The sequence below is a fragment of the Octopus sinensis genome, linkage group LG12, assembly GCF_006345805.1.
Source record: "Octopus sinensis linkage group LG12, ASM634580v1, whole genome shotgun sequence".
NCBI lineage: Eukaryota > Metazoa > Mollusca > Cephalopoda > Octopoda > Octopodidae > Octopus > Octopus sinensis.
The window spans coordinates 79,332,035-79,404,123 of record NC_043008.1 but is presented as its reverse complement, the minus strand read 5'-3'; the positions used below and the strand labels follow the sequence as shown (position 1 = coordinate 79,404,123).

General features: G+C 37.7%; 1 protein-coding gene and 1 long non-coding RNA gene across 2 annotated transcripts; one reads left to right on the top strand and one right to left on the bottom strand.

Annotated features, from left to right (window-relative positions):
• The first annotated feature begins 23,303 nt into the window (after window positions 1-23,303).
• Window positions 23,304-51,339, top strand: LOC115217803 (guanine nucleotide-binding protein subunit gamma-like). The gene is made up of 2 exons (XM_029787477.2): window positions 23,304-23,591; window positions 51,209-51,339. Exons 1-2 carry the CDS (start codon window positions 23,443-23,445, stop codon window positions 51,321-51,323), a joined length of 264 nt encoding a protein of 87 aa, XP_029643337.1. The 5' UTR covers window positions 23,304-23,442; the 3' UTR covers window positions 51,324-51,339.
• Window positions 24,046-34,462, bottom strand: LOC118765685. Its single transcript, XR_005001553.1, has 3 exons — window positions 34,447-34,462; window positions 32,821-32,823; window positions 24,046-24,173 (listed from the first exon to the last, which is right to left on the bottom strand). It is a non-coding gene; the product is annotated as an uncharacterized LOC118765685 (long non-coding RNA).
• Window positions 51,340-72,089: the final 20,750 nt, after the last annotated feature.

The following is a 72,089-nucleotide window of genomic DNA, read 5'->3' as shown; positions in this document are numbered from 1 at the left end:
TTCCCCCACATGACCACTGGCTATTCTCCTAACTTGTGTTTCTTCCTTTCTTCCTCGTCAAGGAAGACGTATTGTTCTCTGTGTCTTGTCCAGGCTTGTTTATTCGTGTTCACCACCACAACCTCATTTAGGCTTAGCAGCTGTTCCTGTTTGTTTTCACTGTCTTGTTTTTGCCGCCATCTTGACCCTCTGCAAGATTGCAAATTTTATTTAATTTGCTTTGCACGAGCAACTGTTTTATTGAAGGCGTATCTTGATGTGAATTACTTGAAATACAGATTAGAAAAACAGCCGACAACTGATGAAGGGTCGTTCCTTGTGTTACTTGTCTTGTTTTCCATTTGTTTCTTTCATTGCTTGCTAAAAAAGCCCTTATTCCATGTCCTCGTACTTTGTATTATTTGTTGTGTATGTTTTGTAACGTTCTGTGCCCACATATGCATATGTATACATGTATGTACGTATATGTATGTGTTTTTTTTCTCTCTATTTCAGCTCAGAGCTGCAGCCATGCTGATGCATATATACATATATATATACATATATATATATATATGATTATAATATATATATATATATATATATATATTATTTACATTATTACATGATTGAATACCACGCATTCTTTTCCAAGTAAGTTTTATCTATACATACATACATATATACTTACATACATACATACACACATACATACATACATACAAATATATATGTGTGTGTGTACGTACGTGCCTATGTATATACAAGTATATGAGTGTGTGTATGTATATATATTTATAAGTATGTACCTGTATGCGTGCGTGTGACTGTGTAAATGCATGTGTGCCTGCATGTATGTGTGTGCATGTATATATATATGTGTATGTGTATGTATATATATATGTATGTGTATTTGTATGTATGCATATAAGCACATGTATATGTATGTGTGTGTGCACGTATGTATGTTATTATACCATCTTTCCTCCTCTCTGATTTCTACCTATCACACTAACCTACATAATTACATCTATTTATAGAAATTTGACATCCTTGTATTCTTCCTTTCCCTTTAAATTTTACTGCTAAAACTACTACTCACTTTGGTATCACCCCACCCATACCTTTTCTCTATCCATCCCTTGATGCAGCTCTATAATATCATCCCTCCTCACTTATCTCACACTTATTCATTCCTTACCTTCTTCCTACTCCTCCCCACTCCTCTCCCACCCTCCCCTCACATTATCTTGACCACCAACTAACACTCCTCTTCTTAATTCTTTCACCCTTTATTCACTTTTTTCCCTCTTTCACTTTTTTCTCTCTTTCTTCCTCCCAATTTCTCTTCCTGCTTTCATTTTGACCTATCTCCTCATTCTAATCATACACATCTCCCCTGCCATCTATCCACAAATGCTACCGATGCATTCTCAAATTTTCATCTACACCACAAGACCCTTTCAAATGAGCAACACAGAATCCATGGCCCCATACTTTGAAATGACTGAACATGAACTACTATTGGAACTCACATACCATGTAAATGAAACTTTTTTTACCACTTCTATACACCATTTTCCACAAATAATGGAACTGCAACTACAATATCTTGATATATTTTATATTTTATTTCTACTTTCATTCTCTTATTTCCCTCTATATTCCCTATCTCCTCCTTTTCCATAATAATTCCTTATTTTGAATTCAAATATTTACCTCTATTTAACCATCTCACATCGTCTCTGATAAAGGGATATCCATAATATCCCAGAAACAGCTGTAAGACTATATCTATATCTTTTACCTTATAATTGTCCTGAAAACTTCTCACAACCTTGGCTTTGTTATCTCATTTTGTATTATATATATGTATGTATGTATGTGTGTGTGTGTGTGTGTGTATGTATGTATGTATCATTCAACCACGGTAGTGGTTGAATATATTCTTAAGTCCACCATTTCGTCAATTGCAGCAGCTTCCAAGCTTCGCTACTAATTCAGTTCTCAACTAAATTACAAACTATTAGTTTTAAAGAGCACACCTTCTCAGCTACACTTTGGCATAAATAGTTTAAGATTTGGTTCAGTAAAAAAAAGTTACATCAAAATATCTGCGACCTCAAGGGGGGAAGTAAGGCACCTATTCACCATAAATTAACATAAACTTATTAATTTTAAAGTAAAAGTATACTTTTCTTATGCTTAAATGATAGAAAAATGTATGAGGAATTTAGAGTCATTAGTCATATTGAACAAAAATTAGTAGAGGAAAAGTTATGGGGTGAAACACCACAAAATTTTGTGTAAGCGATTAAGGAAGGAACGCTTATCAATAAGAATATTTATTAAAGAATATATTGCTAAAATGAATATTTATTTTCTAAGGTGGAGAGCTGGCAGAAACGTTAGCATGGTGGGCACCAATGATTAGCGGTAGTTTACCTCTGTTCATATTTTGAGTTCAAATTCTGCCAAGGTTGACTTTGCTTTTTATCATCATCATTTAGCGTCCGTTTTCCATGCTAGCATGGGTTGGACGGTTCTACTGGGGTCTGTGAAGCCAGAAGGCTTCATCAGGCCCAGTCAAATCTGGCAGTGTTTCTACGGCTGGATGCCCTTCCTAACGCCAACCACTCCGTGAGTGTAGTGGGTGCTTTTTACGTGCCACCCGCACTGGTGCCAGACAGAGCTGGCAAACGGCCACGAACGGATGGTGCTTTTTATGTGCCACTGGCACGAGGGCCAGGCGAGGCTGGCAACGGACACGAAACGGGGCGGTGCTGGCAACGGTCGCGAAACGGAAAGTTCTCTTACATGCCACCGGCACTGGTAACACATCTGCAATTTCCATTGATCGATTTCGATTCTGATCCTCACTTGCCTCAATGGGTCTTCACAAGCAGAGTTTCGACATGCCACCGGCACTGGTAGCACATCCGCAATTTCCATTGATCGATTTCGATTCTGATCCTCACTTGCCTCAACACGTCTTCACAAGTAGAGTTTTGTGTCCCAAGAAGGGAAGGTATGCATACGTAGGCTGGCTCCATCCCATGTAGAAGGCCATGGGTTGTGGACTCACTTGTCCTGCCGGGTCTTCTCGCGCACAGCACACTTCCAGAGGTCTCGGTCTCTAGTCATTTCCTCAGTGAGACCTAAAGTTCGAAGGTCGTGCTTCACCACCTCGTCCCAGGTTTTCCTGGGTCTGCCTCTTCCACAGGTTCCCTCAACCGCTAGGGTGTGGCACTTTTTCACACAACTATCTTCATCCATTCTCGCCACATGACCATACCAGCGCAAACGTCTCTCTTGCACACCACAACTGATGCTTCTTAGGTCCAGCTTTTCTCTCAAGGTACTTACACTCTGCCGAGTGTGAGTACCGGCATTACACATCCATCGGAGCATACTGGCTTCATTTCTAGCGAGCTTACGCATATCCTCAGCAGTCACGGCCCATGTTTCACTGCCATGTAGCATGGCTGTTCGTACACACGCATCATACAGTCTGCCTTTCACTCTGTGCGAGAGGCCTTTTGTCACCAGCAGAGGTAAGAGCTCTCTGAACTTTGCCCAAGCTATTCTTACTCTAGCAGTTACACTTTCAGCACACCCGCCCCCGCTGCTGACTTGGTCACCTAGGTAACGGAAACTATCAACTATTTCTAGTTTTTCTCCCTGGAAAGTGACGGAAGTTGGTCTCAGAGCATTTTCAGTGTTTATTGTTCCTGAGCATCTGCCACATACAAAAACCATCTTCCTAGTTAGCCTTCCTTTGACATTGCTGCATCTCTTATGTGTCCATAGCTTACACTTGGTGCATCTTATAGAGTTTCTACCTACACCTTTTCTACAGATCGAGCAGGGCCATCTACCTGAAGGTGTTTGTGATTTGTCTACCTTCCTACTGATTACGACTTACTTTGGTTTTAGCTAGATTGACTCTGAGGCCCTTCGATTCTAATCCTTGTTTCCACACCTGAAACTTCTCCTCCAGTTCTGATAGCGACTCAGCAATTAGAGCAAGGTCATCAGCATAGAGGAGCTCCCAAGGGCATCCTGTCTTGAATTCCTCCGTTATTGCCTGGAGGACTATGATAAATAGGAGGGGGCTGAGTACTGAGCCTTGGTGGACCCCTACCTCTACCCGGAATTCTTCACTGTACTCATTTCCAACCCTCACCCTACTAGCGGCGTCCCTATACATGGCCCGCACAGCTCTCACTAACCATTCATCTATCCCTAGTTTTCTCATTGCCCACCAGATAAGGGATCGGGGGACCCTGTCGAAGGCTTTCTCCATGTCAACAAAAGCCAGGTACAGGGGCTTATCTTTGGCTAGGTATTTCTCCTGCAGCTGTCTTACCAGGAATATAGCATCAGTAGTACTTTTCCCTGGCACAAACCCAAACTGCATCTCATCTAAACTAACTCTCTCTCTAATTAGTTGGGCTATGACCCTCTCCGTAACCTTCATCACCTGGTCCAACAGCTTGATACCTCTGTAGTTATTTGTATCTAGGGCATCACCTTTACCTTTGTAGCAGTTGACTATTATACTGCTACACCAGTCATTGGGTATGACCCCTTTGTGTATCACCTGATTAACTATATGGGTGACTAGGCTATAGCCGACACTACCAGACATTTTGAGCATCTCTGCAGTGATTCCTGATGGGCCTGGGGCTTTCCCTGTCTTCATGCTTCTAATTGCCTTAGCTACCACAGAACTATCAACTCGGATAGCTGGTCCCTCTGTTGGGTCAACATTCGGCAGACTCTCTTTATCCCATTCATTTTCTTCATTCAGCAACCTTTCATAGTGGCATCTCCAAACCTCTCTCTTCGCATCCTCATTTAGCGCAAGTGAACCATCTTCCATGCGAACACACTTCTCTCCTACCACATCACGATTCTCTCTCACACACTGTCTTGCAACACGAAACACCTCCAGTCTTTGGTCCTCACGGTGCAGAACATTGGCAAATTTTTCTTATCTGCTTCCCCTCTGGCTAAATAAACCTGTCTCCTAGCTTCTCTTTTGGCAGTCTGATACAATTCCCTGCTACCCCCATTTTTCCAGACCTTCCAAGCCTGTCTCTTTTCTCTAATAGCCCTGTCTACAATATTGTTCCACCACTACGTTATTCTAGGTCGAGAGGGGACTTTGCACCAGCCACAGATCTGGTCAGTGGCTCTCAGCAGGTTGTCCCTTAGAAACGTCCAGCTGTCTTCTACCCCCTGTGATGCTCTATCCCCTTCTACTTCGTCAGAGGCTTCAAGTAATATGTCCCTAAATCTCTGTCCATTTGCAGGATCTTTAAGCTTCCAGATCCTTCTTCTCCATATTTGTTGTCTTCTGGTTGTCCTCCTAGTCCTGATCCTAAAGTCACTAACTACCAGTCTATGTTGTGGGGTACATTCTTCACCCGGGAAGGTTTTGGCATTTATAAGCAGCCATCTCTCCCTTTGCCTTGTAAGGATGTAGTCAATTTGGCTGGTATGTTGGCCCGATTGGTAAGTGACTAGGTGGCTGGTAGGTTTCCTGAAGTTAGTGTTGCAAATCATAAGATTATTTGCATCGCAGAACTCCAGCAGCCTGGTTCCCTCCTCGTTGCGGGAGCCATAGCCATAGCCTCCATGTACGCCATGGAAGCCCCCAGCATGTCGTCCAACGTGACCATTGAAGTCACCAGCCACAAAGATAAGGTCTCTGTCGTTCGTCAATGAGGTAGTCTGCAGTAGAGTGTCATAGAATCGGTCTTTCTGTCCATCGGGTAGCACCGACTGAGGAGCATAGGCTGATATAATGGTTGGTAAACTATGATGAAGCACTAATCTAATCTTAAGTATTCTGTCACTTACTCTGATTACCTCAATTACTTTATCTACCCATTTCTCAGCGATAAGTATACCCACGCCACCAACCCCGTCAGTGTTCCCTGCCCAGAAAATCTTGTACCTGCGTTCCTTGCCTGTGAGGAACCTAGCTGATCCTCCTCTCCACCTTATTTCTTGCATGCAACATATATCCACACATCTCCGTTCAAGCATCTCGACTATCTCACCAGACCTACCTTTCAGAGTGCCAACGTTGAGGGTGTGGAAGGCATGGGCTCTAGAGACCCTGGGACGGTGGACAGTAGCTTCGTGTACCTGAAAAGAAAGCTCGCATTTGGCAGAATTCATGTGCAAGAAATGAAGTAGTAAAGTAGCCTTCAGTACAACCTGCATAACGCTAGCCTTTCATATTTTGCACTGTATGAACATTACCTTACATAGGTCGAGACTAGGGGTAGGGAGGGGTATGGATGGTGAGAGCATTTGCAGTCTTCATGGGAAGCAACCCCGGAATGGAAGAGAATAGGAACTTACGGACAGATTATTTAATTAATTTTTTTTAACTAAACACTTTGAAACTTTCAATACTGGTAAAATGTGTCACATACAACAGGGTTTACTTTTAATGTTTTTTGACAAAGTTTTGTATTTTAGAAGATTTTTCATCACAAGTTACAAAGTGACAATGGACAAATTCATGTTTGATATGTGCCAATACATGAAACTCTCATGTTTTGACTTACTCTCTAACTTCTACCAATGATATATATGCATATATACATATACATGTAAAAAAATCTCATCATGCAATCTAACCAATGAGAGAGCCTCTACCTGGTAGCTCGATATGCTAAAAATAGCAGCCAATGTATCCCCCTACCCAGTATTTTATAAGGTAAAATCCTAAATTATTAATTGAACATTATTAATTATCTTATAACAATAATGCCTGGAAAATCATGGATTACATGGAAAAATGCTAGCATGAAAAGTAATAGTTTTATGATTATAAACCTGGAAAAGTAGCAGACAAGTTATTACACCTGTAAAAAGTAAAGTATCATCATCATCATCATCATCATCATCGTTTAGCGTCCGCTTTCCATGCTGGCATGGGTTGGACGGTGCAACTGGGGTCTGGGAAGCCAGAAGGTTGCACCAGACCCTGTCTGATCTGGCAATGTTTCTACAGCTGGATGCCCTTCCTAACGCCAACCACTCTGTGAGTGTAGTGGGTGCTTTTTACGTGCCACTGGCACAGGTGCCAGACGAAGCTGGCAAACGGCCATGGTCGGATGGTGCTTTTTACGTGCCTCCGGCACGGAGGCCAGGCGGGGCTGACAACGGCCACGATCGGATGGTGCTTTTTACGTGCCACTGGCACGGAAGCTAGTCAGGGCGGCACTGGCAACGGCCACGTTCAGATGGTTCTCTTATGTGCCACCAGCACTGGTATCACAGCTACAATTTCCATTCATGTTGATCGATTTCGATTTTTGATTTTTTGATTTTTTGATTTTCACTTGCCTCAACAGGTCTTCACAAGTAGGGTTTTGTGTCCCAAGAAGGAAAGGTATGCATAAGTGGACTGAGGCCATGGGTGATGGTCTCACTTGTCCTGCCGGGTTTTCTCATGCACAGCATACTTCCAAAGGTCTCGGTCTCTAGTCATTTCCTTGGTGAGACCTAAAGTTCGAAGGTCGTGCTTCACCACCTCATCCCTGGTTTTCCTGGGTCTGCCTCTTCCACAGGTTCCCTCAACAGCTAGGGTGTGGAACTTTTTCACACAACTATCTTCATCCATTTTGCAGTTTGTCAGCCTTCCTACTTATTAGGACTTTGGTTTTAGCTAGGTTGACTCTAAGGCCCTTCGATTCTAATCCTTGCTTCCACACCTGAAACTTCTCCTCCAGTTCTGATAGTGACTCAGCAATTAGAGCAAGGTCATCAACATAGAGGAGCTCCCAGGGCATCCTGTCTTGAATTCCTCCGTTATTGCCTGGAGGACTACGATAAATAGGAGGGGGCTGAGGGCTGAACCTTGGTGGACCCCTACCTCTACCCGGAATTCTTCACTGTACTCGTAGCCAGCCCTCACCTTACTAGCAGCGTTCCTGTACATGGCTTGCACAGCTCTCACTAACCATTCATCTATCCCTAGTTTCCTCATTGACCACCAGATAAGGGATCGGGGGACCCTGTCGAAACCTTTCTCCATGTCAACGAAAGCCAGGTACAGGGGCTTATCTTTGGCTAGATATTTCTCCTGCAGCTGTCTTACCAGGAATATGGCATCAGTGGTGCTTTTCCCTGGCATGAATCCAAACTGCATCTCATCTAAACTAACTCTCTCTCTAATTAGTTGGGCTATGACCCTCTCCGTAACCTTCATTACCTGATCCAACAGCTTGATACCTCTGTAATTATTTGTATCTAGGGCGTCACCTTTACCTTTGTAGCAGTTGACTATTATGCTGCTACACCAGTCATTGGGTATGACTCCTTCGTGTATTACCTGGTTAACTATACGGGTGACTAGGCTATAGCTGACACTACCAGATATTTTGAGCATCTCTGCAGTAATTCCTGATGGGCCTGGGGTTTCCCCTGTTTTCATGCTTCTAATTGCCTTAATTACCAAGGAACTGTCAACTCGGATAGCTGGTCCCTCTGTTGGGTCGACATTCGGCAGACTCTCTTTATCCCATTCATTTTCTTCATTCAGCAACCTTTCATAGTGGCGTCTCCACACCTCTAGGAAATTTTTTACTTAAAATATTGCAGCTAAAATTAAAATTTGAATATTAAAAATATTTTATTATAGTTTACAAATAACACTATACTTATTTAAGTAGAATTTGACTAATTTACTACCTTAAATACAGAAAAAAGTGACTAATTAGACAAACTTACAAATTAGCTGAACTGTTTTGTACAATAAATTTAAAAGATGAGAACTACAAAGAGGGATAAATTAAAAGAACTGGCACTCTTTGCTGCAATATTTTAAATAAAAAGTTCCTTCTTATTTACTTTACTTGAAGTAATAGTTTGTCCTATACTTTTACAGGTGTAATAACTTGTCCTGTACTTTTCCAGGTTTATAATCTTAAGAATATTAATTTTTATGCTCGCATTTTTCCTTGTAATATATATATATATATATATGTATGTATATGTATGTTATGTATGTGTGTATATGAACTAATGTGTAGTACAAGCATTTGATCACAAACCATCTGTGCAGGCTGCTCAGCAAGAAATTGCAGAACTGTCTTTCTTGGACTCAAGAGACTACCGTTATATGTCATGTTGTTGCATGTGAGTATATATGTGTATATTTATATGCACTATTGTGTTCATTATTCTGAGTACATATGCGTACATACATCTGAGAGTTTGTGTGTATAAGTACATGCATATGGCTTGTAAAGTATGCATGAAGCATTTACCTGTTGAGTCATTGTGAGAATATCTATGGACACAATAGAGTAAAATATTTATTCCCACAAATTGAGTAATGCTAAACACTGTATTTGTGTATATGTATGCATACATATGTATGCGTGTATGCATGCATTTATATATGTGTGTATATATATATATATATATAATATATATATATATAATATATATATATATATATATATAAAAAAGGAAATGAAGAAAATGCTGACAAATAATTGAAGTAATTTAAGTAATTTAATTAGGTGAAAGTTCTTTTTACCGGTTGCGCATTTGTTATGCTTATCAAAATATAAAAGAGAGATTAGAGTCTGTCTCTTATATGTGAAAAAAAGAGGCTCCAGAGTTGTTTTGGATTTGCTTGGTTTCGCGCCTAAAATTTTGATTGGTCATTATGAAGGGGTCACGTGAATGTTTGAATGGAAGTTGGTGTTGGGGTAAGAAAAAAGGCTCCAGAGAAGTTAAAATTTGGCTAGTGTCCCGCCTAAAATTTCTTATTGGCCATAATATAGAGGTCACGTGAATGTTTAGAATTTTCGAAAATAGTGTTGTTGAAAATTCTTATTGTTCAGGCTGGTCAGTAGACGTCATGTGGATATTTTAAATAGCTTTTTAGCGCGTAGTTAGGGAGTGTATTTTCCGCTTGACTGGATAAGTAAGTTCGTTTAGAACAGGGAGAGCTGTATGTATGTATGTGTGTGCGCGCGCGCGCGTGTGTGTGTTTATATGTATGTTGGGGCGCGCGCGCGTGTATATATGTGTATGTGTGTGGGTACAATTTTCAATATTTATAGTTCTGCTGGCCTTGTGCCTGTATCGGGAAGCAACGTTTTTGTGTGAAGTCAATATTTACAGCCATTTCCAAAAAATAGTGTTGGATGTTTTGCACCCGTATTCAATTATGTGTATGTGTGGAACCATATATTTGTGTGTGTCATGGTGTTAATATCTGGGTAAAGGTGTGTGTAGGGTGTGTGCAGGTGTAAGTGTGTTTGTTGTGGGTTCGTGTTAGGGGCATGTGTTTAGAAGTGGTCTGTATTTATTAATAAGGTGGGATTCCATGGTTATTCGCTGGGTATGAGTGGCATTGTCTTTAAATTTGTAGAGGGGAAAGATTCTAAAATTGGGATGGAGTTGTGCGGCACAGGTATCAATATGTGCACTAAATGCTATTTTTCTATATTCCTGTATTTTTATTTGGGATCTGTGGACAGTCATGCGTTGGCGGAGGCTATTTTTTGTTTGGCCTATGTAGTGTTCATTACAGCCCGAGCAAGTTAAGACATATACTAGGTTTTCTGATGCGCATGTGAAGTTGTGTTTTACTGTGAAACGTTGTCCTTGTTTAAAAAGGAATTCCGGACCTTCTATTAGGTTGATGCATATACCACAGTTGGGTCTATTGCATTTGTTTACTGTGGGTTTAGTTGTTGTGGTTGGCAGTACTTTGGCATTTGTTAGGATGGTTTTCAATGATTTGGGTTGCCTTTTGCTCTTTATGATTTCGTGTGTTAGGAGGATTTGGTTCATTCTATGGTCCTTTTGTAATACAGGAATGTTCTGGAGGATGGTGTCAAAAGCTTCATTGTTGAGGGGGTTGTGTGTAGAGATGTATGGTAGAGTATGGGGTTTCGATGTAACAGGTTTAGGGCGTCTAAGTTCCTGCGTGCTGAGTTTTAGGGCGCGTTGGATCCCATTGTCAATTAGTGACGTGGGGTAATCCCTGCTTGTTAATGTGCCCTTGAGTTCTTGTAGACGTAAGAGACGGGTGTTTTTATTGGAGACTATAGTGCAAATTCTCTTGGCTAAGTTGTAGGGAATGTTAATTTTAACGTGTCTAGGGTGGCATGAATTGAAAGGGAGGTATTGCTTGGAGTCTGTGGGCTTGTAGTATATGTCTGTTTCTATTTTTTTGTTGTGAATTTTAATGAGGATGTCGAGGAAGGGAATTTGTTGAGGGCTGTATTCCATTGTGAAAATAATGTTTGTGTTGAGCCCATTTATAAGAGTGTGAAATTCGTTAAGCTTCTCGACGGTTTCGGGCCAAAGGATGAAGCAGTCATCAAGATATCTCTTCCAGTTCTTCTCTATGTGTGTGTGGAGAGTGGTGCCAAATTGGTTAAGAACGTTATTATAGAGGGTGATTTCCAGGTATCCCATGACTAAGTTGGCGTAAGTGGGAGCTGTTTTCGTTCCCATTGCCGTCCCTGATTTCTGTCTGTAGAATTTGTTGTTGAAGGTGAAGAAATTATTCTCTAAGATGAATTTGAGTCCTTCTAAAATGAATTCCTTTTTGATGCGGTGTGGGAGTTCGTTGGAGTAATTATCCAGCCAGAATTGGATAGCTTCTATTCCTAGGTTGTGGGGGATGTTGGAGTAAAGATTGACTACATCGAATGTTACTAGCAGGGTTTGTTCAGCAAGAAGTGTATTGGGGAGGTGGTTGAGCATATCTAGATCGTCCCTTATGTAGCTTTTAATGTGTTTGAGGAACGGCTTGAGAAGGGTATCAATGAAGTTGCTAAGGCGGTGGGTTTCGCAAGCGGGACCTGCTATTATAGGTCTCAATTTGAGGTCATTTGGTGAGGGGACATTGATTACAGAGTTTGTGGCTTCCTTGCATGCCTTACTTATTAATTCGCTTTTATGAATTTTGGGAATACCGTAGAAGAGGCTGGTTTTACTAGTGAAATTTGTGATGAAGTTGAATTCTTTGTTAGTGAGTTCTTCTTTGTGGGGGTTGATCAGGGTTTTTAAGTTTCTCATAATTTTCTGTTGATTGTAGTGTTCAGCCTTTTCGTAATATGTTCCATTTTCCAAGGTGGAGAGTGCTAAGTTGATATAGTATTCTGTCTCCATTAAGACTACTGCACTTCCTTTATCGGCCTCTTTAATGGTGATAGCTCTCCCTGTTCTAAACGAACTTACTTATCCAGTCAAGCGGAAAATACACTCCCTAACTATGCGCTAAAAAGCTATTTAAAATATCCACATGACGTCTACTGACCAGCCTGAACAATAAGAATTTTCAACAACACTATTTTCGAAAATTCTAAACATTCACGTGACCTCTATATTATGGCCAATAAGAAATTTTAGGCGGGACACTAGCCAAATTTTAACTTCTCTGGAGCCTTTTTTCTTACCCCAACACCAACTTCCATTCAAACATTCACGTGACCCCTTCATAATGACCAATCAAAATTTTAGGCGCGAAACCAAGCAAATCCAAAACAACTCTGGAGCCTCTTTTTTTCACATATAAGAGACAGACTCTAATCTCTCTTTTATATTTTGATAAGCATAACAAATGCGCAACCGGTAAAAAGAACTTTCACCTAATTAAATTACTTAAATTACTTCAATTATTTGTCAGCATTTTCTTCATTTCCTTTTTTATATATCACCACTCGTGTTCGACATCTCCTTTTTTTAAATATATATATATATATATATATATGAATATATATGAAATATATGAATCGGCTGGGCGAAGTTCAGAGAGCTTCTATCTCTGTTGGTAACAAAGGGCCTCTCTCTTTCAGAGGGTAAGGCAGATTGTATGATGCCTGTGTGTGAACAGCCATGCTATACATGACAGTGAAACATGGGCTGCAAGTGCAGAGGACATGCAAAGGTTTGAAAGAAATGAGGATAGTATGTTTCACTGGATATGCAATGTCAGTGTGTATGTACAACAAAGTGTAAGTGTCTTAAGAGAAAAAGTGGGTATAAGGCATCAGATGTAGTGTGCAAGAAGGAAGACTGCTGGTATGACCATGTAATGCATATGCATGAGGACACCTGTGTAAAGAAGAGCTGATCACTAATTGTGGAGGGAACCTATGGAAGAGGTAGACCCAGGAAGACATGGGATGAAGTGGTGAAATATGATCATTGAATGTTGAGTCTCACTGAGGCAATAACAAGTGACTGAGAATTTTGGTGATTTGTTGTTCTTGAGAAGACACATCAAGCTAAGTGAAATTGTAGTTATGGCCAGTGTCCAAGACATATAAAAGGCACCTGTGGTAGTGACATGTAAAAGGCACCCTTTGTCAGTGACATATAAAAGACACCCGGTACGCTCTATGGAGTGGTTATCATTAAGCATCCAGCTGTAGAAAACAAGTCAAAACAGCTGTCAAAGCAGCTCTCTGGCTTACCAGTTCCAGTTAAACCATCTAACCCATGTCAGTACGGAAAATGAATGCTAAATGATGATAAAAAAAAAATATATATGTATGTATGTATGTATGTATGTATGTTATCAGCTGCACATACTCAATGAATGTAATTTGTTTCTTTGCTGTGGTAAAGCACCTGAAGGAGTTATCCTTCAGGCACTTTATCACAGTGAACTGGCAAACAAACAAAGCACATACAATGAGTATGTATAATAATGTTTACAACACACTAGTTTTAATTCGTTTATAGACACACACCCACACACACACACACACATAAAGATAAACCTCTGTACCTGGCTTTCGTTGACATGGAGAAAGCCATTGACAGGGTCACCTGATCCCTTATCTGGTGGTCAATATGGAAACTAGGGCAGATGACTGGTTAGTGAGAGTTGTACAAGCCATGTACAGAGATGATATCAGTAAGGTGAGGGTTGGTAATGAGTACAGTGAAGAATTCTGAGTAGGGGTAGGAGTCCACCAAAGATCAGTCCTCCAGGCAATAACAGAGGAATTCAAGACAGGATGCTCCTGGGAACTTCTCTTATGCTGATGACCTTGCTCTAATAGCTGAGTCACTATCAGAACTAGAAGAGAAGTTTCAGGTGTAGAAGCAAGGTCTAGAATCGAAGGGCCTTAGAGTCAATCTAGCAAAAACCGTCCTAATAAGTAGGAAGGCTGACAAACTGCAAATCCCTTCAGGTAGATGGCCCTTCTCAGTCTGTAGAAAAGGCATAGGTAGAAACTCCATACAATGTAACCAGTGTAAGCTGTGGACACATAAGAGATGCAGCAATATCAAAGGAAGGCTAACTGGGAAGATAGTTTTTGTATGTGGCAAATGCTCAGATGCTATAAACACTGAAAATGTGCAGAAAACAGCTTCCGTCATGTTCCAGGGGGAAAAAACTAGAAGTAGTTGATAGCTTCTGTTACCTAGGTGACCAAGTCAGTAGCAGGGGTGGGTGCTCCGAGAGTGTGGCTGCTTGAATAAGAATAGCCTAAGCAAAGTTCAGAGAGCTCCTACCTCTGCTGGTGACAAAGGTCCCTTGTTCAGAGTAAAAGGTAGACTGTATGACACATGTGTGCGAACAGCCATGCTACCTGGAAGTGAAACATGAGCTGTAACTGCTGAGGATATGCATAAGCTTGCAAGGAATGAAGCTAGTATGCTCCACTGGATGTATAATGTCAGTGTGCATACACGACAGAGTGTAAGTGCCCTAAGAGAAAAGTTGGACATAAGCATCAGATGCTTTGTGCAAGAGAGACGACTGCACTAGTATGGTCATGTGTTGCTTATGGATGAGGACAGCTGTGTGAAAAAGCGTCACATACTAGCAGTAAAGGGAATCTATGGAAGAGTTAGACCCAGGAAGACCTGGGATGAGATGGTGAAGCACAACCTTCAAACGTTGGGTTTCACCGAGGTGATGACAAGTGAGTGAGACCTTTGGAGATATGCTGTGCTTGAGAAGACTTGGCAAGCCAAGTGAGACCATAACTGTGGCTTATGCCAGTGCAGCATAACCAGCCCATTTAAGAGTACCCTTCAATCATTGGGCAATAAACTGCACTTGTTGAGGCAAGTGAAATCATTGTTGTGGCCGATGACAGTACCTGCCTGATTGGCACCTGTGCCAGTGACATGTAAAAAGCACCATAGAAGCATGGTCGATGCCAGTACCACCTGACTGGCCCTTGTACTGGTGGCATATAAAAAGCACCCACTACACTCTTGGAATGGTTGGCAATAAGAAAGGCATCCAGCTGTAGAAACTTTGCCAGATTGGATTGGAGCCTGGAGCAGCCTTCTGGCTTGCCAGCCCTCAGCCAAACCAGACAACCCATGCCAGCATCAAAAGGGGATGATAAACGACGATGATGATATTCTTTTATATATATCATCCCTAAGGCTGTGACCATATATATACAGGAGTTGGACAAAATAATGGAAACACTTAGCATCATAATTTTTAAACATGTATAAAACTGTCAAAAGCTTGTTTATATTTCTGTTTTTTGGTTTATTATTAGTGTTGTTTAATATGTTTTACTAAAATTGCTGTTTCTTTTCAGATATCATCAGAAAAAGGTAATTAAAATTCATTAAAAAGACAGATCTATTGGACTTTCAAAGAGGTCAAATTGTTGGTGCTCATATGGCAGGCACTAGCATAATGAAAACAGCTGAAATGTTTGGTGAATCAAGAAGTAGTCTTGAAAGTAATGACAGCCTTTGAGAAAGAGGGAAAAACCTCCTCGTCAAAACAAAACTCTGGAAGGAAACCAACATTTTCAGATAGGGACTTTTATGTGAATTGTTAGAAAGGATCACAAAAGTACTGTTCCCAAAATTACTGCAGAGCTTAATGACCACCCCAAGAACCCAGTTTCCACAAAAACTGTTCGCCAGGAGCTGCACAAAGCCAGATTTCATGGGAGGGTTGCAAATCAGAAAAACACTACTTACAAAAACAAACATTCCAAAGCACTAGAGTGGAATAAAATCTTGCAGAATTGGTCCCTAGAGCAGTTGAAGAATGTTATTTTCTTGGACGAGTCATCCTTTACCCTATTTCCAACAACCAGCTGAGTATACATGTGGAAACAGCCAAAAGGAGCATTTGACCCAGACTGCCTTCTTCCAACTGTTATACATGGATAATCGGTGGGGGGGGGGGGACTATATCTTGGAAATCGGTTGGCCCAATGGGTTCCCTTCATGACAGAATTAATAGTCAAGACTATTTAAGTATTTTATCTGATCAAATTCATTCTGTGGTTGCAGAACTGTTTCTGGAGGGAAATGCAATCTTTCAGGATGATAATGCACCAATTCACACAGCTAAAGTTGTTACTGAATGGCATGAGGATCATTCTAGTGAAGTTGAACATCTTATCTGGCCACCACAATCCCCAGATCTCAATATTATTGGCGTTAGGAAGGGCATCCAGCCGTAGAAACATTGCCAGATCAAACTGGGCCTCGTGCAGCCTTCTGGCTTCCCAGACCCCAGTTGAACCGTCCAACCCATGCTAGCATGGAAAGCGGACGCTAAACGATGATGATGATGATTTATAGAGCATTTTAGAAAAAAACAAGTAAGGAGTCGATATCCTCCACCATCATCACTACAAGAACTGCCAAAAGCAGTCCTACCCCATATTAAAATAAATTTACTTGAAATTTTAAGGTGTTTCCATTATTTTGTCCAACCCCTTTATTTTGTCTAACAGGAAAACATCTGCTTGGCTTGTGATCTCATCTCTGTCTCCTCTCTTTGTTCTGTAGCATGAGGGCGCATTCCTTATATAATGGTTGGTAGGCAGAAAGAGAATTTTTCTGCGTTGGAACAAAAACTGTTGCTCAAACACAAATTGGCTAGTTAAAAACCATCTAATCCTTGCAATGGATTTAGTCCAACCTTAATCGCATGATCAAATGTTGACAATGCTGAAATATGCCTATCTGATATAATTTAAAGCTAAATAGCTTGCTACACACACACACACACTTTAAAACAGTCTGATATGGCCTCATGCAAATTAAAGATTCATAGGCTTGTTACATGAATGTTGTATGTCAGTCTCAGAGACAAGGAGGTGGAATATTCTCTATTCCTGCATCTGATGGAATTCATATGCTGTATGTTCTCTTGAAGTCATTGGTTGTTATGCTCATGTAGTGTCTTGTGATGCTATTGGATTGTGTAAGGGTAGCTCTGTAGACTATAGCCTTCAAGAGGTAGGGTCCACATAGAAGGCAGCTGGTAGGGTTTCAGAATTTACAAATAATCCCTAAGAAGTCCTTTAAGAATGAACAAAAGTCATGGAGATAAATGCACATCCCAAACTCCAGGGTTTACAAATATGAACACATATGGTAAATAAGTACAAGTAGGTACAATACCCATATTATGTAGAGTACTTTCAATATGCTTGCGCTGTGAAAGCACACAAATAATAATAATAACGATAGTAAGAGTACCCATTAGAACTGTTACAAAAGGTTTGCCTCCTTGGCCTGGCCAGAATAATCAGAACTTTACACAGTTGCATTAAAGTATTGCTGCGCAACTGGATGACTGCCTGCAGCAAGGGCATATCCTTGTCTGGATGACAAGTAGACAAATGCTGCTATATCTCAAGGATCCCTTGAAAAGGAACTTGGCTTCAAATTTTCAACCTATAACCTGTTTACCACTAATGTGGAAGCTTATGACTGGTGTCTAAGTGGAAGGGTTATACAACCATCTGGAAAGTAACAATCTACTTCCAGAAGAACAGAAAGACTGTAGAAGGTGGTGAGTTGGCAGCATTAGAAGCTAAGCAAACCTCTGTCCCTCTCTGAATAATAATGATGAAGATGATGCTTTAAAGGCTTTCAGCAATGTACATGTGTGTGTGAGCATCTATAGGTTTCAAAGCACTCAGAGAAATTCACCAACAAGAGTGCCAAAAGCAATTTTACAATAGAAAGACAATAAATAAAATAACAAAAACTGAGGGAAAGAGAAAGTGAAATATTTGACATGAAGAATGATATACCTATAATTCTTATATGGTTTTAGTTTATGGATAAAAAGCTCCTTCCAGAGTCATATAAACTCACAAGGCCACTTTCTATGGTGTATATATTCCTCACTGGATGGGATTCTGGTCTGTTACTAAGTCATGTGCCTCCATGTTTTGGTATATAAGAGGAAGCTAAATAAAATTTGATTGAGATGGTGGATAAAAAGCACTATAGATTGGGAAATAGATTTAATGGATGAAAAGCCTTATGGATGGTGGAGTGCAGGAAGAGTACACAAGGAAACAGATTTAGTATATAACAAAGTACAAGGTTTTGAATTGAGAATAGGGAAGATTAGTTTTCAAAAACATTGCTTGTACCCTCGATATTGTTTTTAAATGTACAAGATAGTTCAGAAGAAAGATGAGATAAATTATTAAAAATTTTATCAACTAAAATCTTAAGGTCATGCTCCAGCATTGCTACAGTCAAATAACTGAAACGAGTAAAAGAATAAAATCTTGAAGTTAATAGAAGCCACAGTTTTTTTTTATGTTATCCATAATAAAAGGAAGTGAAGGAAGGCATGGAGGATAGAAGGATTAAAGATTTGAAGGGTGTGATGTAAATCATGGATGTATGATAGAAGGATTGAGAAGGCAGAAAGCTAAGAAAATCTATTTGACTACTTGCAGATGAGTTCAGTAGTAGGATAGTTTTAGGTGGAGATGATGGAATGGCTTGGAATGCTAGCTTTATGAATTTTGGGAAGTAGATGATGGAGATATGTGGTGGATGAATGGTGAGATTGATGGCTGTGAGAAGGAGAAAAAGGTGATGAATTGGAGTATGGTGACAAGCACACAAGTTGTTGGTTGTGGGGTTGTGGTTGCAAAGCAATTTACAGTAGAAAAGGGGTTGAGGGATGCCAAAGCACATTGGCCTTGTTGGTGCCTGCCACATCATTATATTTCACTTGTGTTGGTCTGGACAACAATGTTATGTCAGTATTGAAGGTGACAAAATGAATTGAATTCCTCCCAGAGGTTCAATACTCATAAATACTTCTAAAAATCTAAATAGTCCAATGTATGATGGCACAAGCTGATGAACACATCCGAAGTCATGAAATATAAAGGAACAGTTGTCTAGTGGGATGGAAGTTTGCTGAGATTAGTGGAGCAATTGAAGTCACTATGTCCAATTGGAACTGTTGCAGCAGTCTGTTGTGTAAAAAAGGCACATAATTTGGTCTGTTGGAAATGAAATTTGTCAACAGATATGAAATGGAGACTTATCCAAGGAGAGAATGCTTGTTAGAGAGAAGTATGCTGGATGTAGATTGGGAATATGATGTATGGAGACAGTAGCTCAAGAGTTGGTAGAGCTTAATGGTTTTATTATATGGATAAAAAGCTCCTTCCAGAGTCATATAGACTCACAAGGCCACTTTCTATTCCCCACTGGATGGGATTCTGGTCTGTTACTAAGTCATGTGCCTCCATGTTTTGGTATATAAGAGGAAGCTAAATAAAATTTGATTGAGATGGTGGATGAAAAGCACTATAGATTGGGAAATAGATTTGATGGATGAAAAGCCTTATGGATGGTGGAGTGCAGGAAGAGTACACAAGGAAACAGATTTAGTATATAACAAAGTTCAAGGTTTTGAATTGAGAATAGATGGAGCAAATGGTGTTGCATAGGTGTAAACAGGAAGTGGTAAGTGAGAAAAGTCTCAATCATTATCATCATCATTTAATGTCTGTTTTCCATGCTGGTATGGGTTGGACGGTTTGACAGGAGCTGACCAACTGAAGAGCTGCCCAGGCAGCATGTCTGTTTTAACATGGTTTCTATGACTGGATACCCTTCTTAATGCCAACCACTTTACAGAGTGTATTGGGTGCTTTTTACATGGTACCAACATTCATGAGTCTGCATGATTAGGATCACTCAACTGAAGGGGGATGCTAGAGACATACCTGTATGCAAGAACAACTACGGCAAACTGCCAGGAGTCTCAGCCCCTAATCATCCCCTCTGTGCGGCCCAATGTCTGAAGATCCTTTCTTACCACTGTGTCCCACGTCTTCCTGGGTCTACCCCTTCCACATGTTCCCTTTACAATTAGATATTGTCACTTCTTGATGCAGCTGTCTTCATTTATTACATGACCATACCAGTGCAGTCTTCTCTCTTGCACACTACATCTGATGTTATGTATACCCAGTTTTTCTCTCAAACCACTTATATGCACACTGATATTACTCATCATATATGCACACTGACATTACCCATCCAGTAGAACATACTGGTTTCATTTCTTCCAAACCTTCACATGCTCTCAGTAGTCACAGCCCATTGTCATTCATATACATGCATCATGCAATCTACCTTTCCTTCTCAGGGAGTAGCCTTTCGTTATAACAGAGATAGTAGCTCTCTGAACTTTGCTCAGCCCATTCTTATTCTAGCAGCTATGCTTTTAGAACAACCTCCACCACTGCTAACTTGGTCACCTAAATAATGGAAACTATTTACTACTTCAAAGAAACCCCCTGACATTTGAGGAGTCTATTTTATGTACATTCCTGGTGTTTAGTGTACCAGCACATCTGCTAAATGTAAAGACTATTTTCTCTATTAGTCTTCCAGTGATACCATTGCACTTGTTATGTGTCCATAACTTTCACAGGGTACAGCGTATGGAGTTTCTCCTGACATCTTTTCTACATATTGAGCAGGGCCACCCTGAAGAGATCTGTGATTTGTCTGTTTTCTTACTTATTAGGTCTTTGGTCTTTGCTAAATTAACTCTAGGGCCCTTTGATTCCAGACCTTGCTTCCATAACTGAAATTTCTTCTCTAGTTCTGGTAGTGATTCAGCAATATAAAGAAGGTAATTGGTGTAGAGGAGCTCCCAAGGACAGCCAGTCTTAAATTCCTCTGTTATAACTTGGAAGAATATGATAAACAAGAGGGGGCAAAGAACCAATCCCTGGTGGACTACTGCTTGTATACTAAATTCCTTGCTATACTCATTGGCAACTTCTTTCACCTCACTGACAGCATCCTTGTACATGGCTTGTACAGCTCTTACCAACCACTCATCTTTCCTTAGCTTCTAAGGGTGCAACAAAAGCCAGAGGCAGAGATTTATTTTTGGTCAAGTATTTCTCCTGCAATTGTCTCGCCACGAAGATAGCATTGGGAGTGCTTCTACCTGGCACAAATCCAGACTGCATCTCTCTTCCTAATTGATTGAGCTATGACCCTTTCTGTAACTTTCATCACCTGGTCCAGGAATTTGATGCCTCTGTAACTTTTTTCTGTCTAAGGCATCACCTTTGCTTTTGTAGCATTTGACTATAATGCTGCTACACCAATCGTTGGACAACCTGATTAACTATACAAGAGACTAGACCATATTGACAACCTGATTAACTTTACTGGTGACTTCTGCCAGATAATTAAAGTATCTCAATGGTGATTCCTGATGAGTCATCTTCAAATCCTTAATTGCTTCATGTACCAAGCTACAGTTGATTCAAATAGCTGGCCCCTCTGTTGGGTTAGGGTTAGGCTGGCTCTTCTTCTCCCATGCATTCTCTACATTTAGCAACCTTTCATAATGGCACTTCCATGCCTTCTTTGCAGAATTACTAACTGAAAGTGAGCTACTATCCACACTTCTCTCTGTCACAATTTTCTCTGACACTCTCTCTTGCAATTCAGAAAACCTCAAGCTTCTGGTCTTCATGCCACAGAACACTGGCAAACTTCCTCCTTTCTGCTTATCTCCTGGCTAAGTAAACTTGTTTTCTAGCCTCCATCATAGTTACCTAATATAGTTCTCTGCTACCACCATTCTTCCAGGCCTTCTGGCCTTGTTTCTTCACTCTAATGGCCTTGTCTACAACATCGTTCTTCTACCACATCACCCTAAGCCTTTTTGGGACTTTGCACCAGCCACAAATGTAGAAGGTAAAGTAGATGGTGGTCCTGAAGTGAAAACAGAGTTGTGTTGTGTAAGGTTATGGGTTAGGTAGTGTCTAAAAAAAGAAATGTGGTTTGAACAGAATCTTAGTGAAGATAAACAAAGATAAGGCCAAAAATTTTAGGGGAAGAGCCAGTTGATTACATTTATCCCAGTACTCAACTGGTACTTATTTCATTGACCCCTAAAAAGATGAAAGGCAATGTTAACCATAGCAGAATTTGAACTATCTGCTTGAGCATAATAGAATATTTAAAATGTCTCTGGAAAAACAACATTATGCTGTTGATATGAAACAAAAGAAATTCAATAGTTTTTCAACAGGACTAAGAGATGATAAAAATAGAGAGCCTGCCTTTTTTTTCTTCCCTGCTCCCTTCACCATAATAGCATTAATGCTGTTTTGTTAGAATGGCTTGGGTTGGACAGGTATATCAACTCTTGACATAAGCTTTTGTCATCTTGTTTGTGAGACAGGCTATCCTGAGATAGCACTAACAATTAGTACTGTTTGGAGTACTGCATCATCTACTACATGGTTCAAATATTTTGGGAACCTTTTTAATCAGTCTTTTGATAAGCAATAGTTTTCTTTCTTTTTTCAATTTCTAACAAATAGCAATGCTCTGGAAATAAATTGTAATTAACTACTTTTGATTTATAAAATCTCATCAATTTATAAAATTTATAAAATCTCATCAATTCATTGTCAAACCAAGCAAAAGCTATTAACAAAGACTCATTTCTACTATTTTTATATCCTTCTTTTTATTTATTTTCAATTAAAATAAAATTACCCAATTGTTGCTGTTGTTTAACCCTATGTTAGACCCACTTGAGACACAGTTATAAGCAAAGAATTTCCACAGCAATGTTATTTCTGTACTTTATTTTCTAGATAAGAATATATCTAGGACCATATTATTTATGTCCTTGCTTTTAGTTTTTTTTTAATGCAAGACTGTCATTTTAGAGACATATAGCTGACATATCTAACAAGTTGGGCTGCTGTGTAGAGGTCCCTTCATAGATTTGAAAATTACCCTGTAAATATAAAGTGTATTTGTAGTGATTAAGAGAAAAGTATTTTGTATTTTCAGAGTCAAAAGATATTAACTTGGGATTATGAACAGTATATATTGATTATAATAGCAACTAAGAGATGCTAATGTAAATAAAGAGTGACATTAAAAAATAATAGTTACTTTAATACTACTATTGTCATCTGATTAGATATAATCCAGTAATGAGTTTTTTTCTAGAGTGGCTAATCCATAAATCACTAAAGCTAGCATTCTTAATCCATAATCTTATAACTGTTCTAGTGGTTCATCATACTATTCTTTCTTGCCACAGAGACTGAAAAAAAGAGATATACAGTCTGAAAATAATTTGGCAACAAATTTATAGCTGTAACAGTTTGTTATTGAAGCAGTACATACAGGATGAATAAACTACAAGGCAAAAAGAAGGATAAGAAGGATGAAGAAGAAGAAGAAAGAGAAATTCCAATAGAGACAATGCATACTATTGTCAAACAACATAAGGATCAACTTGCACTTCAAGTCATGAAAGTCTCAGAGTCAATCAAACTGTAAGTTGTTATGGTAGTTATTAGTAAAAAAAGTGTTTTTTAACATGTATTTAATGTGTTTGTAAGTATTAATGTACTTGCATACACGTATGCATGCATATATATATGTGTGCACACATATATATATATATTTGGTATCGAGCAAATGGCTAAGGTCGTTAAAGAATTTCCTTTGTCTTCTCCTTTTCATTGTATATATATATATATATATATATATATAATATATATATATATATATATATATATATATATATATATATACATTTATACATACATACATACATACATACATATATATATATATGTATATATATATATATATTCAACTTACGATGAAAGTAAACAAAGTTTGCTTTAGAAGCATTGAGAAATAATTTATTCTCAAATGCATGATAATGTTAATACAATTGCATGAACAGGACAAACTATCTATATATTGCAGAAAAATTCATTGCCAGCTAGCCATGAGATGTGAACTCACATCCCTGTGATTACACATCAAGTGCTTTACCTTTAAGCTAAACTGGCCAGTAACGAATTGTTCTGCAATTTTAGGATTTATAAATCTAGCTTTATAAGATGCTAACACTAAATTCAACTTACAATGAAAGTATACAAAGTTTGCTTTAAAGGTGTTGAGATGTATTGAAAGATACCAAATTTTTCTGCAATGTATAGATAGTTTATCCTGTTCATGTTATTGTATTAACATTATCATGTGTTTGAGAATAAATTATTTCTGTATCTTTTATGTATGTATATATATATATATAAAACCATTGTCATCATTTTAACACCCACTTTTCCATGCTTCTATGGTTGAGAATGAGTTTATTGAGGCAGATTTTTATGGTTGGACGTTGCCAACCTTCCTGTTGCCAACTTACACCTGTTCCCAAGGCAAGGTAATATTTCCCCATGGCCAGATATATTTTCTCAGAATATTGGAAATGAATGACACTACTTGTATGACAGTGACATTCATTTACAGCTATCATGTGATGTCAAGACAAGATGACAGACACACACACACATACTTATGTATATATTGTATGTACACACACACACAAAATTATGAAGACATGAAAATACATAAGTATATACTTTACAGCATTTTTTGTTTGATAGTATGATCTAAATAGAACAAACATTTTGACTTAAGCTTTTGGATTATTAGACCAACTGTATTGATAAATATGTAGCTGCCTTAAAGTTATCAATTATGCATACACACATACTTACATTTATTTATTCATCTATTCCTTTATTTACATATCCAGCATTGTGTTGTGTCTTTACTGTAAAATAAATTACTTTTAGCTGAAATTCTAATTGGAAATATTATGGAAACAATATATATAGTTGATGATGATTGCACCATCTTTATAGAAAATTGCCACCCCTCTGAGCTGCCACATTGTCAATGGCATTTCTGACATTCTATCAATAATCCTGCTGCAGATCTGCATGGTTTGAAGTAGTTAAAACTTCCACTGGATTGATTGGATCACTTTGTGATATATGATCCTTGTGAATCACCATATATCACTTCAAACCTGAAATTTACTTGCAAGCCCTTTCACACACTACACACATCTATTTAAGATGGTTGACATACCCAGCCTTGTTAAGGAATACACAGCTACACTCTTCATATCTCTGACACTTTATGTTCTCATTGAAGTCCTAATGACAGCTCCTCCTAAACCAGCACTCTAGGCTTTCATATTCAAGACAACGCTCTTCAAAAGTTTTACAACATTCCTTTATACTCTTTCTCCACTCATTTCTTTCCAAAGTTAGTTGGTTCATGCTGAGGACACTTTCCAGTAATGAACTAACAATCTTTTACAAACCAACAGTCAATATTTCCAACACACTAACTCGAACTGTAAACTGTACCTGGACTTTGAAGACCAAGCTACTACCAATGTCAGACCTCTACTATTTATATGTAGTGGTTCTGTCTATTCTTGTCAGAGGGTGATGTAGTCTCACCACAACATCACCCCTTTTGAAATTTTGAGTTCCGAAGGAATGAAGAAATTTTATCTATTATTATTATTTTTTGATGTCTGTTTTGCTTGGGCTTTATTTCAATGTATTCAGTCAGCTTCCGTTTTCTTATGCTGGTTCTATGGGGCTCCGTTACTTTCAGTGCTGAGACATCGAATACATAAAAAAATACTTCCATAGGAATTTCTCTCTGTTCTTTGGTATGTCTCTTCTTTAGTTGATTTATGGGTCTCTTATGTTCCCGGTGTGGTCATTTTTAGTTACAAGGCCATCCTCCCGGTCTTCTTTACCATTTCTGTAGGTTTTAAAAAGCACTTTATCTCTACTTCAAAATGTTTCGTTACATCTTATGTATTTCCTTTCTTATATTTCCTTATGGCCAGATATATTTTCTCAGAATATTGGAAATGAATGACACTACTTGTATGACAGTGACACTCATTTACAACTATCATGCGACGTCAAGACAAGATGACAGACATACACACTTAGAGTAATCCACTTAGAGAAATCCACCTTTTAAATGATTCCACTCTTTTCCAGTCTGTCATTTACAATTTCAATTGCTGCGAAGGGTACTTTTCTGCATTTTTACTTACTCTCACTCTTTTTACATAGACCTAAAACCTCTGATTGTACTTGAAGAAACATCTTTTTCAATTTTCTCTTCAATTACCCAGACAATTTATTTTTAATAGGACAACCATTTATGTTTTTGCAGTAGAGATTTATGGAGAGGTGCCATAAGTCAAATAACTCCAACCAATCTGTACCAAACAAATTGATTGTATTCTCCACAATGAATATTTGTGCTTTGCATGTTTCTCCTCAAAATGTGACGTCTGTACACATTTCGCCCATGAAATGTAATTTATCGCCCATCATGCCACACAATTTTCACTGTTTCTTGATTTTCCTCCATGTATCCGCATTTATGATTGAAATATCACTAGCTGTATTCAACTGCAGCTTGATATGTACGACATTTTTTTCACATGTACGAATTTTCTTGTTTTTGTGTCACATTCACTTTCTGCCTTAGAACTTTTTTCATTCAACCCTCATAATCTTGTCCTGCAACGTGAGCTTTTGTGACCAAGTTTTTGACAACTATAACATCTTTGGTTTTTAAATGGACACTCTTTTTTGAAGTGTAGGCCTCCACATCCATAACATGGATTGGGGCCTGGCACTTTTTTTTTATTGTACTTTCTGGGTCAACACATCTGTATTTTTGCAGAACCTTTCACTTGAATTTTTTCACATCGTGCTTCAGGTTTATCATTGTTTGACATTTTTCTGCAATGGTCTGTAGGGTTAGGTCTTGGTTTTCTGTCTTTGGTTGCTGTAAGGCCTTGTATAAAGATAAGGGATTTAAAAATATCTTGAGTGAGTTCCTGAAGTTTAAAGTTTTCCCACACACAGTTGGCTACTCCGGCTTATGTAATAAAGTCATCATCATAATTTTTTGTGAAGTTCCAATGCTCCCTTCGAGCATTGAATAATGAACTTTTGTCACAAAAGATCTTTGATAGTAATTCAATAGTTTCTTGAAAACACATCTCATTTGACTTTTTGGACAATATAAAGTTACAGTAGTATTTATGATTGGCTGGAGCTATCTTGCATAGTAATAACCTCACTTTTTTCTCATCTGACCATGACATGCAATCTTGGTTAAAAATTTCCTCGTACCTTCTATTGTATGCAGGAAACCTAATACCCTCTTTTGGATTATGAGTGAATTCAGAAATCGAGTTCACCACACTGTCTGGCATTAATCAATTTACCGAATTCACAGACTTCCTTGATTGTAACTCAATTAACTGTTGTAATATTTGCTTCTGCAACTCTTGTAATTGTTCCTATTGCTTCTCTTGAAGCTGTATTACTGCAGCTAATAGGTTCTCCATAATTTAACAATTTGTCAAATAAAATACGTGAGCTTCGAAAAATCCTCATCGCCAGATGTTATATCCTTACACCTCCAATATTATAGTAAGGTTGATATTGTCGACAATACATAAAGAATATTCTTTAGCAGTGTTATAACAATACAAAATAGAAACAGTGGCAGAAACAAACATGTAGCAAAACCAACAATCTTTTACAAACCAACAATCAATATTTCCGACACACTAACTTGAACTGGACCTGGACTTCAAAGACCAAACTAAGAAACTGCCAACTATGTTAGACTGCTACTATTTATATGTAGTGGTCCTGTCCATTCTTGTCAAAGGGTGTCATACTCTCACCACAACACAGTTTTAGATGCTTATGGTGTACTGTCCCTGTTTCATACAAACATACACATACTCATGCATCCCCCAGCTATATATATATATATATATATATATGACAGGCTTCATTCAGTTTCTGTTTCCCAAATCCACTTAAAAAGCTTTGGCTGGAGCATAGTAGAGGACACTTGAACCCAAAAACCATGTGGATGGGAAACACAGCCATGCCTGCACCTACCCATGCCTAGATTGGTTGATGTCTCAAGAACTTAGGAACTTGGAGAACATGAAAGAATTTTTGGGGGAAATGTAAATCGTGAAGCAAAGAAAGCTATAGTAGCATATAAATATTGCATTAAAAATCATTTAAATATGAAAAGTTGAAAGCTAACCATGGGGCTCAATCCCACATTTCCTATAAACATGACAGGTCCTATATTTAAGAGATGAGGAATTATGTACTTTATTTACATTCGATGGATATTTGGCATCTTGTTTGTTGTTAACACAATGTTTTGGCTGATATACCCTCCAGCCTTCATCAAATGTCTTGGGGAAATTTCAAACCTGAGTTCTCATTCCTAAGGTATTTTTCGATGTTGTTATTATTATTATTATTATTATTATTATTATTATTATTCAGTAGTTTTATTTTTTATAGCATGCTTTCACTTCACTACCGAGCGCAGCTCTGTGTGCCTTGGGTATGTGCTGTGATTTGTTGTGATGCTCTGATGGTTATTGTATGGAAAGTGTTCTGCATAGGATGTGTGCAGTGCCTAGTAGTGCAATTTTCTGTATGTTATATGTGTTTGTAAGTCCTGGTGTTTTTGTTATGTATTTGTCTGAATATTTTTTTATCGTGCCTAATGCACCTACTATGATAGGAATTGTTTCTGTTTTTAGATTCCACATTCTGGTTACCTCCATTTCCAGGTCTTTGTATTTTGAAAGTTTCTCCATTTCTTTTAGAGACACATTGTCATCTGCTGGTATTGATATTATTATTATTATTATTATTGTTCAGGTCACTACTTAGAATCAAACTTGGAATCTTGGGGTTAGTAGCCCGCGCTCTTAACCACCATAGTGGTTACTAACCCCAAGACTCCGAGTTTAATTCCAAGCAGTGACCTGAACAATGATGATGATTATGATGATGATGATGATGATGATGATGATGATGGTGGTGATGGTGGTGGTGGTGGTGGTGGTGGTGATGATGATGATGTAGATGATGATGATGATGATGATGATGATGATGATTAATAATGATAATAATAATAATAATAATAATAATAATAATAATAATAATAATAATAACAACAACAACAACAACATCGAAACCCAGGTTTGAAATTTCCCCAAGACACTTGATGAAGGCTGGAGGGTATATCAGCCAAAACGTTGTGTTAACAACAAACAAGATGAGGACAAATATCCATTGAATGTAAATAATGTAAATAATATAAACATGACAGGTGTTCTAACATTGGATCAAATCAATCCTTCAAATTTTGCTATCCATTCTATATACTTTATTCTTACTAACAAAAATGATTGCTTTGATCCAGTGTCTGTCATGTTTACAGAAGTGGGTTTCAGTCTCATGGCCAGTCATTGACTTTTTCTTTTCAAAGTATTTTTAACCCAATGTTTACATGTTTTTACTTATAGCTTTATTTGTTTTTGGATTCACCATTCCTAAAACGAATTATTTCCCATTCTCAGTTTCTACATTCTTATGACTTTAACAACATATAATTCTCATTGGTAAGAATAAAGTATCTGATATGGATTGAGAAATTCAAAGGATTATTTATAGCTTTATTTGCTTTGAGATTCACTATTCCAAAAAAGAATGGGTATGGCTTTAAACTGCAGCTGACTGTGGGGCTTTAGTTTGAGAATTTCAGGGTTTCAAGAAATGTGGAGCCACATCTTACCCACTATTGTTCCCAAGTCTACTGTGATCCAGAGTAGTAGGACCTGTCAGGGTTGTGGCTATGTTGACAACTGGAAGTGAAGGACCCTTAGTTCTTAGAACTTCCTTCAAGGAGAAGATAAACTCATATAAAAAAAAAACCTGAAGTGCAGTTGGTTTTCAATCATTTCAAGCTTTGTTGTGCCACTGATGTTATAGCTGTTTGTGCTGAAAAGTAAATTCACTGCTGTGCAACACTTTACTTGCTCAATGCAAATTCACAAGATCTTCTTGGACTCTTGATTATAAGAAGTGATCTTGCTTGGTCATGAATCTACTTCCACCACACGCACACACACACAAACACACACACACACATGCACACACACACACACACCACACACACACACACACACACACACATGATAGCTTGGCTGAAAAGTTCATAGGTTGACCAATATATATATACAAATATATAATGGAATAATTACTATGAAGCATTGTGTGGAATATATTGTATACAGGATCATGGGTAAGGCCAGATCAATGTGAAGTAAATGCAAGGTAAATCACAAGAAAACAAATATATGAATTAATATAGACTTACCTTGTATTCAATATTTCAGGGTTATGACACCATTTTCAAAAAAATTAACGAATGTTGTCAATGTGCATATGTGTAAGCGTGTGTGGAGTGGACATGCATGGAAAGGTGTTGCTATAGCAACCAGCTAGCTTCCTGTAATTCTCTACTGTTGTTGACCTTAGGTTTCTTTTGGTATATGAGGATGGCCTCAGAGATTCTAAGGTTGCTCCTTTTCTGGATCCCGTTGGTGAAGAAGCTATCAACATGTTGGTCAAAAATGTCATCAACAGCAGATATGATATCATCATCACTGCAATAGTGGTTCCTAGCCAAGCGATTTTCATGCTGCGAGATATGGAGCCAGATCAGGAGAACAGGAGAGTGATCATGCACAGCAGCCACTGAAGCCAAGCACTTCTATACTGGAGTATTGTTCAGATAAAGCAAACCCCTTTTGTCACTTTCTTGGGTGTTTGGTCCTGATGGCCTTTCATAACTGTCTCAGCAAATTAACATAGTACTCTCCATATATGTGTGAAAATCTGTTAATATGAATGGTATGCATGTGTGATCTTTTATGTGACGCAATTTATACACTATGGGGAACAATGGTACTATTTGTCTGTATATATGTATAAATGTGTGAAAACCTGTTTATATGAAAGATGTACACATATACATGCATGTGTCTAGGAATTTAAGTGTATTCTTGAACAGAAATTGTTTAGAGTTTATGTCTTTTTCTTCCCTGCATATGAAATGATCTTGGTTTTATTTGAAGCAGGTAGGGAAGGATGTTTCCACTACATGTATTGTTCATTTGTCTCTGGCTCAAAGTGATAAAGCCAAGAATCTGCCTCAAGCAATGTCAGATTTTCCTGTGATGTGATCAGATGATCTTGACAAATGTGGCAAATGTGGCGCATCCCACAAAGGAAGCATAATAAGCAAACTGCATATACACATTAAGGAACACATGCAGGCAGACACTTCTATGAAAAAACATCTATGGAAATGCCAGACCTTGGAATTCACAGTGCACATCAAGGCAACACAGCAGAAAAGGGGCAACCTTAGAATCTCTGAGGCCATCCTCATACACCAAAAGAAACCTAAGGTCAACAACAGTAGAGAATTACAGGAAGCTAGCTGGTTGCTATAGTAACACCTTCCCATGCATGTCCACTCCACACACGCTTACACATATGCACATTGACAATATTCATTAATTTTTTGAAAATGGGGTCATAACCCTGAAATATATGAATATTAATTCATATATTTGTTTTCTTGTGATTTACCTTGCATTTACTTCACATTGATCTGGCCTTACCCATGATCCTTTATACAATATATTCCACACAATGCTTCATAGTAATTATTCCATTATATATTTGTGTGTATATATATATATATATATATCATTTGATAACAGACTGGTAGCAGAGGTGGCAGTTAATTGGTAAATGTAAAGAAAAGAAAAGAAATAGGGGTGGATAGAGTGAGGTAGTGGGGATTTTAAGGATTGGCTATATGATAAAGTAGTGTATGGTGTCTAAGAATTGTGTATGGGGTAGCTGAGAAGATAAGAGAGAGGATGGGAAGGTAGAGGAAGATAGGATAAAAAATAGGGTGAAAAAAATCAGAAAAATAGAATGAAATGAAAGGAATTTAAAGAGAAACGGATCATCCTTGCAATTTCGGCTGATATATATATATATATATATATATATATATATATAATATATATATATATATATATATATATATATATATATGATAGAATCTCCTATTGAAGATGATGTATGAGCATTCAGCTTTTGCCAAACAACCTGCACACATGATTTGTTTATAGTGAATGTATGCGCTCACTCCCACCATCAAATCAACATTGTGTGAACAGGTGCACAGTTTACCACACATCAGGTGTCAAAGAGATCACAGAGTAATGTGAGATGAAGTATTTCGCTCAAGAACACAATGTGCCACCTGGTCCAGGAATGGAAACCACAATCTTGAAATCATAAGTGCAACACTAAACACTAGGCCAGATATTTATGCATATCTATCTATCTATCTATCTATCTATCTATCTATCTATCTATCTATCTATCTCTCTCTCTCTCTCTCTATATATATATATCATCATCATCATCATCATCATCATCATCATCATCGTTTAACGTCCGTTCTCCATGCTAGCATGGGTTGGACGGTTCGACCGGGGATCTGGGAAGCCAGAAGGCTGCACCAGGCTCCAGTCTTATCTGGCAATGTTTCTACAGCTGGATGCCCTTCCTAACGCCAACCACTCTGTGAGTGTAGTGGGTGCTTTTTACGTGCCACCTATATATAGGGTGTGGACCGTATTTGAGGACGCATGTATTTTTAGTCATTATTTTATTTGACTAATTTTTATTGAACTTCTATTCCAGAAAATAACAATGACAGACCCTATACTTACTAATGAAATGAAGTGGCATGATGTGATTGTGGCTTTGAAGGCTAAGCATGGTGATTTAGAAATTTCTCGTTTTCTGGGAGTTGCTATATCTTTTGTCCACAAGATTGTGTGGGAGTTAGAGAAAGAAGATGGAAGTGTATTACCTGTTTCAAAATGTAAAACACATTCCAAACGCTCTGATTCTAACAGGACACCTGAATGTATTCAGGAAGTTAAGTAAAATATTGAAAACAATTCAGGAAAATCAAAGAGGTCAATTGCAAAAAAAAATTTGTGTCAGAGAAAAACAGTCTGAAATATTGTGCATGAAGACATCAAATACAAATCTTATGTGATGAGGAGAGGTCAATTCATGTAAAAAAAAAACAACAAAAAAAAAAAAACAAAGGAAAACTGTTTAATCAGATCCAAAAGACTTTTGAACAAACTTAAAAATCCATCAGAAGATGACGTGATTTGGTTTTTCTCAGATGAGAAAAACTTTGACCAGGACCAGAAAACTAACAGAAGAAATGACAGATGGCTATGTACAGACTCTTTTGAGGTACCAAGTGTGATGCACACAAAATTTTCTGTAAGTGTTATGGTTTTGGGTGTTGTTAGCAATGAAAGACATATAATACCTTCTCACAAAGCCTTAGGGTAAATTCTGCTGTGTATATTGAGGTTCTGGATAAAGTTGTTTAGCCTTGGATCAACAGTGTATGCTAAGGATGACCTTATGTCTTTCAACAAGATTCTGCACCATCACACAAGGCTAAAATGGTGGCTGACAATTTGCATGATTGCATCACTCCCAATATTAGGCCTCCTAATTCCCCAGATCTCAATTTGCTGGGCTACTATATATGGAGCATCATTAAGAAAAATGTCAATGAACATCTCCATAGCACCAAAGATTCTTTGAAAGCCAACATAGTTCAAGTCATATCCAATATTAACAATCTGAGCTTGTAAACGATTTCGACCCTGTGTAGAGGTAGTTATTGATGCTTATGGTAGTTTTATTGAATAAAATTATTAACTTGATTATTTAGCTTTATGTTTATGTTATTTTCATAAAAATACACTTTTTTTCTGTTATTATATAAGCATTTTTTTAAAACCATAAGATCTGTCCTCAAATACTTTCTGCACCCTGTATATGTATGTATGTATGTATGTATGTATGTATGTATGTATGTATATATATATATGAATGTTTAAGTAGTTGAATGAATTATCCTAGTATGGATAATTCGGTTAACCGATACCTGGGTAGCAAATTTACGTCAGAAAGCACGGTTGAAGCTACATGCCAAGGGCAGAAGTCACGTGTCGAGAATAAAGGAATTTTGTTAAATCGTCATTCGACTCCATTCTTTCATTTATATATATATATATATATATATATATATACTCTCTCTCTCTTTTTTTACTCTTTTTACTTGTTTCAGTCATTTGACTGCGGCCATGCTGGAGCACCGCCTTTAGTCGAGCAAATCGACCTCGAGACTTATTCTTTGTAAGCCCAGTACTTATTCTATCGGTCTCTTTTGCCGAAGTGCTAAGTGACGGGGACGTAAACACACCAGCATCAAGCAATGCTAGTGGGACAAACACAGACACACAAACACACACACACATACATATATATATATACATATATATATATATACATATATATATAAATGGATGAATGAATATTATCATGGATATATTTCAATATAATATATTATAATATATTATTTGTTTACCGTTAACTTGGAAAATTCAATAAACAGTTACCAGAGTAGCAAAATTCACGCAAGTAACATGGATGGAGCGACCTATTCAAAGGTAGAAACTCCGGGTTAATGTGCAGTAATTTGTGTGGTATAAGTAAATAAATGGAGTTGAACAAAGATGTTATTAAAATTCTTTTACTTTCAACGTATGTTTCGAAGAAAACATTGGTTTTATTCCAAAGGAGTAAATGGTGTAAAATGCAATCTTCTCATCAGGAAAGAAAGAGAGCCTATCTCAACAACAAGACATTATAACAAATGCGATGACTGCCTAAATGATAAACAGAACGTTATTAAATATTTAAAAAAAACGTTAGTAGATTTGACGTCAAAGGTAGATACTAGAAAGAGAAGGGTTAAAGAAATAATAAGTAGAGAACAAATAAAGAGGGATACGTTGGTTGAAAAAATGTTCAAAGGCTTAGAAGTAGATTTCTCTATTGAAGTGAAGTGCAAGTTAATCTAACTGTTGAAACTATAAAGACTGGCGAAATCACTTATATGAGCTAAAGGTATGTTTCTGCCAGTGTTTACATTTGTAAGATCGCTCTATAAGTGTGTTAACAAGGTGATCCTTAGAGAAGAGAATATGGAAGAGTTCAGAGTTGCAAATGTTACAAAATCCCTTACCCTTATCGTAAGGAAAAGATATGGACAGGATGAACCAATCTAACTTAAAATCTTTATTGTTGTCTTTAAGATGCCAAACCAATTTACTTAGCCATGTGCTATGGCTTTTACTGCTATCCCTAAATGATGAATAATGATTGGAAATTCTCTTAGATAACTGGAAGAGGATGCGCCTATGTAGAAGTAGACATCGGTACCGCAAGAAATTTTACACTGGTATATAGAATTCTTGATCTTAGAATTATTAGACATAAATTTAATTCTGTTGGGGTTAACCTCATCGTATTTGTTATAATGTCTTGTTAAGATAGACTCTCTTTCTTTCCTTTTACTTTCAACGTATGTTTCGAAGAAAACATTGGTTTTATTCCAAAGGAATAAATGGTGTAAAATGTAATCTTCTCTAGGGGAGTTTTAGAAAAAATGAAAAATAGTTCAGAATTACAGAGAAGACAGAATTCCTTGCCTTTGTCATAAGGTATCAAGATTGAGAGAATCAACTAATCTAAATTTAACTGTTTATTGTGGTCTTTTAGATCCCAAATTAATTTACTGAGTCCTGTACCGTTATGTTTATTCCTATCCCTAAATGTCTCCGTATTGTACTGAAAGCCTTTGATGAATTTCAGCTTCTGACACACCTTTCAATCAGAGAAATTGGATCACTGCTCTTTGTTCTTCTTTGATACACGTTGCTATTTGAGTGACTGTGCTTGCATTGTGGGGCCAGAGGGGAAAGTGGTGCAATGAGGCTAGGACTTAGATTACGTGACCACAGTGGTACCAGCTGTAGGCACACATGTGCAGAGGCCATCTAAATTTCGATTCCCTTATCGTTATTGACAAATATACAAATATTAAAAAAAACACACAAAAAATACATAAATATAAACATGCATGTGTGTGTGTACACATATATATACACACACACACACACACACATATATATATATATATATAATAATATATATATAATATATATATATATATATATATATATATATATATATATATATATATATATATTATATATATATATATATATACACACACACACACACATACGAGGAGGTACCCAAAAGTAACTGGAAACATTCTCTGTGGGACAAGCCCATTGTAGTTCACACTTCTGCCACTAGAAGCCACTTGATGCGACTCTCAGGCATCAGTTTGCCAACAGGCAGTATCGAGTGAAGTCGTACTGCCATGTGGGCCATCTTTGTTTTGCAGTGCTTCTCTCCTGTTTGTTGATTTTTGGGATGGTTGAAACAAAGGAACAACGTCCTTCTGTAAGATTCTGTTTTCTGCTTGGGAAAACGGTGGCTGAAACAGTTGTCATGCTTCAAACAGCTTACAAGGATGCTGCCATGAGCAAAACACAAGTTTGAGTGGTTTTAATGCTTTAGGAATGGTCACTTATCCCTTGAAAACCAACCTCGTTCAAGTGGTTGTTGAATGAAATGAAAGAAAACATCATGGAAATTCATGAACTGATCTTGGAGGACCATCGCCGAACAATTGATGAACTTGTTGATAGGACTGGTGTATCCTGGAGCTTCTGCCAACGAATTTTCAGCAAGGAATTGCAAATGAAAAGAATTGCAGTGAAATTTGTGCTTTGCTTGCTCATGAAAGATTAAAGCAGTCATGACCAAATGCGTGCTGTGAACTGGAAAAACAGTTGAAAGTAGATCCAAACCTTTTTCTGAAGGTCATCTCTGGTGACAAAAGCTGGTGCTATGCCCATGGGCATATGACATAGTGGTTAAGAGCACTGGATACTAACCCCAAGATTCTGAGTTTGATTCCAGGCAGTGACCTTAATAATAATAATAGTAATTATAACAATAATAATAATAATAATAATAATAATAATAACAACAACAACAACATCGAAAAATACCTTAGGAATGAGAACCCAGGTTTGAAATTTCCTCAAGACACCTGATGAAGGCTGGAGGGTTTATCAGCCGAAACGTGTTAAAAACAAACAAGATGAGGACAAATACCCATCAAATATAGATAATGTACATAATTCCTCATCTCTTAAATATAGAACTACAGCTAATTAGATGTTTAGTAACGATATACTAAAATTACAATAATGTTGGTCAGTTATAACTGCCTCTCCTCAAAAAGTCCTATTTCTCTTCAACTGAATGAAATTAAGCAACACTGAGTCAAGTTAAAACCTAGGCAGCTGATAACTCTGTAAACTCTGATTCTCAAGCTCAAAGTCTGAAGCTATCAAAATAAAATAAAATTATATTAGACAGATATGTGTCCACATCTTGTTTGTTGTTACCACAATGTTTCAGCTGATTTACTCTTCAGCCTTCATCAGGTGTCCTAGTAGGATTTTGAACCCAACCCTGAGTTCTCATTCGTAAGGTATTTTTTGGCTGATGTTATTATCATTATTATTATTTATTCAAAGCACTGCCTGGAATTGAACTTGCAATCTTGGGATTAGTAGCCCGTGCTCTTAACCATTACACGATATGCCTGTGGGCAATTAAAAAGTGAATTTTTGGGCTTATAAACCAAATATTATTGTATCCTTCCTTAGTACCAGTTCCCATATTATACTCATATCTGCACTAGGTCTGCTTAGAAGGTTATTGTGTTCTAGCATATGTGCTGCCCCTTTTAGTTTTTGTATTTTCAAGGGATGTTCTCTGTCTATTACTTTAACTTCATCCCACAGGGGAAAGTGGTCTCCACTTTTCCATTCATGATCAGCTATACCCGATTTTTCAACAGCTCCTCATGTCACAGCTTTATGATGTTCCTCTACCCTTATTTCACCTTTGTATAACTTACCACAACTGCATGGGATGGAGTACATGCAGTCTTTGGTCATATTCTCTTCTATTGGTGGTTTTACTTGAAGGAGATATTTACAAAGTGTTGTATTACTCTTGAATACTATCCTGATGTCATGTGGACCACATATCTTTTGTATTTTTACCAAGAGGCCTTTCACATAGGGTAGATAGACTGTGGTCAGTTTAAAGATTTCATCCTCTCTCATCTTCCTAATTGGAGTAGATTGTACGTTTTTTGGGTAGTTGTTGATTAATAGATTGTTACTTAGCTTGATCATTTCTTCATAGTATGTATCAGGATCACTACTTATATTCTTTGCTCAATGTTTTAGGCACTGAGCAATCTCTCTCTTTATACTGTATGAATGGTGGGAATTGAAGTTGTGGTATTGTCCAGTGAAGGTTGGCTTGTGGTATACAGATGTCCTGAACCCATGCTTAGTGCATGTTATTAATACATCCAGGAATGATAGCAGATTACCTTTTTCTTTTCCATTTTGAACTGTATGGATGGCTTTATTGAGTTCACATGATCTAGCAGTACTTGGATATCTTCCTAGTGGGGCCAGAGTATAAAGGTGTCATCAATGTATTGAAGCCATTGGGTTGGCATTAGTGTTGTTGATCCTAAAGCCAAATTCTCAAAGTATTCTATGTATATATTAACTATTATTGGTGATAATGGCAAACCCATAGCTAAAGCCTCATCCTGTCGATATATCTAAAATTCGCTCTATAATTGCTCATGGGCATATAGCGTAATGGTCAAGAGCATGGGCTACTAACCCCAAGATTGTGAGTTCAATTCCTGGCAGTGTCTTAAATAAATAATAATAATATCATCAGCAAAAATACCTTAGGAATGAGAACCCAGGGTTGGGTTGAAAATCATACCAGGATACCTGATGAAGGCTAGAGAGTAAATCAGCTGAAACATGGTAACAACAAACAAGATGAGGACACATATCCGTTTAATGTAAATAATGTACAGAATTCCTCATCTCAAAAATACAGAACTGTATTAAAATAAAATTACATAAATAGGCATAAACATGGCTGTGTGGTTAAAACTTTGCTTCCCAACTACATGGTTCCAGATTCAATCCTACTGTGTGGCACCTTGGGCAATGGATTTTGGTAGACGGAAACTAAAAGAAGCCTGTTGTATGTATGTATGTATGTAGGTATGTGTGTGTGTATATATATATATTTATATGGGTGTGTATCTTTGTGTCTGTGTTTGTCCCCACCACTGCTTGACAACTGGTGTTGGTGTGTTTACATCCCTGTAACTTAGCCACTCAGCAAAAGAGACCAATAGTAATAGGCTTAATAAAAATTCTTCAAGGTAGTGCTCCAGAATGGCCACAGTCTAATGACTGAAACAAGTAAAAAACATACACACACACAAATTACTGCTGATTAACCTAGGACCAAAGGGCAAATGCATGATTACATACTTAATGACAGATTACTAAAAGAATCAAATTTTTATTCTTGTTCATATAAGTAATGGATTAGCTTTGGTTGGTTTGTTTTAAAATGTAATACGCCCATTTGTCTGTGTATATGTGTGTATGCAGATACACACACACACACACACACACACACACACACAAAATAAATAGTAGTTAGTACAAAATAATTGGGTATTATTCGACTAGTTTCTAGTGTTACAATTTTGTCAGAAATAGTGCAAGATTTTTCATTAAAAAGCATTGCTTGTACCAACAATCAGATTAGCAAGGATACAAATTGTAATTGATGCCAACAAAAGGAGAATAAACACTGAAAATTAAAATTTTATAAAATATAATCCTTTGAAGAGATAAATAAAAATAAAGTGGACTTAGTCAGTGTAAAATCCCAGAAAACCTTGGGATCCCACTTTCTACAGTTAATAGGGTTATTGTGCAATTCTCCAGAGAGGGAAAGGAGTCTATATCACCTTGCTCAGGTTAACCAGGGACCTCTGACAGGACTCTTTGCCTTGTTAAGTAAAGTGTAGAGGATAATCCTCATTGCAAAGCCTCTGATATAACATAACAAGTTGATGTCAGTCCCAGAACAGCTGTCAGGTATCTCCACAAACTTGGTTACTATGGCAGAGCAGCAAGAAGGAAGCCACTTCTTTAACCAGCCATTATCAAGTGGACAAAAGGTTAATCCAGTGGGATGATGGAGTAGCCACTCGCATTTTGGGACACTGTCATATTCTCTGATGAGTCCAGATTTGCTGCATTTTCTGACAGTGGTTGATTGTGGGTCTGGAGACTCTGTGATCAAGAATTTGACATGAAAAGATTGCTGCCAGCAATGAAACAAGACAGATATTCTGTGGTTGTCTGGGGAGCAATTTGGAGCAATGGTCAATCAGAGCTGGTCGAGTGTGATGGAAACATAAACTCAGATAAATATGTGTCCATATTGCAGAAAGGACTCCTTCTCCAATGGTGAAATGATTAAAGAGAACTCTTTATTTATGGAAGATGGGGCTCCTTGTCATACGGCTAAAATGATCAAAGATTAGTTGGAAAAGAATGGCATTAAAAAACTTCCATGACCAAGCCAGTCACCAGATATCAACCCTATTGAACGCCTCTGGGGTTTAATGGACAGGACACTTCATAAAAAGAACAAGAAAGGATCCCCAAAGTCGGATCTTTTGAGATTACTGCATGAAACTTGACAAGAGAATATTTGTCATCTGATCAGCAGCATGCCTTATAGGATCCTTGTATTGAAAAACACAAAGGGCATGTCTACTAAATATTATTCACATTATAATAATTAATAAATAATTTGAATGTATAATTTCAGATTTAAATAAATTTTAATGATTATAAGGGTGTCATGTCTGTATGTATATATGTATATATATATATATATATATATATATATATATATTATATATATATATATAATATATATATATATATAATATATATATATATATATATATATATATACAAATATATATATATATATATAACTGGAAGGTTTACGAAAATAAACAAAAGACGAAGGCAGGTGGAGTACAAACAAACAAATGTATTAGTATGGCGCTCAGGAATAGAAATAGAACGAGTCTATATATATATATATATAGCTATTTTGAGCATACAGATACCTCATAAAAGAGATGTTAACATCCTGTCTAATCTTATATATTGATGTAAAAGTTCAAGAGTCTAGTATATCTTAATAGCATTAGTGTTTATATTACGGAGTTTAATGATTATTACATGTCAATATATGGATATATTTCAATATAATATATTATAATATAAGGAGAAAATGGAGAGTTTCAACTGATAAAATTCAATTTATTTACATATCGTCAAAATTCTTTGTAACCTGCTATTTGTTTCCATACTTAACTCATTCAATTACAAATCAATAAAGTGAAAATTAGAAATTACATCTTGAAATATCGAGTTAAATATTTCTTCAGAGTAAGAATTAGACACATATAAAAATTACATCATAAACAAATGGTTGATGGTCGACAGACCCAACATGATAATAATGTTTGTGTATGCGAGTGCATGTTAAATTTATTTGTGTGTGTGTGCACATTAAATTTATTTGTGTGCTTTAAGAATTAAAAACGTCATTGCCTGTGTATCATCCTTTATTATATTTTGTGTGTATATGTACATTAATAAATATATTAATGTGATCATGTGATACAACTGAAAAATCCAAACTTACTGCAGTTAAAATATTTGTATTCCACATCATCAAAATATGTGTTGCATACATTTCTATCATTAGACAAAATAATGAAAGTCAATATTCGGGAAAATATATTACTATTATTAAAACAATTACTATTACACAATCATATCTAATAATTAAATATTTTATTATTTATTTCATTCCACATAACCTAATGCAATTTTATTATAATTGTACTTTATAAAACATATTTATATCTATTAATATATCCTATTTATATTTTATCCATGTTTACATTTTATTTTATTTGTAGTTTTTAAATTCAAATTTATGTGAATGCGTACATGCTAAACTGCATTTGTGTTTACACTTAAGTTTGTATTTAGATTTTAAAATTTGGAAGATATCTTCAATACAAAGATTACAATGGGTGTCTTCCACATTATAGGGCCTGGCATGGCTGATAATTACCCACTTGAGGTTAAAGTCCTTATTTAATTCCCAAATAAATTTACAAAGACTGGTGCAGTTCGATTTACTTTTGTTTTTAAAAATGTTTTCATGGTTGGCAATTTTACACTTCATAAAATTTGCCATGGATCCAATGTAATAGTAATTTAGTCCATCAGTCTCTATCCTGCATCTATACACGACATCCTTCTGTCTACAAAAATTAAGTTTACATTTATCTTTAAATTTACAATCACAACAAGTATTTTTATCCTTCTCTATAAATCTGTGGTCAATACTAATCTTATCCATAGCGTTAGTTTTTCATGCTTAAAATGGGAGATACGTTGGTTACCTCCCTTTCTGCACAGTGAGATCTAATTTCCCATTCATTAGAATTTGGAATATTTTAGTTGTTATCTGATATATTGTCATTGTGTTTATTTCTACTGATACAGAAACTGCTTAATTTTTTGTTGTTTAGTGAAAAAACAATTTGAGAAACACTAAGAGAGACTGAGGAACCAAATTCAACTAATTCTGGGATATGCCATTTAGCTTTATGGTTTCACATCCACAAAGGGCTTAGCCCTGTGGATATCTCATCAGACTCTAAAGCTGAAGTTACATTTGTCTTCAGCTTTAAAGTCTGACAAGATGTCCATGGCTAAACCAGTTGTGGATGCGAAACCAGTTATCACATTATCAACGGACATAGACTTAACTATATATGAATAAAATATATATATATATATATATATAATATATTATAATACAAGGAGAAAATGGTGAGTTTACTTTACTTAGGTCTGACTTACCCTGGCAAATTAACCTTAGGCTATTATTGATAAATAATTCTTAAGAAAATATTAAGGTTGCAACTTTGGTCAAACACACAGGAAGTAATACACTGATTTAATAGAATTGAAAACAAAAAAAAGAAACAAGTTTTTGCAAATTGATATAGATAAAATGTTATTCTTCAATTAACCCTATATTATTAAACAAAGCCTTTTTGTTCACTAAATGAAATTAACATTATCTTAACAGCCAGAAAAACAGTAATTAAATTTGACAACCAACATTGGGTTAGAAAGGATACTAATCATAGCTTTGATATAACAATGGGATCAGCTGATTCAGCACAAGTCACTGATTTAGTGGGTATATATATTTTATCCAACTTATATAGAGATTTTCCTGAGCTTGTTGGGGTGGTTGTACAGGGATGACACACTTTTTACTCTTAGAAACCTATCTAATACAAAATTATAATTATATAAAAAGAAATTTCATAAATTCTTTAAAAAACATTGGACTATCTGTTACTATTGAGAATGAACATAGTTCAGTTAACTCCCTAGGTGTGAACCTAAACATTATCACTGAGAAGCATAAACCCTACCATAAACCAAACACCAGTATAAGGTATATAAATGTTGGAAGTAACCATCCTAGATCTGTCACAAATTTTTTGGTCTCGAATATTTCAAGAAGAATATCCTATCTATCATCTTGAGGAGATGTTTAATAATATAGATTATTATAACTTTGCACTTATAAAAGCTGGTTATAAACAAATGCTAAAATATTACGAACCAAACAATAATTACTGTAATAGGAATAACTTGCATAAATTAGTAGGCAACCAAAAATCTAAATACTCTATGAAAATAGGCATTGTGGTTTTAATAAATATGCACTAAATAACAAAAAAGAGAGATGGAGAAACCAAATTCAACTAATTCTGGGATATGCCATTTAGTTTATTTTTATGAAGTTTATTATTATGGCTTTGTGTTCCATCTGCTTTATTGACTTTAGCCCTCTTTATTTTTTATTTTTGTATTCAGAATTATTACTGTTATAGATATTGTTGTAAAACATAGCTTTTGGTCCTTTGCTTTTATGATTAGATTTTAGATTTACTTGCTCTGTATTATTATCGTTCATACCATACAAGTTTTGTTCACTAATTTCAGCGATAACAATACAGAGCAAGTAAATCTAAAATTTATGATTAAATTGATATTATTTAAGCAGGAGTAACTCATCTTGATGTTATGTGAGTTGAAGTTCTAATAATACTTGTAGTCTCTGGGGAAATGTTTCTTAACAACAGGAAGCTCCTAGCTACGTTGGTGGAAACTTCAAAGTTAAACGGAAGGTTGACCCAGATTATCTTTCACTTTCTGGTCTTCCTCACCAATGCATCATTGTAGTAGAGCCAGCTCTGTTGGAGACCTCCCCATCAGCCGAAAGCTTGGATATTTTTCTGCTAATACCTGAGACTAGATCTCTAATTACAGCAGCAGTTGGGGTGATTTGAGCTTTTGTGGATTTATACAGTTTCCTGTAAGGATAGTACTTGCTTGCTTTCAGGTCTAGGGTCACGTTTAGGAAGTCGACTGAATCCAAGTTAGTGGAAACTATTATGGACAGGCCGAATTCTTTGAATATTTGTATCAGGTCTTTCCAAAACTTATCCATAGTGTAGCTATTCATATGCTGACATTTTCAGACTGTCATCCCTGAAAAGGGCCGATGTATGTAGATACATGAGTTTCTTGAGAGTATCCAAGATAAATAACCCAATTAGATCTTTGAAAGTGACTAATGTAACGTCGTAAAGTTGGTAAGGTTTTGGTATCATTCTTAACCCTTCCTCAAATCTTTAGAGGACTATAAGGCAAAAATTATGCAATCACCTAATGTACATATCCTCACAGATGAAACATAGAACGTTTATGAAACAAACATCCCCACACATGCAAGGCTTCTCTCAAACATGTTCACCAAGACATACAACGAAGCTAGCACCTCTGCATACAATGACATAAATACAGAAGTGAAGGAGCTGGTCATCCTCCTTGATATAGAGGACCAGTGGAGGCTTTGCCACATGAGTCCTACATAAATACACTTAAGGATCACAAGCCTAATTTTCTCTTCAAACTCAGATGCTGACTGATCAACCCCTCTAGAGGTAAGATAGGCATCATCAGTAAGTACATTCTTAATACCATCAACTCTCATATTAGGAGGGCCACAGAGTTAAGTCAATGGGATTCCAGTGCAGCTGTGATCAACTAGTTCTGTGGTATTGAGAACAATTCATCCTGTAGATTCACACAGTTTGACATCATAGAAAAAAAGCGATCCACTGTTTCTATGGAGAACTATAATGGAGCTGAGATCATCAACCTTATTGAGTTATTTCATCTTGGATTCCCTCATGAAATGCATGCACCCACATATGTTGGCCCCTTTACAAGGTCACATTCTCCACCAACCTGCAGTATCTATTAACAGGAAATATGAACTTCTTACTTCTGCTATCAGAAGTGCACCCCCCTGGTGAACTTCAAAACATTGGTTGCCAACAGCCTTAACATCAGTTGCTCCTCAACACTGGCTGCTCCACAACTAAGAACAGGGTTCCTAACTATCAAAGCCTATGCAGACTACAGGCTGACCCCCCACCTTATGCATACCCCGTACACTCCTACATTCACCTCCATAAATATGGTGTGTGTATGCAAACACACGCACACACATGTACATCTATGTATACACACACACACAAGTATACATGCTCACACAAACACGCACACACACACACACATCTATGTACATATATTTCTCTTCTCTCACCCTCCACACCACCAAACCTCAGCCTATATCCCCACTCTCAGCAATGCTGTTGCAACTACACTAGCATACATCTGTAAAATCTGTACATGTAAATACCGAAAGCATGAACCTATATATATACACACACACACACATACAAACACTTGCATACATGTTCTTCCAGGCAAACACAAATGCATTTATAGTTTTATGCACAAATGCAAGAATGCACATACTTATGCATACACACCCATAATACATTGTAAATACATTTGCACAAGCATGCATTTACAGCAGGCACTAATGCATGCATATTCATATGCAGATACACATGCAGACACACTCATACAACCAATAACTCAACCACATTCATACACTCATACACCTGCTATACATACACACGCGCACACTCTCACCAGCTTTGCTTCTGTTAGCTTCCAAGTCGTCACTACAAAGGCCCATTAGACACCTTGGCACCACCAGCATCCTTTCCAGTCATGTGATCCGAGAAATTCTGCATTCTGATGCATCAGGTGTTACTGAAATGCCAATCTCAGTTCTAAAAACTCCATGTGACCTACCTTGACCAATAGCAGTCCATTTTTCAGTAGTCAACCTGGACTTCCAGGAGCCATTGTGACATTCTGTATTTTTTATAATTCAGTAATCTGATTTTGAATGAGGTAGGTTTCTGTTAGAAGCCTGTAAGTCACATGGAGTCAAACCAAACTGTTTTAAATAATAACATTCATAACTCATACTGAATGTGTTGAGTACCCTTTTCTTTCATTTATCCACTCACATGTATATATATATATATATATATATCATCATCATCATCATCTTTTAATATTCATTCTATATATATATATATATATATATATGACTAGACTTACTACCCAGCGTTGCCTGGTAAAGTATTCATGGAACTGTTTGCCATTTTGTAGAATAGGAATTCATGATACTTATGCATGTATATATTTAACCTAACTTCTGGACTTATTTAATTGGAACTATCCAAACTATAGCAATCAATTTACATGAGTAGAAGCTATTTTTTAACAATTTTTATCCTGAAAATCACCTGTTACTTTTGTTTTAAAGTGAAAGAGAGGAGAAAGTGAAAGATGTATGAACGTGTATATGAAGTGTGTGTGAGAGAGACAGAGAGAGAAAGATAGAGTGAGAGAGACAAAGAGAGTGTGCCACTTACACATATATGAGAACACACAAGTTCACTCACTCTCTCTCTCTCTCTCTCTCACACACACACACACACACACATGCACATGTACATACAAAAAAGATGTACGCATATGTATTGATGTATGTACATATACATGACAACACATCCCTTCACTCACCCACGCTCTCTTTCTCTCTCTCTCTCTTTCACACACACATACACATCCATTTCATATATGCATACATGCATCTTTCACTTTCTTCTCTCTTTCATTTTAAAACAAAAGTAAATGAATAAAGATTTTTTATGGAAATTAATGAACTCCAGATTATGAAATTTTGTATGTTAAAAAGTCAACAGTTTTTTTTTTCTTAAAGAGCACGAAGACCGAGTGTCTATATGTCACAGATAGTGGACATGTGTTTGTGTTGATTGACTCACCATGACATTCATTATGTGTGTGTATTCTGTATGTGTGTATGTGTGTTGACATCATTGTAGCCATATATTTTTTCATCAAGAAATGACAAAAATTGTGTTTAATCATTTAAATAGAGGTCCAAATATCGCAAAAATTTGTACTGCACTGCCGAAAGTAAGTATGAAAATAAATATGTAAAAAAAATCAAGATAAAATATACTATTTCTGAGATATTTCAGTTATACACAAACATCCCTAGAGCTTTAATATTATCAAGATGATATATGTGTATGTCTCTTCTATTTTTTTAATTATTAGAAATCTACTAAGGAGGGAGCTGGTTTCCAACAAAGATATAAGGCTCCATCTTTGGAATGTAGTTAACACTACATGGAATATTCCCATCAAAACTTCTGTCAAATGTAAACACATCCAGCCTGCTATGTTTACATTTGACAGAAGTTTTGATGGGAATATTCCACCAGTATTCCTTGAGTTTGTGTTTATGAATGTATTCCATGACAGGGATTTTCTAAGCTTGTTTCAAGACAGTCTTTTTTGCAGATAGCATTGTAAACTGTTTTAGCAACAACATCATGCTACATAGGGAGGTAGTACCACGATGACATCTTAGGACGGCTGCTAATCACATGTGTGATGTCATCCACAGGAACATGACATAGCCTGCACATGCAGTTGCACCTTGAGATTACAAGAGTGTCACTGTCTCCCTTGTTCCCCAGGTACTTTATCGCAATCTCCTGTTCCTGGATTGCAAATGCATAGCCTTCAAAGTGTGACGTGATGTAGTGGTCTTGTGTCCAAGAGAGGCTGCACTTCATGTCCATTCTACTGTCTTCATCAAGCTTCCGGGTAACATACCCACGTATAGTCTTTTTTTGTATACTGATGCTTTCCATCCAGGTCTTCTCTGAGGTAAGACAACCCAGCTCTCTTGGGGCTGTATAGGAGATCATCAGGAAGAGAGTGCTGCTTGAGGAGCTCACTGCCAACTCATACAATGTTGCTCACTTCCCTTTTCAGCATTGCATTGATATATTTATTTTTGCTGCTGTTGTTTAGCAGGTGCTGCCTGAGTGATACTATACAGTATTCGAAGGCTGTCTGCACTGATCTCAGGCCTCTACCATCTTCATTTCTTCTTAGGTAGAGCCTGTCAACATCACTGTTTCTGTGGAAGTTCCCAACTGTTGTCAGGATTTTGCGGGTTTTGATATCTATGGAGTGGATTTCCTCTAGACCAATCAAGTATCCCGAATGTTGGGATCAGTACTGGTACTGCAAATGCATTGTAGGATATTGCTTTGTTGTAAGAGGAGAATTCCACCTGCCATATTTTCCTAAGTCTGGTGTAATATTCTTGGGTCACTTTATCTTTATTCACAGTGCCTTCATATCATATGTATGTATGTATGTATGTATGTATGTATGTATGTATGTATGTATGTATGTATGTATGTATGTATGTATTTATATATGTGTGTGTCTGTGTGTCTGTATAAAACATACTGCACATAATTTGTACACCATATGCATTAAAGGTTGTTGACTGGCAAAATGATTTACCTCCAATCTTGTTCAGGTATGTGATGTTGATAAGCCACAAAAATGGTGAAACATCAGTGTTCATCACTCCTGAATGGGATTTGGGTTGAGCTGTTTTAACACATGGCACTTTGAAAGATTATTCTTCACCATGCCAAATTGGAGCCTACAAATTGGAGGCATATATGTTAAATATGTGTGATTGATAATGTTTATTACACTAGTGCTGCTTCTATTTCATATTTGAATTTATTCTTGTCTGGGCATTCTCACACATAGTTTGCATGCTATATGTGGATAGGTTGTGGACTGGTGAAATGATTTATCTCTGATCTTGTTCAGGTATGTGAACAAAAATTGCAAAACATCAATGTCAATCACTCCTCGATAGGATTAGAGGTGAGTTATCTTACCTGTCCATGACTTTCAGGTGTTTTAACACCTGGCACTTTGGGAGAGTATTTTCCACCATGCCAAATTGCACCCCGCTGACAAATATACAAAGCATATATGTTAAGCATATGTGACTGATAATGTTTATTACACTAGTGTTGCTTCTATTTCATGTTTGAAATATGTATGTATGTATGTATGTATGCTTGCATATATGTATGTATATGTATGTATCAGGTCATCCCATAAATTCTGTCCAATTTTACCTGTTTTAGAATTGAATGAAATTTAATAGTATTTCAGAATGTTTAATGGAATTAAAAATTATTTTTATGCATTTGTGTACATTTAAATTAATTAAATATTCTTTTACAGAATAATAGAATTAAAATTTCTTTGATTAAAACCCTTTATAACTTGGAAGTATCCAAAGAACATTTAAGGCACATAATGCTTTATGAGTACAAACATGGAAACTCTGCAGCCAAAGCAACTCAAAACATACACTCAGTTTATGGGAAAAAATACTAGAATGAAAGAACTTGCAGAAGATGGTTTGCAAAATTCAGAAGTGGAGATTTCAACCTTGAAGATGAAGATCGAACAGGACGTCCAGTTGAGTTTGATTATAAGCTCTTTGAGGCATTACTTGAAGAAAATCCTGCATTATCACATCATCATCTTTAACAACTTGGAAAGGTTCCTAAACTTGTAAAATAGGTGCCTCATGAATTGTCCGAAAACAACCACAAATCCCAAGTTGACATCTGCTCTTCTCTCCATTCTACCCAACTCATTTCACCCTTTTTGGATAGACTTGTGACAGGTGATGAAAAATGGATCTTCTATTGAAATGTTAAACATCATAAACAGTGGTTTAGTAAAAGGGAAAAAGCTCAACCACAACCAAGAAGGGAACTTCATGGAAAAAAGGTTCATCTCTCTATCTGGTGGGATTGCACAGGAGTAATTCACTTTGAATTGTTACCACCTAATGCAATAATCAATGCTCAAGTCTACTGTCAGCAATTAGAGCATTTGAACCAAGTTTTGAAGAAAAAAAAGACCCGCTTTAGTAAATCGAAAAGGAGTGATGTTTCATGAGTGACCCCACATTGCAAAGATCACATCACAGAAGATCAAAGAGCTTGGTTGGGAAAAAATTTCTCATCCACCTTATTCTCCTGACCTTGCTTCTTCAGACTACCATTTGTTTTGTAGTTTACAGAATCATTTGGGGAACATAACTTTTGCAAGCCAGAAGGAGGTCAAAACTGACATTTCAGAGTTCTTCGTTTTGAAACCAAAAGAGTTTTATATTGATGGGATTAAAAAGCTTGTAAATAGATGGAAGGAAGTCATAGATAATCAGGGAAAGTACATTGATGATTAAATTTCAATTAAATATAACATTTGATCACTTGTTTTCTTTATTCAAAATTCAGACAGAACTTATGGGATGACCTGATATATACAGATCCTTCTTACATTTCACATTCTCCCTCCATTATTTTGATAGGTGACCTGTCCTTAAGTAAATATTAACCTACACAATGTACAGCTATCTTAAACTTCATTTACAACTTTCCAATATATTTCTTTGAACTTGGTTTTGCATGAAATGTCAGAAGTTACCTTTACTTGTTGCACATCATATTTTTTTCATTTTTTTAGTCAACAGAGACAGACTGCTATCAGTCTATTTTAAGGACCATGTGGTGATAACTATTTTTATTATAAACAATCTTTCTTTAATATTAAATATTGTAGGACAGCTTTGTGCCAGAGTCTTAAAACTTCATTAGTTAATAATTATTTTTAATTTTTCAGGCACATTACAGCTATTGAAGAAAAGATGCCTACAGATCACATGCTTAAGCCGCAAAAACCAAATCCGTGGGTAGAAGACCAATCAAAAGGTGGTGGGGGATGTCTCTTAGTGTAAAAAAAAATCTGTCTACAAAATATCAATTTACCACTTTGTGCACAAAAAGGTTAGTTTTCTAGTCTTTGGCCATAGTTTGGTGAGTTAGAATATTCAAGAGTCAAAAATATTCAATTTTGTTTTGCTAAGTTACCTGATTTGAAATTGAATTTTTTTAAAAGTATCTTCTGTATTAAAACAACTATCAAAAATATGTAATTAGAATAAAATATTTCTAAAAATATTACCTGCTATTAAGCAACTAACAAAAATACAACCCAATGATTGTTAATGCATATCTATGTGTTTTTGTGTAATAAAATAATTTAACTCTAGTGTTGATTTTTACAAGTGACTTTAAAACATTTATTGTTCAATTATCAAGACAACTTACGTAACTATAATGGTTCTATATACAAATAGAGAAGCATTAGAGAAGTAATATAAAATGCAGAACTACCATTTTTCAATTCAACCAGAATGTTTGTCAGTTTTATAAAATTTAAAAACAATTTTCAAAATATAAAAGCAAGGTTAGTTTTAGATATATAAAATGATCTTTTGAGTCCATTTGAAAAAAAATTAACTCCTTTTTTATTATGATGTCATTCTAATAAACAAACTGTAAAATCGCTGCTATCAATTTGGTGATAGGGAATGCTTGCAGTATATACAATCCTTACATAAAGTGTGAAACTTTGTTCTTTCTCATGAAACAGCATCACATAAACTTAAACTTGTAGCAGATTGGCTGTATAGTCCAGATAAAGCATGAAGCAGAGTTATTATTTTGCATGTATCTTTCTTGTGCTTGACGCAACATAATTGAGAGAAATTTTTCTTTCTTTCAAGTTTTGAATAAAATTTTGCTTCATATTACATATAATAAATTTTAATTCCTAACCATTTTTCAATTATTTCCAAAATAACCTGATATTAACACATTTATGTTGACATCGTAAGCTCAGTATGTTATAGAGATATGTTTAAATTGGACCATAAACTCAAACATTAGACTCATTTGAATATAGTCACTTTCTTTGAAAACATCATAACTCCTGTTGTATTGGTTACAGTCCACTTAAACTGAACTTGTAACTTAAGACCTTATCTTTATTGTAATATCAAAAAGTAAACTTCTTTTAAAAGGATTTCAAAGGATGATGAGCAAATAAACTTTGAAAGTTTGGCATCAGATAAGAACCCAAGTTACTTAGTAGTAGTGTTTCCCTTTGTAGAAGGCTTCACTAAAATATTAGAACTCTCTTCCAGCAAACTTACCAAAATTTTTAAACTTCACTGAGATATGAAGTTTTAAGATTCCACATTTCTTGATTATCAAGTTAATATAAATATTTTAAAGAGAATATTAAATATTGCATTCAAGACAACCAATCAAAGAGTCAGATAAGGAAAAGCTAATAAAAAAAATTGATTCCTAAACACTGATAATTGAGATAAAAGAGCCTCGTATCTGGAAATTTTAAGAACAAATTTATCATTTTGGCAAAAATAATTTCCAAGCTAGAGATTCAACATCTTTATCAACAATTTAACAATGTTTTGACCATGCCAATAAACCCAATTTACACAAACATTCTCAGATTGAATTTCCCGATGTGTATCTACAGTCAGTTTGCAGCACTTTGATGGATATTTATAACTTCAATGATAATTTCTTGATTTAGGATCATTAAGATGCAATGTAATAAAGCTAATTTACATTCATTAAGATACGTAATTTGGTAATTGATTAAGGGTAACATAGTCAATGTTTGCTGTATGGATAACTGACAACAGCTTCGAGAAGAAAGCCAAGCTAGAAGTACTTTTGGACAAGAATGATTATCAGCAATGTGTGATATAAAAACTGCTATTTTAGAGAGAGACATGCAGATAGGCTAGCTGTCAGTGAGGAAAGAGTCATTTACAAAAAACAAGTGCAAAATTAATGTAAATGTCAAACTTTTGAAGCGCTGTGATTACTTCAGATTATCACTGTTAGTATTGGGTTAAGTCAACATAATGGGTTGGCAGAACAGCATTGGAATTGCAGTGACAATATTCTAAAAAGGAAGAAATGCTCTGGCCTTCAACCGAGGAAAAAAAGTGTTATCATCCTTGAAATGCAAATATAAGCTGGAAAATAGGAAGGCAAAAAAAAAAAGTTAGGCATTAATTCTCCTGCCAGTCACACACACACACACAGCCACGAGAATATCATTTATTGGGCTTAACACTGCTGCTGATTCATTGGTTGATCATGTACATCATTTTCCAAGAGTAAGGAACTCATATATTTGAATTTTTGGGGGTATGCCCACTTCCAATTTCTTCAATATATTCAAAGAAATTCTCAAAATATTCATATATACTTGCTTTTCACTTTTGATATTAGTCAGAAAGCATTTATGAGCATCTTGACAACCAGAATTTACTTCCAGAGGAACAGGAAGGTTGTAGGAAGGTTAAAGGAATGTACGATCTATTATACATAGAGAAAATAGTTCTAAAGGAAGCGAGATCTAGAAAGAAAAATTTAACAATGGCTTAGATAGATTATAAGAAAACCTATAACATGATACCACATTCATGGATAAGTGAATGAGTATATTCAGTACTTCCGACAACATAAGAAATTTAATTAGTTATAACCTGAAGAAATGGAAAGTAAATCTTACTCAGGTGATACAGCCAGAGGGAAAGTTAATATCAAGAGGAAAAATTAACCATTTACATGGATGATCTGAAGCTTTTTAGTAAGAATAAAAAAGAGATAGATCCTTTAATACAAACAGTAAAACTCTTCAGCAAAGATGTGGGTATGGAATTTGGTGGCATAGATAATCATTGTGCAATATTAGTCAGCTGTGAAGGCATTCAGTTACCAGATGACCAGACATTAAAATCACTGAAAGATGGAAAAAATTATAAGTATGTAGGTGTATTAGAATCTGACAGAATACTAACTATAAAAATGAAAGAGAAAGTTAAGAAGGAGTACCTTAGAAGTGTGAGGAAATTAATGAAGTTAAAGCTAAATGGTCCAAATTTAGCTTTAACTGTAAATACTCGAGCAGTATCACTACTTAGATATTCATCAGTTTTTGTAGACTGGGCAAAATCTGAAATAACAATTCTAGACAGAATTAGAAGGAATTCAATATGAGTAGAGTCCGTCATCCTAGAGTAGGAGTAGTAAGAGTGTATTTACATAAAAAGAGAAGTAGTAAAGGTTTAATATCAGTAGGAGACTGTGTGGAGTTAGCTAGAGTATATATAGCTTCCTATGTATGTAATAGTGAGAAAGTTTTATTGAACTACTAGTGTAACAGTAGGACATAGGGAAAGTAAAAAGCCAAATGTAGTTAAAAGCCAAAAAAGAAAAAAAGCAAGATTATCTGATTGGCAAGGGAAAGCTTTGCATAGTAGATTTCCAAACATAGTTGCAGAAAATAGTAATAGTGAGGTATGGTTGTGGTTGCAGAAAGGAAGACTGAAGAGGGAGACAGAAAGGTTGTGTTATCTGCAGCACAAGATTAGGTACTGAAGACTAACTAGATAAAAACGAAGATAGACAAATTCCCAATATAGAGTATGTAAAACAAATGAAGAAAGTGTTACTCACATATTTAGTGAATGTAGTATGCTGGCACAGAAAGAATACAAGAAAAGACATGACAACCTACAGTGAGTAATCCACTGGGAGTTATGTAGAAAGCTAGGATTTGACCATACTGATAAGTGGCATGAACATGAACCTAGTAAAATGCTACAAGTAAGAAGTATAAGACAGTGTGAGATTTTAACATCCAGACTGATAGAGTAATAGAGGCTAGAAGGCCTGATTTAGTTGTAGTAGACAAAGGGAATAGAAAATGCCAGGTAATTGATTTTACAGTCCCAAATGGTGAGAAAGTCAATATAAGAAGTATAAGGAAAATAGCAAAGTACCAGAACCTGGCCATTGAGTTATAGAGGCTATGGAAAGTGTGCATAAAATGTATCTCTGTAGTTATAGGTGCATTAAAAACTATTCCTAAAGATTTGAGCAGATGGACAGAGAACATGTGCATAAAATTTAGTTTAGTGCTGCTCCAGAAATCAGTACTGTTAGGGACTGCTAGGATACTTAAGAAGGCTCTTGAGATCCAAGGTTAATTGTTGTAGCCTGATGGTAGGAATATTTTCCAACAGTTTAATCTGTTGTGCATATAGTAATGATGATGATGATGATCATCATCATCATCATCATCATCATCATCATCATCATTTAGCATCCGCTTTCCATGCTAGCATGAGTTGGACGGTTCAACTGGGGTCTGGGAAGCCAGAAGGCTGCACCAGGCCCAGTCTGATCTGGCAATGTTTCTACAATTGGATGCCCTTCCTAACGCCAACGACTCCGTGAGTGTAGTGGGTGCTTTTTACGTGCCAGACGGGGCTGGCAATGGCCACGATCGGATGGTGCTTTTTACGTGCCACCGGCACGGAGGCCAGTCGGGGCGGTGCTGGCAACGGCCACAGTCGGATGGTGCTTTTTACGTGCCACCGGCATGGGGGCCAGGCAAGGCTGGCAATGGCCACGATCGGATGGTGCTCTTTACGTGCTACCGGCAGGGAGGCCAGTTGGGGCGGTGCTGGCAACAGCCACAATCGGATGGTTCACTTACGTCCCACCGGCACTGGTATCACAGCTGCAATTTCCATTGATGTTGATCGACTTCGATTTTGGTTCTGATTTCTGATTTCCACTTGCCTCAATGGGTCTTCACAAGTGGAGTTTTGTGTACCAAGAAGGAAAGGTATGCATAAGTTGACTGGCTACATCCCAGGTAGAGGCCACGGGTTATGGTCTCACTAGTCCTGTCGGGTCTTCTCACGCATAGCATACTTCCATAGGTCTCGGTCTCTAATAATACGAAATGAGAAGCTGGTTGAGACTGTATAGATGTGCAGCAAGAACATAGGAATTGAATTTGGGATCCCAAAGTGTGCAGTGCTCACTTTGAAACGAGTGAAAAGAGCAGATTGTAGAATTGCTAAATGGGGAGCAAATGAGAGCTCTAGATGATGGTGGAAGTACCTTGGGTTCTTGGAGCTGGACAATATTTTGCACAGAGAAGTCAATATTCAATGCAAAGCCTAATTGTTACTGCCCAGGACCAGGCATTGAATATCAACTCAGTGAAAAGGGAGATGTATACCACACAAATGCAATGAATCTATGCAAAATGTGTGGGAAGAAGGTCAAAAGTATGACTCACATTGTTAGTGCTTGTGAAAGTTTTGTTCTGAAAGAGTACAAACATAGACATGACAAGGTAGCCCAAAACATTCACTGATTACTATACTAGAAGTATGGATACGAGATAATGGGTGATTGGTACCAACATACACCAGAAAAGGTAATGGATGAAAATGGGAAGGCAAAGGTCCTCTGAGACTTTGACTTCCAGCTAGACAAGGTGTTAGAGTGCCAAAAGCCAGATATTGTAGCCTTTAGGAACCATAAGCAAGAGTGCCTAATAATTGATGTGGCAATGCCAGAAGGTCAACATATTATCATGAAAGAAAGAAAAAGTCAACAAATATGGAGAGCTAAAACTTGAGATTGCCAATATGTGGAGGCTGTGAGAGTCAAGTGTAAAAGCTGTTCCTGTTGTCATTAGAGTACTGGATTTAATACCAGCCAGCCTGAAGAAACAGGTGGACATTTTAGAAATACCCTACAATCTTGGTGTATTGGAACAACATGCATACTGTGTCAAGTACTGTCTGTCTGAGGTCATTATTGTGACTTGACAGATAGTACAAATCCCTGGTGTACACAATATCTTCAATCTATAACATCACAATATTGGATGTTGTGCACAATATTGGATACTTTAATAATAATAATACAATAATCTTTTCTACTATAGGCACAAGACCTGACATTTTGGGAAGTGAGCAAGTTGATTACATTGACCCCAATTCTCAACTGGTACTTATTTTATCGGCCCCAAAATAATGAAAAGCAAAGCTGATTTTGTAATATTTGAACTCAGTAAAGATAGACAAAACATCATTAAGCACTTTGTCCAGTGTTGCTAATGCTTCTGCCAGCTCACTGCCTTAATATTAATAATAACAAGAGCACTCAAAGAGTGCAAACTTCTGCCAAAACAACAACAATGTCCTCTCAACGATTAGCCAGAGATGATTTTTAAAATGAACTCGACTGCTCTCACAAATGAAAATACTAAAAATGAACCTGACTGCTCTCAAAAATTAAGTAAAAAAACTGGAAAAATAATCCAGTATCCTTGTCTGGTACCTGATCGATCCCAATAGTAGTCATAGAATGTGAAGGTGGCTGTAAAAAATTTAGTATCAGAAATAGAAGCGAAAGTTAACAAATTCACCATTCAAAATAGTTACAGAAAAACTTGAAAACTTGTAAGATCATAATCATGTAAAGTAAATATAACAAATAATCCAGAATCCTTGTCTGGTTCCGGATTGATCCCAAAGTCTAATCAGTTTGTGCCAAACATCCCTGAAAGTTTCATTCAAATCCATCCAGCAGTTCTTGATATATCTTGTCGGCAGACAACTAGCAAATTGGAAAGGATCTGGCCTGGATGGAGAACTTTACACAGTTGCATGAAAGGATTGCTGCACAACTGGATGAATGCATGCAGCATAGCCACATTCCTACCTGGATGACAAGTGGATGAGTGATGAAAGGTAACTTAGAACCAAATCTTTTACCAATAACATGTTTACCACTTATGTGGAAGCTTATGACTGGTGTCTAGGTGGAAAAGCTATATAATCATCTGGAAAGGAGCAATCTATTTCCAGAAGAGCAGAAAGGATGCAAGAAATGAAGTAGGGCAACAAAAGATCACTCAATAGTTGATAAAGTGATAATTAGAAATTGTAGGTGCAGAATGATTGGGTTTTTAGTTTTTACTTGTTCTAATCCATGTAATGGATGTGGAGGCATACATTTCTGAAAAGACTGTCCATTTAAAAATCAAAAATTTTACAGTTGGAAAAGAATTGGTCACAAGGGTTCACACCACAGAACAAAGTTACAAAAGTCAAATGTTAAAAATCCTAGAGTGCTCTCAACAGAAACGAAAACTGACTCCCAAATAAGAAAATTTGTACAAGTAAAAATAAATGGAATACATATTAAAATTCAATTCGATACTGGAAGTGATATTTCAATAATAAATATGGAAGAAAATAGAGAAACCTATGTTGAGAAAAACAGCAAAATCTGCTCATAGCAACAAATTACATTTCATAGGCAAAATGTGGACTAATATCACATTTCAAGGGAAACCATGCAAGGTTGCATTTTTAACAACAAATACTTATTTATTTTACCAACCCAGAAGAATGAAGAGCAAAGAATTTGAACTCAGAATGTAAAGACATGAAATGCTATTAAACATTTTGCCTGGGTGCTAATGATTCTGACAGCTCACTGCCATAATAATAATAATAATAATGATGATGATAATAATAATAATAATAATAATAATAATAATAATAATAATAATAATAGCTATGCCAACACTGGAAGCTATGCCAACATTATGGAATAACAACAGAAAAAAGATGGTATAGGCACACACCAGAAAAGGTCACAGAAAACGAGAAAGTAACCATACTCTGGGATATGCCGATACACACAGATAGAGAAATTAAGGCCAACAGACCAGATATAGTTGTCAGAGATCATGAAGAAAAAAAATGCTTACTAATTGATGTATTAATACCAGCAGATGACAACGTGTCTCTAAAAGAAATGGAGAAACTTTCAAAATACAAAGACCTGGAAATGGAGGTAACCAGAATGTGGAATCTAAAAACAGAAACAATTCCTATCATAGTAGGTGCATTAGGCATGATAAAATATTGAGACAAATACATAACAAAAACACCAGGACTTACAAACACATATAACATACAGAAAATTGCACTACTAGGCACTGCACACATCCTACACAGAACACTTTCCATACAATAACCATCAGAACATCACATCAAATCACAGCGCATACCCAGCGCTCGGTAGTGAAGTGAAAGCACGCTATAAAAATAAAACTACTGAATGATAATAATAATAATAATAGTGGGACTTCCCTGTACATACCGACAGAACTATAAAAGCTAATAAACTGGATATTGTCATAAAAGATCAGACAAAAAGGATGTGTTTGTTAATTGACATGAGTATTCCTTGCGATCACAATATAGCAGCAAAAGAATTTGACAAGATTAGTAAATATAAGGACTTGCTAATAGAAATTGAAAAAATGTGGTTGTGGGATCTCTGGGAATGATAAGAAAAGGTACTGAAACTTATTTGAAAATGATACCAGGCTTACCATCCCTACAGGAAGTGCAAAAGATTGTGTTGACTGGAAAGGCTCATGTACAGACAAGAGTATTATCGATGTGAAAACAACATCCATTCATGAATTTATTTATTCATTAATTTTTTAAATACATATTTTACCTATGAATTTGCGTGTGTAATCTGGGAATGCATACAATGAGCTTCTCTGTCCTAGGTGTACGGAAAACACTCGGCGAGAAACGGAAGAAAATTTGAAGAAAGAAGGAAAAATAATAATAATAATAATAATAATAATAATAATAATAATAATAGTGATAATGATAAAAAAAATAATAATGATTGAATAGAGAATGCTAGTGAATTCCAATCATGAATAGCCAACAAGGGAGAAGAGATATTACTCAACATGGAACTACACAGCCAGTCCCACTGCAAACATAACTACTTAAAGACCAAGAGGCTCAGAAAATATAAAGATTTGTTCAATGAAATTGAGAAAACATGGTATTTCAAGATGGCTATAATACCAGCAATTGTAAGACCATTAGAAATAATCAAAAAAGAAACTGCAAATTATTTGAGAATGATTCCTGACTCATAGTCCTTGCATGAAGTGCAAAAAATCCAGAGCTACTGGATGATTTACTGACTGGTTAATGTCAAGAAGCATCAACATATTTTATGTTTACATAACTTTATTTGATTTTGTAAATGATCGATCTAATGTGTTTATTTTAGTGGCTTATCAGTGAGTTTTTTTACCCTAGGTGTTGGGAAGACACTCAACAAGAAATGGAAACAACGTTGAAGGAAGAAAAACACATAGGAATAATAATAAACCATGACAGAAACTTATTCACATGACCGCAAAACATTTCGTCTCAAATCTGGTCTTTCTGTCGCTTAATCTCTACCCCATCTTTCCCAACTTTCACTCATAGAAACTTATTCACACGACCGCAAAGCATTTCGTCTCAAATCTTGTCTTTCTGCCGCCAAATCTCATCCTTCCCAGTGAGCGGTGGCGTTTTCTCCCTCTGTTATCACTATGTATCTCTCTCTCTCTCTCTCTCTCTCTCTCTCTCTGTCAGTGAGCGGTGCCCCGCCCTCCCGCCCCTCCACCTGTACCGGAAGTCCTTATCTCAGCTTGTCTTCCTTTGCTTTTCTTCCATGAACACCTAATGGCCTTAAGCCAATACCACCCCTTCTATATAAGGTGGTGAAAATACGGCGCAAAACATGATAGTGTAGTGTAACAGGTCGAACTTAAGACCATTGCTTTGCTTATGAATTCTGCCAAATGCGAGCTTTCTTCTTTTCAGGTACATGACGCCACTGCTCCCCGTCCCTGGGCCTCTCGGGCCCATACCTTCCACTCCCTCAGGGTGGGCACCCTCAACGTTGGCACACTGAAAGGTAGATCTGGCGAGATAGTTGAGATGCTTGAACGGAGATGGGTTGATGTATGTTGCATGCAAGAAATAAGGTGGAGAGGAGGATCTGCTAGGTTCCTCACAGGCAAGGAACAGAGGTACAAGATTTTCTGGGCAGGGAACACTGACGGGGTCGGTGGCGTGGGTATACTTATCGCTGAGAAATGGGTAGATAGAGTAATTGAGGTAATCAGAGTAAGTGACAGAATACTTAAGATTAGAATAGTGCTTCATAATAGATTAGCAACCATTATATCGGCCTACGCCCCTCAGCCAGGGCTACCCGATGGACAGAAAGACAGTTTCTATGACACCCTACTGCAGACCACCCCATTGACGAACGACAGGGACCTTCTCTTTGTGGCTGGTGATTTCAATGGGCATGTTGGACGACATGCTGGGGGCTTCCATGGCGTACATGGAGGCTATGGTTATGGTTCCCGCAACGAGGTGGGAACCAGGCTGCTGGAGTTCTGCGATGCGAATAGTCTTATGGTTTGCAACACTAACTTCAGGAAACCGACAAGCCACCTGGTCACCTACCGATCGGGCCGGCATACTAGCCAAATTGACTACATCCTTGCCAGAAAAAGGGAAAGATGGCTGCTTATAAATGCCAAAACCTTCCCAGGCGAAGAATGCACCCCACAACATAGACTGGTAGTTAGTGACTTTAGGATCAGGACTAAGAGGGCGACTAGAAGACGACCAACATGGAGAAGAAGGGTCTGGAAGCTTAAAGACCCTGCGAATGGACAGAGATTTAGAGATATATTACTTGAAGCCTTTGACGAAGGGGGTATAGCTATGCATGGGGTAGAAGACAACTGGACGCTTCTGAGGGACAACCTGCTGAAAGCCACTGACCAGATCTGTGGCTGGTGCAAAGTCCCCTTAAGACCCAAAATAACTTGGTGGTGGAACAATATTGTTGACAGGACAATTAGACAAAAGAAACAGGCTTGGAAGGCCTGGAAGAACGGTGGTAGCAGGGAAGTGTATCAAACTGCCAGAAGGGAAGCTAGGAGACAGGTCTATCTAGCCAGAGGGGAGGCAGATAAGGAAAAATTTGCCAATGTCCTGCGCCGTGAGGATGAAAGACTTGAGGTATTTCGTGTTGCAAGACAGTGTGTGAGAGAGAATCGTGACGTGGTAGGAGAGAAATGTGTTCGCAAGGATGACGGTTCACTTGCGCTAAATGAGGATGCAAAGAGAGAGGCTTGGAGACGCCACTATGAAAGGTTGCTGAATGAAGAAAATGAATGGGATAAAGAGAGTCTGCCGAATGTCGACCCAACAGAGGGACCAGCAATCCGAGTTAACAGTTCCTTAGTAGATAAGGCAATTAGAAGCATGGAAACAGGGAAAGCCCCAGGCCCATCAGGAATTACTGCAGAGATGCTCAAAATATCTGGTAGTGTCGGCTATAGCTTATTCACCCGTATAGTTAACCAGGTGATACACGAAGGAGTCATACCCAATGACTGGTGTAGCAGCATAATAGTCAACTGCTACAAAGGTAAAGGCGACGCCCTAGATACAAATAACTACAGGGGCATCAAGCTGCTGGATCAGGTAATGAAGGTTACGGAGAGGGTTATAGCCCAATTAATTAGAGAGAGAGTTAGTTTAGATGATATGCAGTTTGGGTTCGTGCCAGGGAAAAGTACTACTGATGCTATATTCCTGGTAAGACAGCTGCAGGAGAAATACCTAGCCAAAGATAAGCCCTTGTACCTGGCTTTTGTTGACTTGGAGAAAGCCTTTGACAGGGTCCCCCGATCCCTTATCTGGTGGTCAATGAGGAAACTAGGGATAGATGAATGGTTAGTGAGAGCCATGTACAGAGACGCTGCTAGTAAGGTGAGGGTTGGCAACGAGTACAGTGAAGATTTCCGGGTAGAGGTTGGGGTCCACCAAGGTTCAGTCCTCAGTCCTCTCCTATTTATCATAGTCATCCAGGCAATAACGGAGGAATTCAAGATAGGATGCCCCTGGAAGCTCCTCTATGCTGATGACCTTGCTCTAATTGCTGAGTCACTATCAGAACTGGAGAAGTTTCAGGTGTGGAGACAAGGATTAGAATCGAAGGGCCTTAGAATCAACCTAGCCAAAACCAAAGTCCTAATAAGTAGGAAGGTGGACCAATCACAAACGACTTCAGGTAGATGGCCCTGCTCGATCTGTAAAAAAGGTGTATGTAGAAACTCTATAAGGTGCACCAAGTGTAAGCTATGGACACATAAGAGGTGCAGCAATGTCAAAGGAAGGCTAACTAGGAAAATAGTTTTTGTCTGTGGCAGATGCTCAGGAGCAATAAACACTGGAAATGTGCAGAGACCAACTTCTACCAAGTTCCAGGGAGACAAACTAGAAGTAGTTGATAGCTTCCGCTACCTAGGAGACCAAGTCAGTAGCGGGGTGGTGGTGTAACTGCTAGAGTAAGAATAGCCTGGGCAAAGTTTAGAGAGCTCTTACCCCTGCTGGTGACAAAAGGCCTCTCGCTCAGAGTAAAAGGCAGACTGTATGATGCATGTGTACGTACAGCCATGCTACATGGTAGTGAAACATGGGCCGTGACTGCTGAGGATATGCGTAAGCTCGCAAGAAATGAAGCCGGTATGCTCCGATGGATGTGTAAAGTCAGTGTTCATAATCGTCAGAGTGTAAGTACCTTGAGAGAAAAGTTGAACCTAAGAAGCGTCAGTTGTGGTGTGCAAGAGAGACGTTTGCGCTGGTATGGTCATGTGACGAGAATGGCTGAAGATAGTTGTGTGCAAAAGTGCTACACCCTAGCAGGTAGTCAGTCCACCTGTGCATACCTTCCTTCTTGTGACACTTGTGTAGACCTGCTGAGGCAAGTGAAAATCAAAACAAATCAAAATAGATGAACATCAATGGAATTTGTATCTTTGTGGTACCAGTGCCGGTGGCACACAAGAAAACCATCCGAACGTGGCCATAGCCAGTACCGCATCGACTGGCCTCCGTGCTGTGGGCAAGTAACAAATACCATCCGATCGTGGCCGTTCGCCAGCCTCATCTGGCACCTGTGTCAGTGGCACATAAAAACACCATCCGAAGACCCGGCAAGACTAGTCAGGCCATAACCCGTGGCCCCTACCTGGGACGTAGTCAGTCCACCTGTGCATACCTTCCTTCTTGTGACACTTGTGAAGACCTGTTGAGGCAAGTGAAAATCAAAATCAAATCAAATCAAATCAAAACAAATCAAAATAGATGAACATCAATGGAATTTGTATCTTTGTGGTACCAGTGCCGGTGGCACACAAGAAAACCATCCGAACGTGGCCGTAGCCAGTACCGCATCGACTGGCCATCATGCTGTGGGCACATAACAAACACCATCCGATCGTGGCCGTTCGCCAGCCTCATCTGGCACCTGTGTCGGTGGCACATGAAAACACCATCCAAAGACCCGGCAAGACTAGTCAGGCCATAACCCGTGGCCCCTACCTGGGACGTAGTCAGTCCACCTGTGCATACCTTCCTTCTTGTGACACTTGTGAAGACCTGTTGAGGCAAGTGAAAATCAAATCAAATCAAATCAAATCAAAACAAATCAAAATAGATGAACATCAATGGAATTTGTATCTCTGTGGTACCAGTGCCGGTGGCACACAAGAAAACCATCCGAACGTGGCTGTAGCCAGTACCGCATCGACTGGCCTCTGTGCTGTGGGCACGTAACAAACACCATCCGATCGTGGCCGTTCGCCAGCCTCATCTGGCACCTGTGTCGGTGGCACATAAAAACACCATCCGAGCGTGGCCGTCTGCCAGCCTCGTCTGGCACCTGTGTCGGTGGCACATAAAAAACACCATCCGAGCGTGGCCGTTCGCCAGCCTCGTCTGGCACCTGTGTCGGTGGCACATAAAATCACCCACTACACTCTCGGAGTGGTTGGCGTTAGGAAGGGCATCCAGCTGTAGAAACACTGCCAGATCTGACTGGCCTGGTGCAGCCTTTGGGCTCCCCAGACCCCAGTTGAACCGTCCAACCCATGCTAGCATGGAAAGCGGACGTTAAATGATGATGATGATGATGATGATGAATGAGAGAGAAAGAAAAGAGAGAGGAAGAAAACCAGTGAGTGAGAGTGAGATAAAAACAAATGTAGCATACATGAACATAAACTTCATGCATCATTTTTATAACTTGAAGGAAAGGGGTGGGTAGATATGGTTGATAGTAAATAGAATATGGAGATAAACTGGTACACAAAAGGACAAGGCAAAACAGAAAGAGTATGAATTAATGTAAATTGAATAGATATAAAGAAACAAGGCACAAACACAAAGATACAGTTAATGATTATAAATATTATACACAAAAGGTGGGATAAACGTGTACATAAAACAATGTATAAAACATGAAAATTATGCAGAGAATACATATATCATCATCATCATCATCATTATTGTGTAACGTCCGTTTTCCATGCTGGCATGAGTTGGATGGTTTGACTGGGGACTAGCAAGCCCAGAGGCTGCATCAGGCTCCAATCTGATATAGCAAGGTTTCTACAGCTGGATGCTCTTCCTAACGCCAACCTCTCCAAGAGTGTAGTGGATGCTTTTTACATGCCACTGGAGCCAGTGATGTGGCACTGGCATCAGCCACGTTTGGATGGGGCTTTTTACATGCTACCGGCACAGGAGCCAGTCGGAGTGGGGGGCTGGCATCAATCATGTTCAGATGGTGCTTTTTATGTGCCCCCAGCACAGGGAGCCAGTCAGGTGGTACTGCCAATGACCCATGCATAAATGGTGCTTATTGCATGCCACCAGTATGGGAACCGGTCAGGCGGTACTGGCATCAGCCACAACTACCATTTCCATTTTGATTTTGATTTGATTCAGATTCTGATATAATAATAAAAAGTAACAACAAAAGAATGTAAATAAGAAACAGTAAGTCGTCGTTATAGCACTCAGAGCTATGATGCGTTCTCGTCGACTATTAATGGCAGGAGGTAATAATAGTGATACCTCACAGTACAAGTTTAATTCATTCCATGACCAAGATCGTTTTACGATCTACTTGTTTTACAAAACAATTTTTACCATTGAGATTAATCAAAATATAATTAATCCATTCCAGCCTCACCCACCACCATTAATAGCCAACATGAATGCATTTGAAACTCTGACATTTGAAACTCTGACAACTTACTGTTTGTTCTAAATCATAACATACATATATATATATATATATATATATATATATATATATATATATATATATATATATATATATATATATATATATATATATACGTTTAAATATTTGTTGTGCAAGATTTTTTATATTTTTTTATGTGAAGTCGTGTGTTGAAACAGATATTGTTATATTTCGGAATGGTCATATTGCCAGTTTAGCCAATAAAAACACACGCACTATATATTTGGTGTTATTTTGCTTCAGTGATATTTATTTTTTACATTAATCTTAATCTTATTTCGGCCAAAGTTCTTTCGTCACACTCCTGTGACCGCATCAGTGGTCCTTTGTTTTCTTCTCACTTACTTGTGTCTCTCCTTACTAACCGTCAGCCATTTTCTGACGGTTAGTAAGGAGAGACACAAGTAAGTGAGAAGAAAACAAAGGACCACTGATGCGGCCACAGGAGTGTGACGAAAGAACTTTGGCCGAAATAAGATTAAGATTAATGTAAAAAATAAATATCACTGAAGCAAAATAACACCAAATATATAGTGCGTGTGTTTTTATTGGCTAAACTGGCAATATGACCATTCCGAAATATAACAATATATATATATATATAATATATATATATATATTATATATATATATATTATCTTCTGTATTTTATTTGTTTCAGTCATTAGACTGTAGCCATGCTGGGGCATTACCTTGAAGAATTTTTAGTTGAAGGAATCAATCCCAGTACTTTATTTTTTAAGCGTAACACTTACTCTATTGATCCCTTAGGCTGAACTGCTATGTTACAGACAAACATACCAACACTGGTTGTCAAGCAGTGGTAGTGGGAACAAATACAGACACCCCCCACGCAAATATATATATATATACACACACACACACATATATATATATTGTGTCCTGTACCCATATATGCATATAGATGTAGGTATGTACATATATGTATATATGCATATGTTTATATATTATTTTTGTTATTAAATGATCGAACACCACACATCCATTTCCAAGTAAGTTTTATCTTAATAATTATGATGCGCACTCTTAACTTTTACTAATTCTCCTCTGTCTGTCTCTCTCCCTCTCTTGTTCTTCATCCTTTCTGGTTTTCTCTCCCACCCTTCCCTATTCTTATCCTCTCCCTTTCACCGTTCCCTCTCTCTTACTCCTCCTCCCTCTCGTCACTGACATGTGACCAGAGGGAAGCTATCTTTCCGACTGCTATCTTCAATGAGTCAAGCTGTCTCCTCAATGCGTTCAAAATAATTTTTCAATCGTCTTGGCTTAACAACCCTCATCGTTTGTTTTTACTGTGTTATTCTCCTTGTCCTGAGTAGACGAAACAGGGACAACTGAAGAAGGGGAATATTCCTTGTGTTGTATGTCTTGTACTCTGTTATTTCGTTGTTTGAAAAAAAGTTCGTTTCCATGATTTTTGTTTTTATGTTTTCGTTTCTCATTATGTTCAACGTTTTTTTTGTGTCCTGTACCCATATATGCATGTATATATACATATAGATGTAGGTATGTACATATATGTATGTATATATGCATATGTTTATATATTATTTATGTTATTATATGATCGAACGCCACACATCCATTTCCAAGTAAGTTTTATATATATAAATATACACATGTATTAGAATTTTCTCTGATTCTTCAGATTTTTGTATGCTAGGCTACTGGTTTTAAATTGATATTAATTAAATTAATATTCAATTTATCTCCCTCATTATTTAAATGTTAAAATAAATATGTTCTCTAATAGGCAGCATTAACTGCAGTAAATTATTTACTGCAGATTTTGTTTCCGGAATTTTAGCGTGCCAGAACTCAGACATTTGAAATTAACCCCAAGGTAATCGGTGAAACTAAGCACGTGTCTGTTTTTATACGGAAAACTGGTGGTTAGTTTTTACAAATTATATTACCTGTGGAACGATCGTACTGACGAGCCCTACTGACGAGGGATTGCGTAAGTGATTCATTCGTTAATAGGCGAAACCTAGGTCTGCGATTAATTTTTGTTTTTTTATATAATTTTCATCTGTCTTGCCTGCATATTGTTCTGGTGTCCGCTGAATTTTTCTCTAGAGAACATTCTTTTCTTTGTAGTTTGATCGCAGGTGATCTACTTCTAACATATGGTTAACCACATAGTGGGTTTTTAATCCTTTAAATATATAGCTAGCTAGATAGATATGTTTCTTTATTAGCCACACAGGGCTGCACACAGATTACAAAGTAAAGCTTTTCTTTTTGTGGGAGAGGAAAAAAAAGGTGGGTTAGGTTTTCAATCAAAAGGGATCGTGAAAGGGAAAGAAGAAAAAAAAAGAAAAGGGATAAAAAGGGGAAAAAACGATCAATAGGGATCATGTATCACAGTGTCATGGTGTAAAGGGGGAAGCAGATAAGGTTTATCCGTGGGAAGAAAAGCCTACGGAAAAGACCAAAGTAACCTCGATCAATGATGTTACATGTTACCACATTTGTTTGCAAGTAGGTAACCCTCTGTTTTAAATTTTCCGGGTTCATAGGATTATGCTCAAAGTGGCTTCGTCATTCATACATGCCATCCTTGCTACACTCACTCATCTTTTTTTGAAACATTCGCTAGACAAAACTTGCCTCTCTATTCTCACTTTCCTTTCAAAGTGATACTTGAAAAAGTTGATGATAGATTGACCAGAGAGGAAAGTGTTTGTCTCCAATCCTTTCAGACGCATCCACCAGATTACATTCTTTCGCCATAGCCACAAGGATGATGAAAATAGCTCTCCCTTCCCGTTTGAAGGAAGGAGGCGTGACAATATTGACAATATACTCGGCTGGTAAACCGACTCGTCCCACATGTGACAAGTCGTTCGACATAAGCCCACAGGTCGGAAATTGTTGGACACTGCACGAGTGCATGCAGAACGGTTTCGTCGCTCTGACCGCATCTCGGGCAGGGCGGCCCCGTGTTTCTCGAGCCGTGTCTGTAGAGCTTATCCCGAACGGGTAGCGCTTCTTGGTAGCACTGCCCGGCCAGGGATCTCTGGAAGTTGTCCATGGGCCCTGGCCCGAAAGTCGTCCTGAACAGGCGGGTCAGGTATTCCTCGTCGACGTCCAGGTTCGCCCCAGGCTCGTCGTCGTACCTCCCCTCCACCAATCCCCTATAGAATGCTTGGGTTGTGTTGAAGTCACTCAAGGTCGACCCGGGACGGCATAGTTGCTTGAGAGCAACGCGACACTCACGGTGCCATTCGCCCTTCCTCGGCCTCTTTTTGATCCACGACTGCAGTTCGGTCATGGAGACGTGTTGCGGGAAAGCGTGCCTCACAAACGGCGACTACACCTGTTCACCGTCGTCTACGTAGAACCTGAGATGTCGCAGTCTCGGCGCGTGTCTGCGCATCATCAACCACGGCATGCCCAGTCCTTCTTTTAACGGGTGTTGACAGTAAATAGATCGCCTGACCATCGGGACGCATCCTTTCCACAAAAAGCGAAAGAGAATGCATTCTAGTTTGGTGATGGTAGGGTCGAGAGAAGGCACGACGGTCAGGCGGTAGTAGATGACGGACGCGATGTACGAGTTCACCACCTCCGCCCGACCTTTTAGGGACAGTTTCCTCTCGGCCCATTGCCGGGCGAGAGTGACCACCCAACTCGTTATCTCGTTCCAGTTTTCTCCATTTGGAGGTCCGGACCAAACCAGACCCCGAGCAACTCGACCGGTCCGTCAGTCCAGCGTCCCATGACAGAGGCACTGGTGGATGACATGGGCTTGCTTCTCCAGGTGCCGAGTCGCAAGCCCACTGATTTTTCCCGGTTGATTTTCATTCCTGTCACCGCTTCGTAGTCCTTCAGTGTCTCGCCGACCAGCTCGATGTGCTCGTGGTTAGACACTATGACGGTGACGTCGTCTGCGTATGCAGACACGCTCGTCCCGCATCCCAATTCTCGCGGGATGCCTCTCAGAGTTGCCAGCTTCCGCAATAATGGCTCGAGAGTCAATACGTAGAGAAGCGACGAGAGATGGCATCTCTGACGGACCGAACGTGCAATGTCGGAAGGTCTCAATAGATGTCCATTTACCGAGCAGATACCTCTGTACAAAGCGGCTATCCAGCCGCGGAAGACGGGACCGAAACCAGCCGCTCTGAGGACAGCCTCCAAGTATCGATGGTCTTCCCTATTGAAAGCTTTCGATTGATCCAAATTGATCAGCGCCCCACCCATGCCTGTAATCAAGGAGATAGCGTCTCTTGGCAAGGGGACCCCAAGCCACGTGCATTTACACAACCAATCTTGATCATAATCCTAGTGAATTAAAATACAAGCGAAAGGAACAGAGGGTTACTTAGTGCTCGAAAGTGTTTGGTTTGTCCCCGAGGAGATCCCAGTAAAGTTTCTTCATGAGGTATTTTTTGCATATACCAATCGCACTGGGGAAAATGCCTTTTAGTGTGTGGTGCAGACTTCTGGAGATATGTAGTATTTTGATGTGATCCGGTGGTGTTGTGTATGGGTGATTGTTTGTTTTTATGTCATCTTCTGTTATGTTTGTTTTTGATTTGATGTATTCCATCAAATTTGTGTTTTTGGTGTCTATAGCTGTGAGCATGTTTGCTGTATATATTTTTGTGGTGTTGGTGTGGCTGTCGTTTGTGGTGGGTTTTGAAATGTCTTCGGGAGATGTATTTCCCCCTGCTTTGTTTGTGTTTGCATTTGGTTTGGTTGTGTTTCTGCTCTTTTTTTTCCTTCCTTTTCTAGCTATTTGCCATTCCTCACTGGTTTCGTCTTCCGGCGAATTTTCTGAGGAATCAGAAGGGGGTAGGGGTATGTTGTAGGCTTCTGTGTATGTCTGTGTAAGTGGTTGTGTTGCTGTTTTCGTTGCTGCTGGTTGTTGAGTGTTTGTGTGAGGTGAGTGTGGTGAGGGGATGGGGAATCAGTTTTTGTATATATTTTTTGTTTTTCTGTTCCTTTTGTTCTTGCTGTTGTTGGTGGTGTTGGTATTTTCTCAGGTGTTATATTATTTTTGATTGTTGATGGATTAGCTTGGTGTGCTTCTCTTGTCGTCTTCAGTGTTGATGGTGGTGTGGGTAGTAGTGCTTTTTTCTTCAGAGTGTTTTGGTTGTGGTAGTGGTTGTTGTTGTTGCTCTTGTGCAGTGGTTGGACATTTCTTTTCAAATGTGTTTTGCTTCCGCACAAATAGCAACGTGGTATAGATACTTATACATGATGGGCAAAATTACCACATGATAAATAGTTATGAAGATAAAAATGTAGAGTAAAAATATGAACAAGAGCACTCAGAGAGCACAAACCTCCACCAAGGCAACACCAACGTACTCTCAACGATTAGCCAGAGATGATTTTTAAAATGAGAATATCTGAAATAAAATCAATTGATCTCAAAAACGAGAACACTAAAAATGAACCTGACTGCTCTCAAAAGTTAAGTGAGAAAACCGGAAAAATAATCCTGAATCCTTGTCTGGTACTGGATCGATCCCAAAATCTAATCAATTCATGCCAGTCACAAGGCCAAACATCCCTGAAAGTTTCATCTGAATCCATCCAGCAGTTCTTGAGATATATTGTCCACAGACAAACAAACAAACCAACACGACTGAAAACAATACCTCTGCCTTTGCTAAGGCGGAGGTAATAATAGTGATACCTCACAGTATAAGTTTAATTCATTCCATGACCAAGCTCGTTTTATGATTTACTCATTTTACAAATCAATTTTTGCCATTGAAATCAATCAAAATATCAATCCATTCCAGCCC

Bases quoted from the DNA above. Each gene is read 5' to 3' on its own strand.
- LOC115217803 (XM_029787477.2), top strand. From the start codon at position 23,443: ATGAATAAACTACAAGGCAAAAAGAAGGATAAGAAGGATGAAGAAGAA. The intron at 23,592-51,208 runs GTAAGTTGTTAT...TTAATTTTTCAG, and splicing joins GTCTCAGAGTCAATCAAACT to GCACATTACAGCTATTGAAG.